The following is a 71,746-nucleotide window of genomic DNA, read 5'->3' as shown; positions in this document are numbered from 1 at the left end:
ATTTTTCTTTCAGTATTAACAAATAGAAGGGAACTTTCTCAGCAGGCAGTTCATAAACTCTTTACATAGAGACACTAAGCCTGATCTTATCATGCAGTCATGCAGTATTCTCCTTTTTCTTATTGCCCAATCCATCATGGAGACTAACTGTAACTGGCTACAAAGTAAGATACCCAGTAATTGATTTCTTCTGTACCTGCAGGAGTCACTGGTGATAGTGGACAAAAACTGGGGATGACATTTTGTGTCTTGGCCCTGTCCAAAGAAAAGGAAATATATTTTTAAAAACTCTATAAACATTACATAATACTTAGCACATGTAAAGGGAATCAATAGTCTCTAGAAGTTATTCTACTTCTGTATTTTTCATATGTATTAATCCCTTTGTGATCAGTTTAAGGCTGGTGATGAACATAAGGGAGAAAGAAAACAGCCAGCTATTCTTAGAAATATAAAGTTCCCAAACTAAAACAATATGAGTATACCAACCAGGGAAAATAATCAAAGTCAGTGGATGTTTTTGTTGTACAAAATAGAATAGCAGGATGACTAATGGGCTTCCCTGGTGGTTTAGATGGTAAAGAATCCGCCTGCAGTGTGGGAGAACCTAGGTTCAATCCTGTGGTTGGGAGATCCCCTGGAGGAGGGCAAGGCAACTCACTCCAGTATTCTTGCCTAGAGAATCCCATGACAGAAGAGCCTGGCAGGCTATAGTCCATGGGTTGCAAAGAGTCAGACACGACTGAGCTACTAAACACAGCACTCCCAAATGAGAGGGAAAATGTCAGGTTGCATAGCAGATGCCCGCAAATTCACATCTAAAATACATGTACAAACCCAACTTCCAATGGAAGAAAAAGAAAGTTGGAAAACAGGGATTGAAAATGGTGGTGTTTGATTGCAAGCCATCATTTTTAGAGGAAACGCAAGCTTGTGATTAAGAGCCTGGACTCTCATTATGCTTCTTCATCCTTACCCCTCAATTTTCCCATCTTTCAAAAGGGACGGTAAGAATAGTACCTACCTCCTGAAATTGTTTACAGGAGTTAGCATATGTCTTGCCCTTTGGACAGCATCAGAAGCATAGTAAGTGTCATTATAGTGTAAGCTCATGGAGAAATACTCTAAGAATGGAAGATACTTGTGTGTTTGAGAACAGCAAGAGACTATGTGAGCTTAACCAGTGAATAAAGGGGAGAGTGACAGCCAAGGTCAAAGAGACAACAAGACCTTATAGGTCATTTACTAATTGGGAATAAAGATCATTAAATGAATCACGCTGAGTGCTGAGCTTGAGAGAGGACTACAGAAGAGGTTGAAGGTCAGGTTAGGGAGATCTGATGGGATGCTACAGCTATGGAAGGCAAGAGCTTATGGGTTTCTCTTAGGATAGTAGCAGAGTGGGTGATATATTGGGAAAGTAGAGACTATAGGACTGGGCGATGGTTTGAATATGGGGTATGAGATGAAGAGCCCAGAAATAAAGGATGAAATTGCCATCAATGGGACAGAGAAGACTGTGGGGGAAAGGGGAGTTGGAAGAACAAAGGTTCAGTTTGGATTATGATAAATTTGAGATATCTATTAGACCTCCAAGGGGACTAATATAAATACACTAATATAAATACTATTCCAGGTGAACAGCATGCTGTCTGGTTAATTAATTCTCACATTCTTCTAACATTATGCAATCACATGTGGTCACTGCATTATATAAAAGTCAGGTCCTTTGATGCGTATCGTCGTAGGGTAGCATGAATGCCACTGTGGAAAGACCCTAGCCTTTGGGGACAAGGCATTTTGAATCTGGTTTCTGACTCTTCTCGGCCCGCTCTCTTAGGCCTACCCGATTAAATTCAGTGCATCTAAACTGCTTCTTCCAAGTATGGATACTAATTTTCTTTCAGCCTTTCTTACAGCCTTGTTGTAATTTCCAAACACAGATAATGTATGCAAAGTGCTTACTCATGATAGACGGATAGGGAAATAATTGCTTATACTTTCTTCAAAATAGATACCAGATCTGTCTTCTTTCTAGTCCACTCTGTCTTATGAACAACCACAGTACTCGTAAAGAATAGGAGGGGTAAACTGACAACCACTTTCATAAGAAACCCTGGAATTAAAGTTCTTGAAACCAGGTTGTTTGAGAGAGGTAGACCACAAATATTGATACATAATTTGGGGAATCGACCTACCTATTGGGTTTCCCAAGTGGCGCTACTGGTAAAGAACCCACCTGCCAATGCAGGAGACATAAGAGATGATGCAGGTTTGATCCCTGGGTTGGGAAGATCCCCTGAAGGAGAGCATGGCAATCTACTCCAGTATTCTTGCCTGGAGAAAACATGTGGACAGAGAAGCTGGTGGGCTATAGTCCACAGAGTCCCAGAGAGACCCACCTGTAGCACAGAGTCTTAATATTCAAGCTTTGTGAAAGAGGTGGGGTTTACATAACAATATCTAAACTACAGTCCTAGAGCAACTTTAAATGAATTCCCAATAACAGTATCTAGGCAGATGTTATTTGAAGCAGTTTGTGTTTGGTTTTCTCAACAATTCTCTCTATAATTCAATGGAAGTGGATTTGCAGATTCTTTCATCAGGAGATAGAAAGCTTTGTCTCTGAAATGCAAACGAAGATTTGGACAGGTTCTCTCAGACCCAATGCCTTTCGACTTTTCCCACCTTGCTTCCCCTCCCACTTGGACAAATACTCGGAGAAAGGGCTGTGAACTGTGTCCTTGGATGGGTGTAGAGACACAGCGCAAGCAATCTTTTTTTTATTTACCAGAAAGCTGGGAGCCACTAGGTCCTTGGCCTGCTCCGTGGACCTGCCTCTCTCGATTAGGTCAGAAGCAGAGCATGGTGATGAGGAAATTACCTTCAGCTTGACCTTAGAGTCCCTGCTGGCGTCAAACTAGCTCTTTTGTACGACCTTTTCTGTTGACATTTCTGACTGTACCTTTTGCAAACTGAAAAATAACTGCAGGTCCAAGAAGAAGGAAGAGTAGGGGAAAGAAACTGGCCAATGTGAGTCCCATGATGTGGAAAGTACTTTGTAAACTAAAGATCTGCAGAGATGCTGGTTATTTCTTGAGGCTAAATGTGTAATCATCACCCCTCTATAATTATTTAACAATGACTGGAGGAGAGAAGTCTGCTCTTAACCTTCTTAACTTCTGCAAACTTGTTTGCAGGGGCTTTTTTAGCAATGTTGTCTATGTGGACTGTAATCGAATACACTCAGTTCACCCACAGATATAAATCCTCGTGAAGAAAAAGGACAACTTCTTTTAGACTTACAAAGAACTTGTAAGCTTTAAATACATGGTATGTGCTTTGAAGGACTATCGGTTGAAATCAAATCTTTAATTGACCAGCAAGACAAATAACAGATTAAAATAAACTAACAGTATAATCAGTAATAATAGTATTACTTCTTTAGAGCTAAGCACTGGGCTAAGTGATTTACACACCATCTTATTTAAAGCCTCAGGTAAGTCCATAAAGTAGAAACAATCATCCCCATGATATAGATGAGAAAATGGGAGGCTTAGGGAATTAAGCAAACTCCCAAGGTCAAACAGTTCATAAGTAACAGAAGTGGGATTAAGATAATTGATCAAAACCCCAAAGGCTTTTATATTCCTATAATTTCATCCCATCCTTTATATACCTAGGAATTGCATGTATCTGCAAATATGCCTATAAATGCAAAATGTAACTGATTTAGCAGAAATTTTCTAAACAAAATGTTAACATTTCTCTATAAATTAGTGACTGTATGTGTCTCTATTTTCCACTGTTTCTACTTCTATTATTTCTCTGCATATATTATACTTTTCTTTTTAAAACTGTGAAAGACACCTCTGTTTTGTGATTGTGTGTCTGAGCTGTGGGTAATCTATAGATTTCTTTTCTTCTCCTTTAGTGTCCTCTTATTTTACATTATCTACTTAATTCTTTCCCATTTTTCCCTTCTCTTTCTTACCTGACTGATCTCTTTTTTTATGGCCGTAATATGAAACTTAAGTATATTCTTACCTATTGTGTTCATTTAAAGGGAGTTCTTGCTTTCTGTTCTTTGTTATAAATGGTTTATAATGACACAAAATTGACTTTAGACTTTGTGGTTTTGCCAGCCTCAGCTTTCTTTGATCATATTGTTATTTGCATCAGTTAAGTGTCTTCCTTTTGACTGTAAAGTCTTTGCTGGAAGAAAAGGGGCCTTCCTATCTTTGAATGTCCTACAAGGCCTAACAGAGAGCTTCTAATAAGTGTATAACAAAACGAAATATTTAGAAAGCTCAAAATCCTGTGCCTGCCAGTGTATTCACAGCAACTGACAGGCAGGAAGAGATGTGGCTAAGAATTACAGACCATCTTCCTTTTACTTGAAAGAAAATGAAATTGCTCATTGATGTCTGACTCTTTGGGACCCCATGGACTGTGGCCTCCCAGGATCCTCTGTCCCTGGGGTTTCCAGGTAAGAATATTGAGTGGGTTGCCATTTCCTTATCCAGGAGATCTTCCTCCCAGGGATTGAACCCGGGTGTCTCCCACATTGTAGGCAGACGCTTTATCCTCTGAGCTACCAGGTAAGTCTCCTTATTCTTGAGGTGGTCTCCAATCTTGGTGGCTAATTGAGGGCAGGCCCCGTTGTGTACAGGTTGGGATGGGGGACATCAAGCTGAAACCAGTTTTACCTCAACAAGTTGGGATCCAGGAGCGATTCCAACCTATCCTTCAGTAAGGGGTTAGGGAAGCTGGGTGAAGGCGCCAATCGATTCTGCAGTCTCGGCTCTATCCTCTCCCACTCCGGTAGTAGGGGTCCGGAGTGCAGCTGGCCAACCGAAAAGTGTGAGGCAACCCGTCACCGTGCTCGGGCCGCGCGGACCCTGGAGCAACTCCACCCGCAACGCCCCACCACCGACGCCTCCCACCCCCCACCATCCCAGGTTCCCTTTGCAGGTAGGCCCCTGCGTCCCAGGCTGCCGCTCCAGCCCCCCTGGGCAGAGGTTTCTCCAAACTCTGTCCCTTCCCGGGGGCTCCCTCCCAGGTTCTTTCCCCCACCTCCCCATTTTAACTCCTCTGGGGGTACCCTAGTCCTCGGTGACGCCCTTCCGCCAGGTCGCGTGATCTTCGTAGCCCACCTTTCTCTCCCTTCCCACCACTGAGCTGAGTTTTCATCTGTGAAGTAGGGGACAGTAATTCCTACCGCATTTACCCAGAACGTGACAAAGTGACCAGGAAAGAGGAGAGTCCATTATAACATGTATTACTAGATCAGCATTTTTGTCTTTGTACTCTCACTGCCCTCGCGATCGATCGTGGAGGGGAGGCCCGCATCCCTGGCAGTCAGGAAACTCCAAGGCGAGGAGCCCCTGCCCCGCCCCGCCCTCGGACTGGTGGCTACACCCCTGCGGACCTGCCCCTCCAGTGCTGGCTGAGCTCAGCGCAAGCCCAGCAGCCTCCCTTAGACTCAGGGTGCCTGGCGACATGGCCGGCGGCCACCGCCTCCTGCTGGAGAACGCGCGGCAAGTGGTGCTGGTGTGCGCCCGCGGCGAGCGCTTCCTAACCCGGGACGCGCTGCGCAGCCTGGAGGTGCTGGAGGGGCGCCAGCCTGGTGGTGGGCACGTAAGTGGCCGCGCCGTCTGGGCTGCGGGCGCCGCGGGTCGCTTGCTGAGGGGGACTAGTCAGCCAAGTACTCGTTCTGTAACTTGTGCGCTGTGGAGGAAAAGGCGGGTAACAGCTTTTCCTGCACCCAGGGAGATGGTTGCACGCCTCCTTTTCAGGCGCCTATTGCTAACGTGTTTGGCTGCTTCGGGTTGTCATTTCACTTGGAAAAGAAAAGCACTCTCAAGCTGCACAACCCACTGAGCGCATCAGGATTGCGCCTCTGCTGAATAAAATATGATTGCAGCAATCAGAAGGGGTAGGGGTTCTCTCCAATGCTTCCTGAAGTGTGGACAGGAGCCACCTGCCTCAGAGGCCTGAGTTTGTTTTTTTTTTTTTTAAGACAGATTTCTGATCCCTCCCATCCCCCTTATCTCAGATCTACCCCCCCACCAAGTTTTATTGAGATATAATAGCATACAGCACTGTGTAGATTTAAGGTGAACAGGCATAATGAATTGACTGACATACATCGTGAAATGATTACCAGTAAGTATAGTGAGCATCCATCCTTTCATACAAAGTCAAAGAAATAGAAAAAAAATTTTTTTCTTTGTGACCAGACTTCTTAGGACTTACTCTCTTAACAACTTAATGTATAACATGTAGCAGTGTTCATTATATTTATCGTGGCTGTGCATTAGATCCCTAGTACTTATGTATCTTATAACTGGAAGTTTGTACATTTTGATTACTTTCATCCAGTCCCTGCCACCCACTCCGTACCTATCCTCAGGTCTTTTGAATCAAGATCTCTATGGGTGGAGTTCTGAGATCTGAATTTTTACAAAGCGTATCTCCCACCTGCTTCTGCTGTACCCCAAAACTTGAAACCCACAGAAGCCCTTTATGTGGTGATAGTTTGGGGGTGAATATTAAAATTCAGCCACCAGAAACAGGACATTTTTCAGTTATTTTCATTTAACCTTCTGAGAGTAAAAGAACAGCCGAAGCTTGGGAAGCAGACTTGGAGTGGGCCTAGGGGTAGGATTCCCATCTGAATCGAAGAACCGGTGACACTGAAATTACACAAGTTTCCTCCCTTATTGAGGCTGCTTAGGGTTGTGTAAGAGCCCAGTTTTTAGGGACTCTCTGGTGTGTTTAATTAACAAAGGAATAAAAATATTCCCAGTGTTATGGTCAAAAATTTTGTTAAAATCAGTTAATAAGAATTGCATGGATGTAGGTAACCTAGGGTCAGTTTGATAGCCATACTCCATGGAGTTCTCAAGATCTAGACCCCTACCTTCTTGCTCAGCTGAGCACCCCAGTCTTCCTCACACTCACTCCATCATCCAAGATGGTTGTGCCTTCTCTCATTATGGTGTCTACATGCCAGCGGGTAGGGAAGTAGGAAGAGAAGAGAATCCTATTGGCTAGAACTTAGTCACATGGCCTCACCCTGCTGATGGGAGACTTAGAAATGAAGTCTTTATTCTGGATGGTCAAGATTTCAGCTAAAATTTAGGAATCTAGCACTGTGGAAAAGGAAACATTGATCTTGGGGGAACAACTAGCAATCTCTGCTACACATGGACTTTTTGCCTTGGTGTGTCTGGAGTCAGTTTCCAAAGACAAAAAGCTCAAGAAGGAAATACAGTAAATATTGATTGACTGAAAGTAACTTCATTATACTTACTGGTAATCATTTCATAGTTTAAATCATTGGTCAAATTTTTCACAATACTTCTTCCAAATTTTGTGATAATTTCTTGATTTTTCTTCAGAGATGGTTTCATAAAAGCCATCGGTCCTGCTGATGCCTATCCAAAAACAGTTTTCAGAAGAAACATTTGAAGAAAGAATTGACTGTTCTGGGAAATGCATCTTGCCAGGTATTAACCCCTTTTGCAATAAAGGCCTGAAAAGCAGTTTTAATAAAGAGGAATAGTAGTACCTTGTTTTAAAATAAGGTCTCACATATATGAAAATATATATCTGCCATTTATTGAATTTCTACTAGTAAATGTCTAGCTGCTTTACCGACACATTTTCTTGTTGAATGACACTGAACTGCCTTTGTAAGTATCATTGTCTACACATCATAGATTAGAACACTGATATTTACATGTGAAATATCTTACCCAAGATCTCTAAACAGGTAAAGGACCAACTGGAATCAAACTCATTCAATCCACTTCTTTCCACTCCCCATGCAGAAAAGAAACCAGCTGTGGTTGGGTTGGATTCAAAAACTGTCAAAGAACTTTATTAATCCATTGCATAGGGGAGGCAAATAGGGAAGCTGCTCTCTCTAATTCTAGAATAGACTCTAAATTTGTATAGAGTATGAAACAAAGGACCATCTCCAGGCAGAAGAAACATAAGCCAAAGATCCCTAGAGATTTCACCAAAGTTCATTTTTATCTTAGTGATTGACAACAGAATCAGTTTATTAGCCACCATATCCTAAATTATCCATGTTTATGGCTTCCCTGGTGGCTCAGATGATAAAGAATCTGCCTCCAATGCAGGAAACCCGAGTTGGATCCCTGGGTTGGGAAGATCCCCTGGAAAAGGAAATGGCAACCCACTCCAGGATTCTTGCCTGGAAAATCCCATGGACAGATGAGGCCTGGTGGGCTAACAGTGCATGGGGTCACAAAGAGTCAGACACGACTGAGCACTAACACTTCACTCCATCATGGCTTTTATGTAATCATCTGAAACAAAGTTCAGCACAAATTTTGAGTTTTGTGCAGACATTGAGGCTAGGGTTATACCTTAAAAATGTGTAGTCTGTATAGTCTGACAGAACTTCTACTATCTGGCTCTTGGGGGTCAGGAGAGAAACTCAGGTGAAATCTCAGGAGAAAGAACAGAATGTGGTAGAGAAAGCAATCCAAATAGGGACTTTTGGTTTTTACTCTAATCAAAGCCACTAATGATTCATTTATCCATAAGGAACTTAAATGCTCTGGAAAAGACATAGTTTTACCAAATTGTACCTGCATAAACAAAAGTTCCAAGTGGTTGCTTTATAGTTTCTCTTTAATTAAAACACATTTCTTTCTTGAAGAAAGATTCATCTTTTTGATTTCATATTTTGCCTTCTCAAAGTGGAGGGTAGGGATTGTATTATTCTTTTTCACACCTAGATTATTCTTTGGTGATTAAAGTCCTTGGTTTTGCTCAACTAGTAGGTTTGACATTCTGTTCTAAAAGCTTGTTTGGAGAGCATGGATTATTGGGCAAAAGGGAGCTGTGTTTTCATCATGTTGAGTCAGTCTTCCATTAGAGCCTTCTAGACCACCATGGAGAGTCTTCTTGGAACCACACAGACCACATTCTTCCTCCTTCACCCTCCAAGGATGGCTATCACCTTCATGCTTTCCCAAGAACATGTTAGAGTCTGCCTACTGTCCAAGTGCTTTTGATTTCATAACTTTAAACATGATGTGATTTGTTGATTACAGGTTTGGTGGATGCACACACACATCCAGTATGGGCTGGCGAAAGAGTTCACGAAGTTTGCAATGAAGGTAACTGTAGTAAACAATGGCAAATCAAAATAAGCACAAATATATACAAAACTTTTTCTAGAGTTTGTAGGCTGTTAGACTTTACAACAAATGTCTATGTGTCTATTTAATGGATTTTTTTTTTTTACTAGCTTCGACTATGGAGATAAGTTACTACAAAGTTAACTAATTTATGACTTGGTGCCAAATCTTTATGTTGTGCACGAGGGCTATCAATAGTTTGAAGTATAATAGTTTTCAAGATATTTTAGCTGCCAAGTGCTCCTTTTAAAATAGAGCTTTACCTGGGTTTGCTCACTAATTTCCCCTTTTTCCCCATTCCATTCCTGGTAGCCTTGAAGGGACTCCAGGAAGCAGTTTGAAAATCGCCACTATTGGGGTCAAAGTTGGAAAAATGTATTATTAATCACAAAATAAGCTTTATATTGTTCCTACAGAAAAATTAGACATTAAGAAACATAAATTATAGTCCTTTTAATAAGTCATTAATTAGGCCACAGTTAACCCTCATATCCCTGGTTTGAGCCATTTTCACACTTTTTATTTGCTTGTTTTTAGTAGACTTTTTTAGAGCGGTTTTAGGTTCACAGCACAATTATATTAAAGGTTCTGAGATTTCCCATATGCCACTGGCCCCCAACTTCTGTCCAAAGCACAGCCTTTCCGTTTCAACATCCCTGACCAGAGATGTACATTTGTCAGCATGGATGAACCTACACTGGCACATTATTATCACCAGAGTCCGTAGTTCTTGGTTACTGTTGACTTCTTGCTGTTGTGCATTCTCTGGGTTTGAGGAAATGTCTACTGACATGCATCCAGTATTGTAATATCATACAGGGTAATCTTACTGCCTGCCCGAAATCCTCTGTGTTATGCCTATTCTCTCCTAAAAACTGGCAACTGCAGATCTTTTTACTGTTGCCATAGTTTTGCTTTTTCCAGAATGTCATTATGGTTGGAATCCTACAGTATGTAGCCTTTTCAGATTGAGTTTCCTTCATATTTTTTCTTCACACTGTTTTTTAAAAACTGTACATCCTAACAGCCAAATTGCATGATTCAGAAAAAAAATTTTTTATTCAAGTATTGTCTACCTTTCTCAACAATCTAGAGCTGTTTTTTTAAGACTTTATTAAACCACGAATTTCAGAGCCAAAAATTTAGAGGTTTGCAGTCCAATTCTCTAATTATCTGATACAGAAAGGGCGAACCCACCAGGGTATTTGTGAACATGAAATCCTTGAAGATAAATTTATTATAAAACCATTGAATTTTCCTTAAAAGCTCTAGTTTGCAATAACTTGAATGTGACAGAATTAAGAACAAAGGAAAGGATGTAGCAAAGGGAGCCCCCCAGGATAGCACATTTTGTCTGCACCACCCTCCTTGCAGCTCCGAATAACAGGAGCTCAGCAGGATCTCAGGAAAGAGCCTTTTTATTTTCTTGAGTGACAGAGATCAAGGCCTGAAACTCTAGGTGGCCCAATACTGAGGGGTGGGAGATGCTCTGGGCCCTCTTGGTGGAGACTCAGGTAACGACAGTGGGATCCCCTGATCGCCTAAGCTTCACTTTCTCATAGGTGCTGAGCAGTAGACTGAGATTGGCTGGTATGCACTGGCGACTAACTGGATTGTTGAAATACTTTTGTACCTGTTGGTAAACTGTCACTAACCTAAGACCCCAGGTCCCTACCACGTCTCCCATCTCTGCTACCTGGTCCCTTCCTGGCACACCTCTGACCCCCACAACTCCCTCACCACCCTGGCAGAGTAGGGACTTCTAGAATTGTTGTGTCCCAGCATCCTTTCTGATTGGCTATGGTGCCTATGCCATATCAGTTGTCAATCATGTTGAATATCATCCCTGACATAGGTTCTGCAGACCTGCCTGCAGCCTCCCTTTATTTTCCAGACCTAAGGGTGAGCTGTGTGTTCAGTTGGCAGAGCCACATACATGGACATTCATCAGGCTGGAGGAGGGATCAACTTCACAGTGGAGCGCACCCGCCAGGCCCTCTGAGGGAGGAGCTGTATAGCTCCTTCCAGCAGCGGCTTGGGTGCATGATGCGGGCGGGGACCACGCTGTGGAGTGCAAGAGTGGATACGGCCTCAATCTGGAGACGGAGCTCAAGATGCTGCGGGTGATTGAGCGCGGCCCGGCAGGAGTTGGACATCGGCATCTCGGCCACCTACTGCGGAGCCCACTCCGTGCCAAAGTAACCTCAACAGAAGGGACTGGAGTTTAATTCGGGCAGTTGAAAACCAGAAGGGGTCATGTGGGGAAGTCTAAGTGGGGGCTGTGCTCTCCAGGGGGTGAAGGTGCACCAGCAGTTAAGCTCTTGCCGAGAGAACCAGTAGAGCCTTTGAAAGGTGTTCTGATTTTAAGTCAGTCATCTCACACACATGGTTTTAGGAAGGTGGTCTCCATCAGACCCACCCATTTGCAAGTCTCCTTCATGGTGGAGGAATAAAAACAGACGTTCACAACTTTTTTTTTTTTTTTTTTTGGTGAACAAAAAGAAATTGCCCTGATAGGTCCTTTAAAATGACAGATACTCATTTAATTAGTTTCCCATGACAGTGATCACAAAGGCACCTTAGAGATTAACACCCTGTAGAGGTATCTGATGTCAAGATAACTCATGCTGTGTTTTTTGTTGTTGTTGTTCATCTGTTTGCTTGTTTAGCAGCAAGCATTTTTGTTTTATTGTTGTAAATTGGTTTTTCAGCTTTTCTCTTATCTAAAAAGTTTTCTCCCGGTGTGGGATTTGCCATAGAGAATTCTCTCCCTTCTGTTCCTGCATCTTGTCTGTCCTGGAATTACTACTTCAGAAGGGCCACGAGTTCCAGAACCAAAAGATCCAAAAGAAATCCAGGACTGCAGAATTCACAGGGCGTTGCCTGTGAAGTTTTAAGTTGTGGTTCAGTTTAGTTCAGTTGCTCAGTCGTGTCAACTCTTTGCAACCCCGATGAACTGCAGCACTGCCAGGCCTCCCTGTCCAATCACCACTCCCAGAGTTCACTCAAACTCAAGTCTGAGTCAGTGATTGCCATCCAGCATCTCATCCTCTGTCGTCCCCTTCTCCTCCTGCCCCCAATCCCTCCCAGCATCAGAGTCTTTTCCAATGAGTCAACTCTTGGCGTGAGGTAACTTAGATAATAAATGCCTCAGGCTTACCAAAATGGTTTAATTATTTAAATAGCCCATTTAATTAAATAATATTCAAAATTAATAATTAAATCATTTCAGGTTTAATTAAATTTTTACACTATTTAGTTTTGTGAACTTTGAAAAATAGAAATTTTAATGTTAATATTTGTTTACCATCCTCAATCAGAGGAACCAAAAAAATTAACGTTGAAAATTATTGTGAAAAATTTACAAAATGAATTAAGTAGAAAGAAACATAAATATTGAATATTTACAATGATGTTTTTGTATGTATTACCATTTATACTTCTGAAATTATTAAGACTTGAAACTGCACTAAGACTTCTGGGATATCCTGTCTATGATAGTCTGTTTTTTGTTATTTTTTTCAATTGAAAGACAATGTGACATGGTAGAAAAGTCTCAGACTTTGGAGAGACCTCAGACCTGGGTTTGAATCAAGCTTAGCTCTGTCCAACTGGTTGATTTTAAGTTTTTGATCATTAATTTTTTCTGAACATGAATTGTTCATTTGTAAATCAGCAAAAATAACACCTTTCCTATATGGTTGTCTGAAAAATAGAAACAACATATATAAGTACCTGTCTCCTCATAGTCCACATCTGGTCTACCCACCCAGGCAGTTTTTGCTGAGTGAGAGTTTTCTGTGTGCCAAATACAAGGCTGATGTTTTACAGAAAAATTCTCCATCTGCCACTGAGCCTGTGAGGTCTCCTCTTCATCCCCAAAGATAAAGGCCCAGAGGATACCACATGACGTCTGCATCGTGTGTCCAAAGTTATACAGCCAGCAAAGTGGTGGATCTCTGGGCTGTCTGACTCCAAAAGCCCAGCCCATTCTCAGATATAACTACCCAGGAATTTTAGAATTTCAAGGTCTCCTTCTTCCCCTATGTCTGATGAGACAGAACTCCTTAGGCAGATGCCTCTAGAAACTGTGGAGGAAGAAAAAGTCAGGATGATAGCTGGACCCAGGTAAGGGGCCCACAGTTGGGTGTCAGGGAAGCATCCAGGATGTCCTCTAAGTGTCCTTGACAAGAAGATTCAGGTTTTCAGCCAGGTGGCCTTGCTGACTTCCCCAAAGGCAACCCCAGTATGCCAGAATGGGTGAGCCATCTGTCTCGCTGCCTCTACGGCCAGTGTATACAGAAGTCTTGTCAATACTCTGTTAGGCAGGTTTGTCCCAATTGTTAAAGTCCTGAGTTATAGCTTGATTCTTTCTTTACCTTTTTGAGGCTCAGGGTCACATATCTATAGTTTCTCAGGTCTCCAAGTACCAAAGACTCCTTTCTCCAATAATTTTTTTTTTTTTTAACTTGCCTTTGGTGATCTCCTTTTCTTCTCTCAGAGGAAAAACTGCTTCTGAGGCTGCTGATGACATCATCAAAAACCACCTCCCAAGGCTGAAGGAACTTGGCAGAAATGGGGGAAATACACGTTGACAATATAGATGTGTTCTGTGAAAAGGGTGTCTTTGATCTTGATTCCACCAGAAGAATTCTTCAAAGTGGGGAAAGATATAGGGTTACAGATTAACTTCCATGGGGATGAACTCCACCCCATGAAGGCTGCTGAGGTATGGCTGTTCTTTTGCTCTTCTTTTGTCAGCACTCGTGCTATGGAAAATTCAGTGAGTTTGTTCAAAGGAAGGAATGACCTTCTGAAAAGATAGAGAATGGAGAAATTTGTTAGAAATATGTGCAGGTTGGTCTGGTTGAGCTTTGAAATCCTTTTTTGCTGATCATTTACTTTTATTATTTCCTCCTGGTGATACTAGTAGGAAAAAAAATACCTTTGTGATCTCATTTACTAAATTCACAACCTGTTTTGATTGTCACTCGAAGTCACCCTAGCACAGTCTCTTAATTTCACATGAAGAGTTTTTTCTGTGGCAGCATTCAGACGAATTTTAGTGGAGCATGCCTTAATAGTGACAGGATGATTTTCAAATTGTTAAGTCTTTCCCAGATTCATTTATTCATACATGGAAGAGATTCAAAATCCCCTCCAGGTTTCATCTGAGTGACCACCTCTCTGGGATCCTTCCCAAACCTCTCCAAGAGTGGGTTATAGCCTCTCCCTGTCCTTGTTCACTGTTTAAAATCTCCTCTGTGATCCCTACTGGACATGAATCACATTGAGGACCACACCCATGTCTTCTTGTGTGTGTGTGTCTGTGTGTGTGCACACGCTTAGTTGCTCAGTCATGTCCAACCTTACCCAGCCTTATTTCCTGGAGGTTAACACAGTGCCTAGAGTGCAAATGGTCTTTAGAAAGTAAATATTTGTTAAATGAATGAGAACTGGGTGGTCAACAAGACACTTTGGGCTGTAGAGAGTGACTGTGAATTAAATGTGAATTAAATCAATAGAAGTTGATAATTCCCTGGATGAGCAAATCAAGTTTGGAAAAGTTGAGGAAGATGCTAAGATCAAAAGGGAACCTGCCTTGGGGAGCATCATCTGCGCTGTCCACAAGCCCCCAGAGCCCCGATCCCAGAGCTCGTCTACCTGAGCCAGATGCTGGTGGGGGGCTCTTCTTCCCTGCCCTGGTGTGGGCATCACAGCCTCCCTGGCTCACAGTGGAATGCCAGCAGCTATCAGTCTTCTTTCCTTGGGATGCTCATCATGTCACCTTTCAGCCTGGGGCACTTCGCACGTGCGCACATGTGTCAAATTTGTCAAGTTGAGAAATAATCTACTTTAATACATTCTTATCTGAGCATTATCTCTTCTTGAGAAATAATCCACTTTAATACATTCTTATCTGAGCATTTACCTCTTCTTAGTTGTCTTCTAACAACCTAGCATAAACTTTTCATCTGGAGGAAAACCAAGTTCAAGAAGATAATCTAGGGACTTCCCTGGTGGTCCAGTGGTTAAGTCTCTACGTGTCCACTCCAGGGGCCCAAGTTAGGCCCAGGAAATTAAGACCCTAAAGCTGTGAAGTGTGGCCAAAAAAAAAGAAGATATTTTCAATTACACAAATGATTCCACACTCCTAAAGTCTGTTTTTCTCACCTGATCTGTTTTCTCTGAGTGCAATGGCATTCCAGGTACCTTTCTTGTATTTTTATGATATTTAACAATCAGATTTTACTACCAGAATTAGTCATGTTTTATTCTGATTCATAAGATTCGTAAAATTTTTAACAAAGGTTTGAAGATCTTGGTAAGCATTTGTGTGTAAGAATAGTTTTTGAAGTAGCATGCTAGCTAAATTTTCAAATGAATGTCCACCATAACCCTTTACCCACTTGGAGGCTTGTGCTTACAAGAGGTAGTTGACAATAATAGAGTATTATTTATTTTTGTAGGAAAAACTGTATACAGGCATTTTATTGATTTGTTGTTGCTATGCGTGAAACCTCTCTTTCTCTGTCCATTCTGCTTAGCTTGGGGTGGGACTGGGAGCCCAGGGCCATCAGTCACTTGGAAGAAGTGAGTGATGAAGGCATCGCTGCCATGGCGTCAGGCCAGGTGCTCTGCTGTTCTCCTGCCCACCACGGGCCTACATGCTGAGGTGAGGTTGTTTTCCACCTCCACGCAGGAGCTAGCTGCAAGTACAAGCTGTAAAGGCACAGACTCCAGATGCCCAAATATTACTTCATCACCCTTACAGATCCCCTTTAAAATGCAGATCAGGAAATACTTAGCTCATGGAAGATGCCAACTGTATGGTGTGATGTATGTTGTGATGTTCGTTAATGAATGACCCCAAGGAAGGAGCTTAGACCCAAATTTATTTGAGTAATGGGATTCTGGGGAGGCATTGGAGCTTTATTTTACTTCTTCCTCATTTCTGGAATTTTCCAATTAAAAAATAATATACATTACTTTTATAATTAAGAAAAGAGGCTTTATACTTTAAAAAACACACATAAGATGGTAGGAATATGTCTGAATCCGAATGAGTTGCTTTCCAAGATGATTCAAGTAAGGGACCATTATCCTCATAATTCCTACAAGTAAGAGGAAAAAAGGAGATGTGATGTCTAAATTATATTTTGTGGGCATCTCCCTGGGATTTAGCCATATGCCTTCCGTGGATTGAATCTTTTTCTAGTGGTAAGCAGGGACTATTCTTCGTTGCAGTGCACAGGGCTCTCGTTGCAGTGAGAGGCCCCTTGTTGCAGAGCACAGGCTCTAGGTGCATGGGCTTTAGTATTTGGAGCACATGGGCTCAGTAATTGTGGCTTGTGGGCTCTAGACACGGGCTCAGAAGTTGTGACGCACAGGCTTAGTTGCCCCACAGCATGTGAAATCGTGCCAGACAGGGCTTGGACTGGTGTCCCCTGCATTGGGCAGGTTAGGCTCCCATCCACTGAGCCACCAGGAAGAGTCCTTCATTCATCCTTTTAAAACATCCAGTTACCCTGCAAAAAACAAAGTTCAGTTCACACTGGACTCTTCTCTTTTGCAATAGTTATTACTGAATAAATCTCTCCTCACCATATTAACTAGTGTCCAGCTTTGGTTATCTTTGACATAACTTTTGAGCCATGTCCTAAAGACTAAATTGTATTTGGTCAAGGAGATCAGGGGAAAATACCCAGTCCAGGAATAAGCACAAACACTGTACATCTTAGATATTGGACCTTCAGATGAATTTTAAAAAACATAATATAATTTTTTGGAATTCCCAAATATAAACAACAAGGTTTAAATAATGCTTTTAAAGTTAACTTTCATTTTGCAATTTTAAAATTCATATCTCTCCCTCTCCTTTTTGGAAGGTGGGGGTCTCAAACATTTTTGTAGGTTCTTTAAAATTCATCTGAAGGTCCAATAATCTAAGATGTACAGTGTTTGTGCTTATTCCTGGACTGGGTATTTCCCTGATCTCCTTGACCAAATACAATTTAGTCTTTAGGACATGGCTCAAAAGTTATGTCAAAGATAAACAAAGCTGGACACTAGTTAATATGGTGAGGAGAGATTTAATTCAGTAATAACTATTGCAAAAGAGAAGAGTCCAGTGTGAACTGAACTTTGTTTTTTGCAGGGTAACTGGATGTTTTAAAAGGATGAATGAAGGACTTCTCTGGTGGCTCAGTGGATGGGAGCCTACCTGCCAATGCAGGGGACACCAGTCCAAGCCCTGGTCTGGCACGATTTCACATGCTGTGGGGCAACTAAGCCTGTGCGTCACAACTTCTGAGCCCGTGTCTAGAGCCCTCAAGCCACAATTACTGAGCCCATGTGCTCCAAATACTAAAGCCCATGCACCTAGAGCCTGTGCTCTGCAACAAGGGGCCTCTCACTGCAACGAGAGGCCTGTGCACTGCAACGAAGAATAGTCCCTGCTTACCACTAGAAAAAGATTCAATCCACGGAAGGCATATGGCTAAATCCCTGGGGAGATGCCACAAAATATAATTAGACATCACATCTCCTTTTTCCTCTTACTTGTAGGAATTATGAGGATAATGGTCCTTACTTGAATCATCTTGGAAAGCAACTCATTCGGATTCAGAATATTCCTACCATCTTATGTGTGTTTTTTAAAGTATAAAGCCTCTTTTCTAATTATAAAAGTAATGTATATTGATTTTTTAATTGGAAAATTCCAGAAATGAGGAAGAAAGTAAAATAAAGCTCCATGCTCCCCAGTAATCCCATTACTCAAATGAAATTTGGGTCTAAGCTCCTTCCTTGGGGTCATTCATTACGAACATCACATCATACATCACACCATACAGTTGGCATCTTCCATGAGCTAAGTTTTCCTGATCTGCATTTTAAAGGGGATCTGTAAGGGTGATGAAGTAATATTTGGGCATCTGGGAAGTCTGTGCCTTTACAGCTTGTACTTGCAGCTAGCTCCTGCGTGGAGGTGGAAAACAACCTCACCTCAGCATGTAGGCCGTGGTGGGCAGGAGAACAGCAGAGCACCTGGCTGACGCCATGGCAGCGATGCCTTCATCACTCACTTCTTCCAAGTGACTGATGGCCTGGGCTCCCAGTTCCACCCCAAGCTAAGCAGAATGGACAGAGAAAGAGAGGTTTCACGCATAGCAACAACAAATCAATAAAATGCCTGTATACAGTTTTTCCTACAAAAATAAATAATACTCTATTATTGTCAACTACCTCTTGTAAGCACAAGCCTCCAAGTGGGTAAAGGGTTTATGGTGGACATTCATTTGAAAATTTAGCTAGCATGCTACTTCAAAAACTATTCTTACACACAAATGCTTACCAAGATCTTCAAACATTTGTTAAAAATTTTACGAATCTTATGAATCAGAATAAAACATTGACTAATTCTGGTAGTAAAATCTGATTGTTAAATATCATAAAAATACAAGAAAGGTACCTGGAATGCCATTGCACTCAGAGAAAACAGATCAGGTGAGAAAACAGACTTTAGGAGTGTGGAATCATTTGTGTAATTTGAAAATATCTTCTTTTTTTTGGCCACACTTCACAGCTTTAGGGGTCTTAATTCCTGGGCCTAACTTGGGCCCCTGGGAGTGGACACGTAGAGACTTAACCACTGGACCACCAGGGAAGTCCCTAGATTATCTTCTTGAACTTGGTTTTCCTCCAGATGAAAAGTTTATGCTAGGTTGTTAGAAGACAACTAAGAAGAGGTAATGCTCAGATAAGAATGTATTAAAGTGGATTATTTCTCAAGAAGAGATAATGCTCAGATAAGAATGTATTAAAGTAGATTATTTCTCAACTTGACAAATTTTGACACATGTGCGCACGTGCGAAGTGCCCCAGGCTGAAAGGTGACATGATGAGCATCCCAAGGAAAGAAGACTGATAGCTGCTGGCATTCCACTGTGAGCCAGGGAGGCTGTGATGCCCACACCAGGGCAGGGAAGAAGAGCCCCCCACCAGCATCTGGCTCAGGTAGACGAGCTCTGGGATCGGGGCTCTGGGGGCTTGTGGACAGCGCAGATGATGCTCCCCAAGGCAGGTTCCCTTTTGATCTTAGCATCTTCCTCAACTTTTCCAAACTTGATTTGCTCATCCAGGGAATTATCAACTTCTATTGATTTAATTCACATTTAATTCACAGTCACTCTCTACAGCCCAAAGTGTCTTGTTGACCACCCAGTTCTCATTCATTTAACAAATATTTACTTTCTAAAGACCATTTGCACTCTAGGCACTGTGTTAACCTCCAGGAAATAAGGCTGGGTAAGGTTGGACATGACTGAGCAACTAAGCGTGTGCACACACACAGACACACACACACAAGAAGACATGGGTGTGGTCCTCAATGTGTTCATGTCCAGTAGGGATCACAGAGGAGATTTTAAACAGTGGAACAAGGACAGGGAGAGGCTATAACCCACTCTTGGAGAGGTTTGGGAAGGATCCCAGAGAGGTGGTCACTCAGATGAAACCTGGAGGGGATTTTGAATCTCTTCCATGTATGAATAAATGAATCTGGGAAAGACTTAACAATTTGAAAATCATCCTGTCACTATTAAGGCATGCTCCACTAAAATTCGTCTGAATGCTGCCACAGAAAAACTCTTCATGTGAAATTAAGAGACTGTGCTAGGGTGACTTCGAGTGACAATCAAAACAGGTTGTGAATTTAGTAAATGAGATCACAAAGGTATTTTTTTTCCTACTAGTATCACCAGGAGGAAATAATAAAAGTAAATGATCAGCAAAAAAGGATTTCAAAGCTCAACCAGACCAACCTGCACATATTTCTAACAAATTTCTCCATTCTCTATCTTTTCAGAAGGTCATTCCTTCCTTTGAACAAACTCACTGAATTTTCCATAGCACGAGTGCTGACAAAAGAAGAGCAAAAGAACAGCCATACCTCAGCAGCCTTCATGGGGTGGAGTTCATCCCCATGGAAGTTAATCTGTAACCCTATATCTTTCCCACTTTGAAGAATTCTTCTGGTGGAATCAAGATCAAAGACACCCTTTTCACAGAACACATCTATATTGTCAACGTGTATTTCCCCATTTCTGCCAAGTTCCTTCAGCCTTGGGAGGTGGTTTTTGATGATGTCATCAGCAGCCTCAGAAGCAGTTTTTCCTCTGAGAGAAGAAAAGGAGATCACCAAAGGCAAGTTAAAAAAAAAAAAAAATTATTGGAGAAAGGAGTCTTTGGTACTTGGAGAACCTGAGAAACTATAGATATGTGACCCTGAGCCTCAAAAAGGTAAAGAAAGAATCAAAGCTATAACTCAGGACTCTTAACAATTGGGACAAACCTGCCTAACAGAGGTATTGACAAGACTTCTGTATACACTGGCCGTAGAGGCAGCGAGACAGATGGCTCACCCATTCTGGCATACTGGGGTTGCCTTTGGGGAAGTCAGCAAGGCCACCTGGCTGAAAACCTGAATCTTCTTGTCAAGGACACTTAGAGGACATCCTGGATGCTTCCCTGACACCCAACTGTGGGCCCCTTACCTGGGTCCAGCTATCATCCTGACTTTTTCTTCCTCCACAGTTTCTAGAGGCATCTGCCTAAGGAGTTCTGTCTCATCAGACATAGGGGAAGAAGGAGACCTTGAAATTCTAAAATTCCTGGGTAGTTATATCTGAGAATGGGCTGGGCTTTTGGAGTCAGACAGCCCCAGAGATCCACCACTTTGCTGGCTGTATAACTTTGGACACACGATGCAGACGTCATGTGGTATCCTCTGGGCCTTTATCTTTGGGGATGAAGAGGAGACCTCACAGGCTCAGTGGCAGATGGAGAATTTTTCTGTAAAACATCAGCCTTGTATTTGGCACACAGAAAACTCTCACTCAGCAAAAACTGCCTGGGTGGGTAGACAGATGTGGACTATGAGGAGACAGGTACTTATATATGTTGTTTCTATTTTTCAGACAACCATATAGGAAAGGTGTTATTTTGCTGATTTACAAATGAACAATTCATGTTCAGAAAAATTAATGATCAAAACTTAAAATCAACCAGTTGGACAGAGCTAAGCTTGATTCAAACCCAGGTCTGAGGTCTCTCCAAAGTCTGAGACTTTTCTACCATGTCACATTGTCTTTTCAATTGAAAAAAATAACAAAAAACAGACTATCATAGACAGGATATCCCAGAAGTCTTAGTGCAGTTTCAAGTCTTAATAATTTCAGAAGTATAAATGGTAAATACATACAAAAAACATCATTGTAAATATTCAATATTTATGTTTCTTTCTACTTAATTCATTTTGTAAATTTTTCACAATAATTTTCAACGTTAATTTTTTTGGTTCCTCTGATTGAGGATGGTAAACAAATATTAACATTAAAATTTCTATTTTTCAAAGTTCACAAAACTAAATAAGTGTAAAAAATTTAATTAAACCTGAAATGATTTAATTATTAATTTTGAATATTATTTAATTAAATGGGCTATTTAAATAATTAAACCATTTTGGTAAGCCTGAGGCATTTATTATCTAAGTTACCTCACGCCAAGAGTTGACTCATTGGAAAAGACTCTGATGCTGGGAGGGATTGGGGGCAGGAGGAGAAGGGGACGACAGAGGATGAGATGGCTGGATGGCAATCACTGACTCAGACTTGAGTTTGAGTGAACTCTGGGAGTTGGTGATGGACAGGGAGGCCTGGCATGCTGCAGTTCATGGGGTTGCAAAGAGTTGGACACGACTGAGCAACTGAACTAAACTGAACCACAACTTAAAACTTCACAGGCAACGCCCTGTGAATTCTGCAGTCCTGGATTTCTTTTGGATCTTTTGGTTCTGGAACTGTGGGCCTTCTGAAGTAGTAATTCCAGGACAGACAAGATGCAGGAACAGAAGGGGAGAGAATTCTCTATGGCAAATCCCACACGGGAGAAACTTTTTAGATAAAGAGAAAAGCTGAAAAACACATTTACAACAATAAAACAAAAATGCTTGCTGCTAAACAAGCAAACAGATGAACAACAACAACAAAAAACCCAGCATGAGTTATCTTGACATCAGATACCTCTACAGGGTGTTAATCTCTAAGGTGCCTTTGTGATCACTGTCATGGGAAACTACTTAAATGAGTATCTGTCATTTTAAAGGACCTATCAGGGCAATTTCTTTTTGTTCACCAAAAAAAAAAAAAAAAAAAGTTGTGAACGTCTGTTTTTCCTTCACCATGAAGAGACTTGCAAATGGGTGGGTCTGATGGAGACCACCTTCCTAAAACCATGTGTGTGAGATGACTGACCTTTAAAATCAGAACACCTTTCCAAAGGCTCTACTGGTTCCTCTGCAAGAGCTTAACTGCTGGTGCACCTTCACCCCCTGGAGAGCACAGCCCCCACTTAGACATCCCCACATGACCCCTTCTGGTTTTCAACTGCCCGAATTAAACTCCAGTCCCTTCTGTTGAGGTTACTTTGGCACGGAGTGGGCTCCGCAGTAGGTGGCCGAGATGCCGATGTCCAACTCCTGCCGGGCGCGCTCAATCACCCGCAGCATCTTGAGCTCCGTCTCCAGATTGAGGCCGTATCCACTCTTGCACTCCACCAGCGTGGTCCCCGCCCGCATCATGCACCCAAGCCGCTGCTGGAAGGAGCTATACAGCTCCTCCTCAGAGGCCTGGCGGGTGCGCTCCACTGTGAAGTTGATCCCTCCTCCAGCCTGATGAATGTCCATGTATGTGGCTCCTGCCAACTGAACACACAGGCTCACCCTTAGGTCTGGAAAATAAAGGGAGGCTGCAGGCAGGTCTGCAGAACCTATGTCCAGGGATGATATTCAACATGATTGACAACTGATATGGCATAGGCACCATAGCCAATCAGAAAGGATGCTGGGACACACAATTCTAGAAGTCCCTACTCTGCCAGGGTGGTGAGGAGTTGTGGGGGTCAGAGGTGTGCCAGGAAGGGACCAGGGTAGCAGAGATGGGAGACGTGGTAGGGACCTGGGGTCTTAGGGTAGTGACAGTTTACCAACAGGTACAAAAGTATTTCAACAATCCAGTTAGTCCCAGTGCATACCAGCCAATCTCAGTCTACTGCTCAGCACCTATGAGAAAGTGAAGCTTAGGCGATCAGGGGATCCCACTGTCGTTACCTGAGTCTCCACCAAGAGGCCCAGAGCATTCCCACCCCTCAGTATTGGGCCACCTAGAGTTTCAGGCCTGATCTCTGTCACTCAAGAAAATAAAAAGGCTCTTTCTGAGATCCTGCTGAGCTCCTGTTATTCGGAGCTGCAAGGAGGGTGGTGCAGACAAAATGTGCTATCCTGGGGGGCTCCCTTTGCTACATCCTTTCCTTTGTTCTTAATTCTGTCACATTCAAGTTATTGCAAACTAGAGCTTTTAAGGAAAATTCAATGGTTTTATAATAAATTATCTTCAAGGATTTCATGTTCACAAAAACCTGGTGGGTTCGGCCCTTTCTGTATCAGATAATTAGAGAATTGGACTGCAAACCTCTAAATTTTTGGCTCTGAAATTCAGTGGTTTAATAAAGTCTTAAAAAACAGCTCTAGATTGTTGAGAAAGGTAGACAATACTTGAATAAAAAATTTTTTTTTCTGAAATCATGCAATTTGGCTGTTAGGATGTACAGTTTTTTAAAAAACAGTGTGAAGAAAAAATATGAAGGAAACTCAATCTGAAAAGGCTACATACTGTAGGATTCCAACCATATGACATTCTGGAAAAAGCAAAACTATGGCAACAGTAAAAAGATCTGCAGTTGCCAGTTTTTAGGAGAGAATAGGCATAGCACAGAGGATTTCGGGCGGGCAGTAAGATTACCCTGTATGATATTACAATACTGGATGCATGTCAGTAGACATTTCCTCAAACCCAGAGAATGCACAACAGCAAGAGTCAACAGTAACAAGAACTACGGACTCTGGGTGATAATAATGTGCCAGTGTAGGTTCATCCATGCTGACAAATGTACATCTCTGGTCAGGGATGTTGAAACGGAAAAGGCTGTGCTTTGGACAGAAGTTGGGGGCCAGTGGCATATGGGAAATCTCAGAACCTTTAATATAATTGTGCTGTGAACCTAAAACCGCTCTAAAAAAGTCTACTAAAAACAAGCAAATAAAAAGTGTGAAAATGGCTCAAACCAGGGATATGAGGGTTAACTGTGGCTAATTAATGACTTATTAAAAGGACTATAATTTATGTTTCTTAATGTCTAATTTTTCTGTAGGAACAATATAAAGCTTATTTTGTGATTAATAATACATTTTTCCAACTTTGACCCCAATTAGTGGCGATTTTCAAACTGCTTCCTGGAGTCCCTTCAAAGGCTACCAGGGAATGGAATGGGGGAAAAAGGGGGAAATTAGTGAGCAAACCAGGTAAAGCTCTATTTTAAAAGGAGCACTTGGCAGCTAAAATATCTTGAAAACTATTATACTTCAAACTATTGATAGCCCTGTGCACAACATAAAGATTTGGCACCAAGTCATAAATTAGTTAACTTTGTAGTAACTTATCTCCATAGTCGAAGCTAGTAAAAAAAAAAAAAATCCATTAAATAGACACATAGACATTTGTTGTAAAGTCTAACAGCCTACAAACTCTAGAAAAAGTTTTGTATATATTTGTGCTTTATTTTGATTTGCCATTGTTTACTACAGTTACCTTCATTGCAAACTCGTGAACTCTTTCGCCAGCCCATACTGGATGTGTGTGTGCATCCACCAAACCTGTAATCAACAAATCACATCATGTTTAAAGTTATGAAATCAAAAGCACTTGGACAGTAGGCAGACTCTAACATGGTTCTTGGGAAAGCATGATGGTGATAGCCATCTTGGAGGGTGAAGGAGGAAGAATGTGTCTGTGTGGTTCCAAGAAGACTCTCCATGGTTGGTCTAGAAGGCTCTAATGGAATACTGACTCAACATGATGAAAACACAGCTCCTTTTGCCCAATAAATCCATGCTCTCCAAACAAGCTTTTAGAACAGAATGTCAAACCTACTAGTTGAGCAAAACCAAGGACTTTATCACCAAAGAATAATCTAGGTGTGAAAAAGAATAATACAATCCCTACCCTCCACTTTGAGAAGGCAAAATATGAAATCATAAAGATGAATCTTTCTTCAAGAAAGAAATGTGTTTTAATTAAAGAGAAACTATAAAGCAACCACTTGGAACTTTTGTTTATGCAGGTACAATTTGGTAAACTATGTCTTTCCAGAGCATTTAAGTTCCTTATGGATTAAATGATTCATTAGTGGCTTTGATTAGAGTAAAACCAAAAATCCCTATTTGGATTGCTTTCTCTACCACATTCTGTTCTTTCTCCTGAGATTTCACCCTGAGTTTCTCTCCTGACCCCCAAGAGCCAGATAGTAGAAGTTCTGTCAGATATACAGACTACACATTTTTAAGGTATAAACCCTAGCCTCAATGTCTGCACAAAACTCAAAATTTGTGCGAACTTTGTTTCAGATGATTACATAAAAGCCATGATAGAGTGAAGTGTTAGTGCTCAGTCATGTCTGACTCTTTGTGACCCCATGCACTGTAGCCCACCAGGCTCCTCTGTCCATGGGATTTTCCAGGCAAGAATCCTGGAGTGGGTTGCCATTTCCTTTTCCAGGGGATCTTCCCAACCCAGGGATCCAACTCGGGTTTCCTGCATTGGAGGCAGATTCTTTATCATCTGAGCCACCAGGGAAGCCATAAAACATGGATAATTTAGGACATGGTGGCTAATAAACTGATTCTGTTGTCAATCACTAAAGATAAAAATGAACTTTGGTGAAATCTCTAGGGATCTTTGGCTTATGTTTCTTCTGCCTGGAGATGGGTCCTTTGTTTCATACTCTATACAAATTTAGAGTCTATTCTAGAATTAGAGAGAGCAGCTTCCCTATTTGCCTCCCCTATGCAATGGATTAATAAAGTTCTTTGGACAGTTTTTGAATCCAAACCCAACACAGCTGGTTTCTTTTCAGCAGGGGAGTGGAAAGAAGTGGATTGAATGAGTTTGATTCCAGTTGGTCCTTTACCTGTTTAGAGATCTTGGGTAAGATATTTCACATGTAAATATCAGTGTTCTAATCTATGATGTGTAGACAATGATACTTACAAGGCAGTTCAGTGTCATTCAACAAGAAAATGTGTCTGTAAAGCAGCTAGACATTTACTAGTAGAAATTCAATAAATGGCAGATATTATATTTTCATATATTGTGAGACCTTATTTAAAACAAGGTACTACTATTCCTCTTTATTAAAACTGCTTTCAGGCCTTTATTGCAAAAGGGGTTAATACCTGGCAAGATGCATTTCCCAGAACAGTCAATTCTTTCTTCAAATGTTTCTTCTGAAAACTGTTTTTGGATAGCATCAGCAGGACCGATGGCTTTTATGAAACCATCTCTGAAGAAAAATCAAGAAATTATCACAAAATTTGGAAGAAGTATTGTGAAAAATTTGACCAATGATTTAAACTATGAAATGATTACCAGTAAGTATAATGAAGTTACTTTCAGTCAATCAATATTTACTGTATTTCCTTCTTGAGCTTTTGTCTTTGGAAACTGACTCCAGACACACCAAGGCAAAAAGTCATGTGTAGCAGAGATTGCTAGTTGTTCCCCAAGATCAATGTTTCCTTTTCCCACAGTGCTAGATTCCTAAATTTTAGCTGAAATCTTGACCATCCAGAATAAAGACTTCATTTCTAAGTCTCCCATCAGCCAGGTGAGGCCATGTGACTAAGTTCTAGCCAATAGGATTCTCTTCTCTTCCTACTTCCTACCCGCTGGAATGTAGACACCATAATGAGAGAAGGCACAACCATCTTGGATGATGGAGTGAGTGTGAGGAAGACTGGGGTGCTCAGCTGAGCAAGAAGGTAGGGGTCTAGATCCTTGGAACTCCATGGAGTATGGCTATCAACTGACCCTAGGTTCCTACATCCATGCAATTCTTATTAACTGATTTTAACAAATTTTTGACCATAACACTGGGAATATTTTTATTCCTTTGTTAATTAAACACACAGAGAGTCCCTAAAAACTGGGCTCTTACACAACCCTAAGCAGCCTCAGATAAGGGATGAAACTTGTGTAATTTCAGTGTCACCGGTTCTTCGATTCAGATGGGAATCCAACCCCTAGGCCCACTCCAAGTCTGCCTTCCAAGCTTCGGCTGTTCTTTTACTCTCAGAAGGTTAAATGAAAATAACTGAAAAATGTCCTGTTTCTGGTGGCTGAATTTTAATATCACCCCAAACTATCACCACATAAAGGGCTTCTGTGGGTTTCAAGTTTTGGGGGTACAGCAGAAGCAGGTGGGAGATACGCTTTGTAAAAATTCAGATCTCAGAACTCCACCCATAGAGATCTTGATTCAAAAGACCTGAGGATAGGTACGGAGTGGGTGGCAGGGACTGGATGAAAGTAATCAAAATGTACAAACTTCCAGTTATAAGATACATAAGTACTAGGGATCTAATGCACAGCACGATAAATATAATGAACACTGCTACATGTTATACATTAAAGTTGTTAAGAGAGTAAGTCCTAAGAGTCCTGGTCACAAAGAAAAAAATTTTTTTTCTATTTCTTTGACTTTGTATGAAAGGATGGATGCTCACTATACTTACTGGTAATCATTTCACGATGTATGTCAGTCAATTCATTATGCTGTTCACCTTAAATCTACACAGTGCTGTATGCCTATTATATCTCAATAAAACTTGGTGGGGGGGTAGATCTGAGGATAAGGGGGTGGGGAGGGATCAGAAATCTGTCTTAAAAAAAAAAAACAAACTCAGGCCATCTGAGGCAGGTGGCTCCTGTCCACACTTCAGGAAGCATTGGAGAGAACCCCTACCCCTTCTGATTGCTGCAATCATATTTTATCAGCAGAGGCGCAATCCTGATGCGGCTCAGTGGGTTGTGCAGCTTGAGAGTGCTTTTCTTTTCCAAGTGAATGACAACCCGAAGCAGCCAAACACGTTAGCAATAGGCGCCTGAAAAGGAGGCGTGCAACCATCTCCCTGGGTGCAGGAAAGCTGTTACCGCCTTTTCCTCCACAGCGCACAAGTTACAGAACGAGTACTTGGCTGACTAGTCCCCCTCAGCAAGCGACCCGCGGCGCCCGCAGCCCAGACGGCGCGGCCACTTACGTGCCCACCACCAGGCTGGCGCCCTCCAGCACCTCCAGGCTGCGCAGCGCGTCCCGGGTTAGGAAGCGCTCGCCGCGGGCGCACACCAGCACCACTTGCCGCGCGTTCTCCAGCAGGAGGCGGTGGCCGCCGGCCATGTCGCCAGGCACCCTGAGTCTAAGGGAGGCTGCTGGGCTTGCGCTGAGCTCAGCCAGCACTGGAGGGGGCAGGTCCGCAGGGGTGTAGCCACCAGTCCCGAGGGCGGGGCGGGGCAGGGGCTCCTCGCCTTGGAGTTTCCTGACTGCCAGGGATGCGGGCCTCCCCTCCACGATCGATCGCGAGGGCAGTGAGAGTACAAAGACAAAAATGCTGATTAGTAATACATGTTATAATGGACTCTCCTCTTTCCTGGTCACTTTGTCACGTTCTGGGTAAATGCGGTAGGAATTACTGTCCCTACTTCACAGATGAGAAAACTGCAGCTCAGTGGTGGGAAGGGAGAGAAAGGTGGGCTACGAAGATCACGCGACCTGGCGGAAGGGCGTCACCGAGGACTAGGGTACCCCCAGAGGAGTTAAAATGGGGAGGTGGGGGAAAGAACCTGGGAGGGAGCCCCGGGAAGGGACAGAGTTTGGAGAAACCTCTGCCCAGGGGGGCTGGAGCGGCAGCCTGGGACGCAGGGGCCACCTGCAAAGGGAACCTGGGGATGGGTGGGGGTGGGAGGCGTCGGTGGTGGGGCGTTGCGGGTGGAGTTGCTCCAGGGTCCGCGCGGCCGAGCACGGTGACGGGTGCCTCACACTTTTCGGTTGGCCAGCTGCACTCCCGGACCCCTACTACCGGAGTGGGAGAGGATAGAGCCGAGACTGCAGAATCGATTGGCGCCTTCACCCAGCTTCCCCTAACCCCTTACTGAAGGATAGGTTGGAAACGCTCCTGGATCCCAACTTGTTGAGGTAAAACTGGTTTCAGCTTGATGTCCCCCATCCCAACTGTACACAACGGGGCCTGCCCTCAATTAGCCACCAAGATTGGAGACCACCTCAAGAATAAGGAGACTTACCTGGTAGCTCAGAGGATAAAGCGTCTGCCTACAATGTGGGAGACCCGGGTTCAATCCCTGGGAGGAAGATCTCCTGGATAAGGAAATGGCAACCCACTCCAATATTCTTACCTGGAAAACCCCATGGACAGAGGATCCTGGGAGGCCACAGTCCATGGGGTCCCAAAGAGTCAGACATCAATGAGCAATTTCATTTTCTTTCAAGTAAAAGGAAGATGGTCTGTAATTCTTAGCCACATCTCTTCCTGCCTGTCAGTTGCTGTGAATACACTGGCAGGCACAGGATTTTGAGCTTTCTAAATATTTCGTTTTGTTTATACACTTATTAGAAGCTCTCTGTTAGGCCTTGTAGGACATTCAAAGATAGGAAGGCCCCTTTTCTTCCCAGCAAAGACTTTACAGTCAAAAGGAAGACACTTAATGGATGCAAATAACATATGATCAAAGAAAGCTGAGGCTGGCAAAACCACAAAGTCTAAAAGTCAATTTTGTGTCATTATAAACCATTTATAACAAAGAACAGAAAGCAAGAACTCCTTTAAATGAACACAATAGGTAAGAATATACTTAAGTTTCATATTACGGCCATAAAAAAGAGATCAGTCAGGTAAGAAAGAGAAGGGAAAAATGGGAAAGAATTAAGTAGATAATGTAAATAAGAGACACTAAAGGAGAAGAAAAGAAATCTATAGATTACCCACAGCTCAGACACACAATCACAAACAGAGGTGTCTTTCACAGTTTTAAAAAGAAAAGTATAATATATGCAGAGAAATAATAGAAGTAGAAACAGTGGAAAATAGAGACACATAAAGTCACTAATTTATAGAGAAATGTTAACATTTTGTTTAGAAAATTTCTGCTAAATCAGTTACATTTTGCATTTATAGGCATATTTGCAGATACATGCAATTCTAGGTATAAAGGATGGGATGAAATTATAGGAATATAAAAGCCTTTGGGGTTTGATCAACTTATCTTAATCCCACTTCTGTTACTTATGAACTGTTTGACCTTGGGAGTTTGCTTAATTTCCCTAAGCCTCCCATTTTCTCATCTATATCATGGGGATGATTGTTTCTACTTTATGGACTTACCTGAGCTTTAAATAAGATGGTGTGTAAATCACTTAGCCCAGTGCTTAGCTCTAAAGAAGTAATACTATTATTACTGATTATTACTGTTAGTTTATTTTAATCCTGTTATTTGTCTTGCTGGTCAATTAAAGATTTGATTTCAACCGATAGTCCTTCAAAGCACATACCATGTATTTAAAGCTTACAAGTTCTTTGTAAGTCTAAAAGAAGTTGTCCTTTTTCTTCACGAGGATTTATATCTGTGGGTGAACTGAGTGTATTCGATTACAGTCCACATAGACAACATTGCTAAAAAAGCCCCTGCAAACAAGTTTGCAGAAGTTAAGAAGGTTAAGAGCAGACTTCTCTCCTCCAGTCATTGTTAAATAATTATAGAGGGGTGATGATTACACATTTAGCCTCAAGAAATAACCAGCATCTCTGCAGATCTTTAGTTTACAAAGTACTTTCCACATCATGGGACTCACATTGGCCAGTTTCTTTCCCCTACTCTTCCTTCTTCTGGACCTGCAGTTATTTTTCAGTTTGCAAAAGGTACAGTCAGAAATGTCAACAGAAAAGTCCGTACAAAAGAGCTAGTTTGACGCCAGCAGGGACTCTAAGGTCAAGCTGAAGGTAATTTCCTCATCACCATGCTCTGCTTCTGACCTAATCGAGAGAGGCAGGTCACGGAGCAGGCCAAGGACCTAGTGGCTCCCAGCTTTCTGGTAAATAAAAAAAAGATTGCTTGCGCTGGTGTCTCTACACCATCCAAGGACACAGTTCACAGCCCTTTCTCCGAGTATTTGTCCAAGTGGGAGGGAAGAAGGTGGGAAAAAGTCGAAAGGCATTGGGTCTGAGAGAACCTGTCCAAATCTTCGTTTGCATTTCAGAGACAAAGCTTTCTATCTCCTGATGAAAGAATCTGCAAATCCACTTCCATTGAATTATAGAGAGAATTGTTGAGAAAACCAAACACAAACTGCTTCAAATAACATCTGCTAGATACTGTTATTGGGAATTCATTTAAAGTTGCTCTAGGACTGTAGGTTTAGATATTGTTATGTAAAACCCCACCTCTTTCACAAAGCTTGGAATATTAAGACTCTGTGCTAAGGTGGGTCTCTCTGGGACTCTGTGGACTATAGCCCACCAGGCTTCTCTGTCCACATGTTTCTCCAGGCAAGAATACTGGAGTAGATTGCCATGCTCTCCTTCAGGGGATCTTCCCAACCCAGGGATCAAACCTGCATCATCTCTTATGTCTCCTGCATTGGCAGGTGGGTTCTTTACCAGTAGCGCCACTTGGGAAACCCAATAAGGTAGGTCAGATTCCCCAAATTTGTATCAATATTTGTGGTCTACTCCTCTCAAACAACCTGGTTTCAAGAACTTTAATTCAGGGTTTCTTATGAAAGTGGTTGTCAGTTACCCCTCCTATTCTTTACGAGTACTGTGGTTGTTCATAAGACAGAGTGGACTAGAAAGAAGACAGATCTGGGTATCTATTTTGAAGAAAGTATAAGCAATTATTTCCCTATCCGTCTATCATGAGTAAGCACTTTGCATACATTATCTGTGTTTGGAAATTACAACAAGGCTGTAAGAAAGGCTGAAAGAAAATTAGTATCCATACTTGGAAGAAGCAGTTTAGATGCACTGAATTTAATCGGGTAGGCCTAAGAGAGCGGGCCGAGAAGAGTCAGAAACCAGATTCAAACATGCCTGTCCCCAAAGGCTAGGGTCTTTCCACAGTGGCATTCATGCTACCCTACGACGATACGCATCAAAGGACCTGACTTTTATATAATGCAGTGACCACATGTGATTGCATAATGTTAGAAGAATGTGAGAATTAATTAAACCAGACAGCATGCTGTTCACCTGGAATAGTATTTATATTAGTGTATTTATATTAGTCCCCTTGGAGGTCTAATAGATATCTCAAATTTATCATATTCCAAACTGAACCTTTGTTCTTCCCAACCTCCCCTTTCCCCACAGTCTTCTCTGTCCCCATTGATGGCAATTTCATCCTTTATTTCCTGGGCTCTTCATCTCATACCCCATATTCAAACCATCGCCCAGTCCTATAGTCTCTACTTTCCAAATATATCACCACTTCTGCTACTATCCTAAGAGAACCCATAAGCTCTTGCCTCTCCATAGCTGTAGCATCCCATCAGATCTCCCTACCTGACCTTCAACCTCTTCTGTAGTCTCTTCTCAGCTCAGCACTCAGAGTGATTCATTTAATGATCTTTATTCCAATTAGTAAATGACCTATAAGGTCTTGTTGTCTCTTTGACCTTGGCTGTCACTCTCCCCTTTATTCACTGGTTAAGCTCCACTAGTCTCTTGCTGTTCTCAAACACACCAAGTATCTTCCATTCTTAGAGTATTTTCTCCATGAGCTTACACTTATATGACACTTACTATGCTTCTGATGCTGTCCAAAGGGCAAGACATATGCTAACTCCTGTAACAATTTCAGGAGGTAGGTACTATTCTTACCGTCCCTTTTGAAAGATGGGAAAATTGAGGGGTAAGGATGAAGAAGCATAATGAGAGTCCAGGCTCTTAATCACAAGCTTGCGTTTCCTCTAAAAATGATGGCTTGCAATCAAACACCACCATTTTCAATCCCTGGTTTTCCAACTTTCTTTTTCTTCCATTGGAAGTTGGGTTTGTACATGTATTTTAGATGTGAATTTGCGGGCATCTGCTATGCAACCTGACATTTTCCCTCTCATTTGGGAGTGCTGTGTTTAGTTGCTCAGTCGTGTCTGACTCTTTGCAACCCCATGGACTATAGCCTGCCAGGCTCTTCTGTCCATGGAATTCTCTAGGCAAGAATACTGGAGTGAGTTGCCATGTCCTCCTCCAGGGGATCTTCCCAACCCAGGGATTGAACCTAGGTCTCCCACACTGCAGGCGGATTCTTTACCATCTAAACCACCAGGGAAGCCCATTAGTCATCCTGCTATTTCTATTTTGTACAACAAAAACATCCACTGACTTTGACTTATTTTCCCTGGTTGGTATATCATATTGGTTTAGTTTGGGAACTTTATAATTTCTAAGAATAGCTGGCTGTTTTCTTCTCCCTTATGTTCATCACCAGCCCTTAACTGATCAACAAAGGGATTAATACATATGAAAATACAGATGTAGAATAACTTCTAGAGACTATTGATTCCCTTTACATGTGCTATGTATTATGTAATGTTTATAGAGTTTTTAAAATATATTTCCTTTTCTTTGGACAGGGCCAAGACACAAAATGTCATCCCAGTTTTTGTCACTATCACCAGTGACTCCTGCAGGTAAAGAAGAAATCAATTACTGGGTTCTTACTTTGTAGCCAGTTACAGTTAGTCTCCATGATGGATTGGGCAATAAGAAAAGGAGAATACTGCATGACTGCATGATAAGATCAGGCTTAGTGTCTCTATGTAAAGAGTTTATGAACTGCCTGCTGAGAAAGTTCCCTTCTATTTGTTAATACTGAAAAGAAAAATCTTCAAATCAGAGGGGCATTAAATGATCACAGTTAGCTACATTCTTAGAGTCCTTCATGATATAAAATAATTAGCTCAATTATTCATCATAATAAAGGACATAAAAACTACCCTTTAACAAAATCTGTCTTCTTTCTTTTATCATCCTTTATCTCATTTTTCCGCTTTACAAATGGACAAGGAATTTGTATTGGTCTACATACAAAAATAACTTTTTATCACTTATAAATTTGACAAAGATTTAAAAATTGGACAACACCAAGAATGTGCTGTGGATAACAGGTGCTCCAGAGGCATTCTCTTTGAAAAAAAAAACAAAAACATAGTCCTATCTGTGTTTAGAATTAAAAGGTTTAGCTGCACTTGACAGAAAATATAAAACAACAGTGACTTAAACATGACACGTTTATTTCTCTCTTAAGTAACAAACTCCGGATAGAAGCTTTCCACGGCTCCTATGAGAACTCACATCAGGGGCCCAGGCTTCTTTTAGTTTATTGCTGGTCTGTACTCTATCCAAGATGGCTACTTCCACACCAGCGATAACACCTATATTCCTCCCAGCAAGGGGGAGAAGAAGGAAGGGAGGTGCACACTCCTTCTTTTTAGGACACTTCCTAGAAGCTGCACTCACCACTTCTCCTGACATCCCCTTGGCCAGAACTTACTTACATGGCTATGTCTAGCTCCATGGGAGGTTGAGACACGTAGTCTTAACTCTGGGTGCCCGTGTGCCAAGTTAGAGTTGAAGGCTCTCTTTCTTAGAATAATGGAGAATGGGTATCGGAGAACCATTAGTAGCCTCTGCTCCACTATTAAACTTTAAAAAGCATTTAAATAGGACCATATTGGAAATTTCTTCTACAGATACATTTGAACAAGTGATTAAAGATATGCGTATAAGAATATTCAGTGCAGCATTATTTATAATAGCAAAAGACGGGGATCAACCATCATGTCCATTGATATGGGATTTGTTGTATTAAGTATAATACATCCAAAGAATTGGCTACTAGATAGCTTTTTTTAAAAATGAGCTAAATATATATGTGCTGATATAGAAAGAACTCTAAGTATATTGCCAACTGATAAAAACCAAGATGCAGAATAATAGAATAGTATGTATTAGATGATCCCTCCTTTCCTAAAAGTTTTGTATTACTTTGTCAAGAACTATGAGGTATCTAGGATGTTCCTCTATTTACAAACTAATAAGTTTGCTTGCCACAGTTGCTTGGATACAAAACTCCTGGGTCATAGTGAAAGCATTTTATCACTCACAGAGCAATGAACAACATTTTTGGGACCAGTTTCCTGAGCCCATGACCTTCTTATAAATTAATAAAACTACATATTAATAACATTATATGACCCTCTGAACCCACAAAAGTTAGGATCTTGACAATACTTTGCACCCCATACCTTACCTTCCCTTACCTGGGGCAGCCATCAAGCCTGTTGCCTACTCTCATCCACACTCCCATCTCCAAGCCCAGCTGCCTGGACCCACTCTCAACTGTCTCTGCTAATTTATTACAAGACCTAAAATTTCATGTTCTGCTTTGACATCTTTGAGCCTCAGAGAGCTCTAAAGGCTTAACTGTAAGTCCTCCTGTTCTTGGCAGATATGACATCCACCAAGTGGGAAATGTTCCCCATGAAGCTAATTCCTCTATCAGCAGGACCAGCTACGCTCCATTGCTCTTCAACATAATGGGTTTTATTTTCCTGCCAGCCTGTGAAACTATTCAAACAAGTCAGTCACATCCTCCTGTAGAAGCCAGAGGTCATTCAACCCTCTTGTTATGACAAAGCTTGCCTCCTGCAGCTCCTGGTTCACTCTGCTCCTTAGTGCACATGTGATGTGGTATGGCCCTGCATGGCCCATGGCATCCTCCTACACTGGGGCCTATGTGACTAATTAAATTGCTGCCAGTCTCATCAGTCCAGTGTTGTGTGTTCAGCTACCTTGTACTGCTTAGGGCAGTGGCTCCTTCCTTTTCCCCTGGGAAACAGAGGAACTGTGGCTCCTGCCCCTATGATCCAGGCCCTACATCCCCGCCTTGTTGGGGGCAAGGCTGCATGGATCCTCCTCCTCAGAGATGCAGGTGCCCTCACTTACTCTCTCCTGTATGGTGGGAGCCTTGCTGTTCTGGTCAACAGGAGGATTGACAGAAGTTTTTTGTTTCCTTTTTTTTTTTTAACAGAGAAAGAAAAAGATGAGACAATCAAAAAGGACAGGCCATATAAGATCTTTTTTAAAGATCTCTTTCTTTACAAAGAAAATGAAATGGCAGCAAAGAAAAGGGTAAGATAAATAAACCACAACTGCAATTAATGTTAGAATCATACTCTCTTAGCCATCACTTTTATGAACTTTGCTGGGTTGAGACATAGAGTCAGATGTCAGATTGCGTGTCTCCCACTATGCCAGGAGCTGGTGTAATCGCTGTTTTAGGACAGCGTCCAGCCGTGGTAGGGAGCTAGCGATCACTGCCTACTGGAGAATACAGGCACAGCACTACAATCTGGTATGACAGGTACAGTATACCCTATCTGTCGATTCTGATGCCCACGTTTTCTCGCATTTTCACATTTCTGAAATTGGGGCTCAGCTACATAGATGGGATGCTATACAGCACTGGCACCGCATAAAATGATAGTGCATCTTACAGATGGCATCTTAGAGTTGAAATACAGTAACAGAAGCATGCAGAGAGAAAGGGACACTTGTATTTGTCAGTGAAAAAAGGGAAGAGAGGGTGGTGGGAGCCATGATGGGGTATGTGTGCAGAGACTACTGAGGAGATAATAAGAACTGAATCATTAAAAACAAGTCAGAATTTGCTAGGCAGATGCAAATAAGAGAATGCATATGTATGTACTGGGGAGGAAGACGGAATAAAAGTGGAGGAAGAGGTGTCATTTTAGAATGAGCTGGTATGAAACTATGGCCAACTTCCTAACTATGCCTTGCAGTTAATTTTCCTGCTTGTATGATGAGACCCCACATCACTGTGTGATTTTTTTTTTTTTTGAATGTCTACTTGGGAGGTCTATTTGTTCTAAGTTTTCAATTCGACAGAACCAATCCTTTTCAATCAGTGGAATCTCCAAGTGACCTGCATTCTGAGCTGGATGAAACTGTGAAATTAAAACCAGATCACTTTCTAATCTTCTGTTTGTGAAGTTCATGTTTAATCAAGTTTGAATGTTCTTTCTTTGTGCTCAGCTTCCTACGAGAAGGGATTGAAAACCAAGCAAAACCTTTCAGACATGAGAACTTGAAGTTGCTTGTTTAACGAATTAGTACTGAGAAAAGGACTTGTTGCAAATGATATTTATATATGATCACTATTTTAAGACAACATTATTTTGGTACATTAGAAATTCTGTTAAACTTTTTCACTTGGGCAGGAAAAGTTTCTGAACCGTAATATGAAAGTCTACCAAAAGTCTACTTTTTCATCACGAATGAAGAATCGTTCACACCTGGGCCAAATAGCAATCTTTGCCGACGCAGGTGGTGCCTCAGTTGAACGACTGGGGCTAGATCCCACTCTTATTCTCAGATTAACAGAAGGTAAGTCTAAATTACTGTTTGTTTAAGAATATCATTTTGAATATTTACTATTAATGTCAGGTAACTGTATGAAAAAGAGGCAAATGCTGGTAATATAGTGATATACCAGTGATTATACCTTCTGCCACTTGTGAGCTGTGTGATCTTGGACAAGCTTTGTGACATCTCTGAGCTTCAGGATCTCACACACAGGATGGGGATAGTAACAAGAACCTTATTGGAGGTATTAATGGAATTAAGTTAAATTATGGATGTAAAGAATCTAGTGAAGTTCCTGGAATATGGACATAAAATAAATGACAGTTATAATATTGTTAAAGTCACTTTTCAGTGGCTAGGAAAAAAGTTTTTCTAAAAGTATAGTATTTTTAAAACTCAGATATTGTATGCAATAATTTAATTACATAGCTTTTATTTTATATAACATCTCTGAGGGATAATGAACCAAACTTAAGTCTATTTCAATTTTCTTTAAAGGTGCAGACACAAAAAGGACCATCCATGAATTTATTAGTGACCAGAGAGACAGGTTTATGCTCGAGGTAGTTAAAATAATTTCTTTCTCCTGTTAGCTGAATTGAAGACTTCCTGAATGGCACTGCCACATTTTCACCTGGATGTTTTCCTTTCCCATGACAGGCCCCAGCTCCATTGCCCCTCCTACCCTAAAGACCCAGCCTCTTCCAGACCCACTTCAATCAGGCTTTTGTTCTCATCATTCCACCAACACCACTTCCATTGCCCAATTCAGTCATTTCAATCTTCCTTCTCCTTACTTCTAGCATCTGTTGGCCCAGGTGATCATCCTTACCTGAAACACTTCTTCAGCTAGTTTCCAGGACCCTCTATGTCCTGGTTCTTCCACAGCACTGACAGCTCCCTCCCTCATAGTTTTCTTGTTCCTCTGTGCCCTGATCTTAGAATGCTAGAATACCCCAGGGCTCACACTTCACCCTACACTCTATCCACTCTCCTCCAGGCTGGAGGCTTTAAATCCTACCATCCTATTAAGAGCTTCCAAATTTACTTCTGATTTTCCTTCCTGAACTCTAGACTCACCAGTACAACTCAGACCCAACAACTATACCCGTAGTTCTCAACATCTCTACTTAAGATGCTCCACAGGGATGTCAGACTTCACATTTCCAAAACTTGCCTTGTTATCCTTTCCCCTGTGTCTGCAAATCTGAATCTCAGGCAGTGTTTCCTATCTCTGTCAACAGCAATTCCATTTTTCCAGTTACTTTGACCCAAAATATTGGGGTTATCCTCAACTCCTTTACAACCCACATCCAAATACCCTTTGGGATATATTTTTTCCCAAATATATCTGTAATCACCCTACTTTTCATGACCTCCTCTGCTGCCACTGTAGTTCATGTCACCAGTAGGTCTTGCATGATTATTATTATAACTTCTGAGCACTAGTTTCCTGCTTCCACTTTTGCTCCCTGTAGTCAGTCTGTCCCCTGCCCCTGCTCTGCTGAAGAGCTGACTTTTCTGGTCCCCAGCTCTGCTCACTCTCTGACCTCCTTCCTTCCACCCTGTGCGTTGCGCACTCTGCTTCAGCCACGCTGGCCTCCTTGCTGTTCCCAGGACACACCAGTCATACTCTCTCTCCCTCAGGACCTTTGCACAGGAGGCTTTTCCTTCTGGGAAGAAGATTCCTCTTTGAGATAGCTACATGATTTGCTCCCTACTTCCTTTCAGTCTCTGTTAAGTTTTCACTGTATCAGGGAGTCTTTCCTGGGCTAAACATGGTGTTAATCTCCTGCCCTTGCCCACTGGACCACTTATTCCCCTTTAATCGACATCTCCCTCTGCTAGAATTAACATCTCACAAAAGCAATCCATTTTATTCTGTTCACTGCTCCAAAAGAATGATTAAAACAGAACTGGTGCACAGTAAGCACACAGTAACTGCTTGGCAAATGAAGTAATAAATATTTGGGGGTTATACACGTGGAGTATCTAACTTTTGGTTTTTTTCTTTTCCTTTAATCTTTTATTTTACATCCATTCATATTTAGAAATACTGTATTTAAAAAAAAATTAATTCATTGATTACTTATTTTTGGCTGCCCTGGGTCATTGTTGTAGTGCCCGGGCTTCTCACCATGGTGGCTTATCTTGTTGTGGAGCACAGGCTTTGTTGTCTGAGGCATGTGGGATCTTCCCGGACCCAGGAGCTAACCTGTGTCTCCTGCACTGGCAGGTGGATTTTTATCCACTGCACCACCAGTGAAGTCCTGGCTGTTGTTTATTTAAAGTTATCTCATTTCCACATTTGAATCCATTCATATTATAATGTTTGTGGCTTTGTTTATACTTTATTGTTCATGCATGGCATTAAAAATACAAGTAGATTCTTCCATTATGTAGTTAAAAACAAAACAAAACAAAACAGAATCTAGCTATCAAAGTTGCGTTGGAGGATCTAAACAGGGTGCTTTGAGGCTGGTTAAACACTCCCCCACCCCGCACTCCCCCTGACCCTGGGGCTGGCTTGGAGGAACTGTTGGACCCTGACTCTCCCATGGTACTTCCTATAGGAGAGCCTTTGTGATTGCAGACAATCCAATTTCCCAAGGCCCAGAAAGTACCAGAGTGTGGGTAACACTAAGTGGACCTGCTTTTTGGAGAAATATGGAACATGCCCCTCCCCCCCTTTTTAGGATACAGCCTGAGGAGACACATAGCTATTTTTATTTGTGGGGCTATTCTGGAGCAATATCAAGCCTCTTCATAAAAGTCAAAGAGAGGCATTAGTCTCCCTTCTACCTATCCTGAAAATAGAATTCCTTCATGAAATGAAGGCCACAGCCCCAAGGTTCACACGCTATTATTTCTAATACAAATGATCACAGATATACAAAAATAACCAGGCAGGTTATTTTCCCCCTTTGTTATGAAACCTTTGAAATGTGCTAGAAATGTGGAGTCATGTTCTTGATGCACTTGTGTTTTCAACATTCTCAGTATACTCTGTCAACCAAAAGAAACACCATTCAAAGGTTTGAAAAACACACAGCAATGAAGGAAAGGCAACTCATGAAAGCAGAAAAAAAGCTTGAAGACGACGCAATAGCCTTTGAGGAGTTCCTCCGAGAAAATGACCAGAGATCTGTAGATGCTCTCAAAATGTTCGTTTCCCTCTACTGCCCACCGCCCCCCCGCTTTGGCCAAATCGCTTTTTACCCTCTTCTTTCTTCTTTTTAGTTTTTCAGAACACAGCCCAATACAAAACAGACTAACAAATCTGTTCCTTTTCAGTGCAGCTCAGGAAACTATAAACAAACTGCAAATGACGGCGGAACTCAAGAAGGCGAGTTTGGAGATCCAGTCTGTGAAAAGGTAAGGCTGGGCCTGTCTTCTACCCATCATTTGTCCCTGCCCCCACTGAAACCTACTGGTGCCTGGCAAGACCTCAGGGGGACTAATCCTGATCAGTTGGTGATTTCATAAGTATGAACACATTTTAAAAATAAGTAATTTGTTGATCAACGATTGTGTCTACCTGGAGACCAGGAGACAGTGACCTCTGGCTGAAAAGTTTCTCTAACTTGTCATTACAAGATATTAGTTGAAAAGAAGGAAACCAATGTTAGAGGTAAGCAAATTATTTCCTAAATGTTCTTTTTTCTTCATTCTAAGGCACTGTTCTTCCCGTCCCCCATTTTAACATCTCTGAATTTAGGATGCTTTTAATATTTTTACAATTATCTTACAATTATAATTGGCAGTATTTTTTATATTTGTACTTACACTTGGTTGAAATTAACATTGATATTAAAACAAGGATTTTATGTACCAATATTTTCTTAGGTCAGTTTCCCAAGGCAATAGAACTAAAAGCAAAAATAAACAAATGGAACCAAATGATGCAATCAACAAGGGCCTAATTTCTAAAATATACAAATAGCTCATACAACTCAATAACAAAAAACAATCCAGTCAAACATGGGCAGAAGACCTAAATAGACATTTAGAAGAAGACATGCAGAATGGCCAACAGGCACATGAAAAGATGGCCAACATCATTAATTATTAGAGAAATGCAAATCAAAAGTACGAAGTATTACCTCACACTGGTCAGAATGGCTGTCATTAAAAAGTCTACAAATAATATATGCTGGAAAGGGTGTGGAGTCTGCACAGTTAGTGGGAATGTAAATTGGTGCAGCCATTGTAGGAAACAGTATGGAGTTTCCTCATAAAACTAAAACAGAACTGCCCAGTGATCCTGAAATCCTACTCCTGGGCATAAATCTAGAGAAAACTGCCATTTGAAGAGACAAATGCACCCCAGTGTTCACTGCAGCACTATTTACAGTAGCCAAGACATGGGAACAACCTCAGTGTCCATTGACAGATGAATGGACAAAGAAGATGTGGTATATATACACAATGGAATACTACTCAGCCATAAAAATGCATGAAATAATGCCATTTACAGCAACATGGATGGCCCTAGAGATTATCAAGTCGGTCAGAATAAGACAAATATCATATATCACCTATATGTGGAATCTAAAACATGACACAAATGACCTTATCTCTGAAATAGAAATAGACTCATAGAGAACAAAGTAGTGATTGCCAAGGGGCAGGGTATGGGAGAAGGATTGGAGTTTGGAATTAGCAGATACAAACTCATATACAGAATGAATAATTTCCTACTATACAGCACAGGGAACTATATTCAATGTCCTGTGATAATGAAAATGAATATGAAAAAGAATGTATATATAACTGAATCACTTTGCTGTACAGTAGCAATTAACAACATGTAAATCAATTATACTTCAATAAATTTTTTTTTTTAAGAGGAAAACACTGGGTACCCAAGGAGGAGCCAAATGTAGTAAGTCAAGATCATCATTAGGCTCTGACTTCAGGCAAGACAGGCTTCTTCTGAATCTTACCTTGAACTGTAATTTTACATCTGTTCTAAAAATTCTTATTCTGACATAAAGACCCAATATGGTTTTGCTGCTGAAAAAAATGCAAAGTAAGTTAGAAAAGCCAGTCAAATGTCTTCTACCTGCTTTCTCTTGATCTGAGGAAAGTTGATATTCACAGTGCGAGGCAGAGCTGATGGTGGGACAGCCAGGACTACTCCATGTGGGAGCCTGTTCTCTGGGGGAAAACAAGCCCCCAGTGAAGTTGGAGCTCTGCCGCTGGCTGACTGCGTTGTCTCCCATCATTGTGCTCGAAGCACTTTGCTTCTTGGCCAGAAAAAACATGGAAGAGCCTGGAACAGCTGCTGTGAGCAAATGCCTGCTGCCTTTTCCTGGCCTCCATGGATTGGCCCAGATGTCAGTCTTACAAGAGGCTCGGGGTCCATGGGATGCTGCAATGCTGGCTGCACCTGGAAAACCCTCGCGTTCATGGGAGATGATGGAAAGCACCAGGGTTTGCCAATCTGGGGCCCAGAGCACATGCTGCTCCTTTATAGGGAACACCTGGGCACACTCGACCCTGGCCCCCTCAATGTACTTTCTGCCTCAGTGCTGGTTCTGAGGGTCAGCTGCCTAGCCTTGGGCATTTTGGTTCAAATAACATTCCTACAGGTTTCTTGCCTCTTGTGTCATATCTTATTGAAGTCCTTATTTTTATGGCCATATTTACAATATTTGTTAAGCAAATTATTATTCAAATACATGATCAAGAGAATGACTTTTTTAAAACCTATTTAAAAAATGAACATGCTTTCACACGGGTATATCTAACCATATCTATTTTTCTTTTGAGCAGTGAAATAGCAAAAACAGAATTCCTCCTTAGAGAGTACGTGAAATATGGGTTTTTTCTGCTGAAACTGTCTCCAAAACAATGGCAGATCCAGCAAGCAATGAAAAGGGTGTCAAGGAGTAAAGAAAATGTGAATGTCATGCTTCCAAGTATAATAACAAGTATGTCCCATATTCAATTAAGTACATATCCTAATTCTAAAATATTCTGCTTCAGTGTTTTTATTAGCTAGAATTTTTATTGTAGGCAGACCCTGAACAATCCCACTAACTCTGATATTATAAATTATTAATTTGGAAATTCAGGTTAATTTCAAATATGAAGCAATAAAAATATATACATGGAAAAATAGAAAATATTTTATTTGTAGATAGTGAGAATAGCATAGCTACAAACCTCTCCCCAATAAAAACCCTGAAATACAATTTGACTTGTTAAAACATTCTGTAGAGTAATTGGACACAAAGTCAATTATACTTTATTAACCTACTTCTGCTGCTGCTGCTAAGTCGTTTCAGTCGTGTCCGACTCTGTGTGACCCCATAGATGGCAGCCTACCAGGCTCCTCTGCCCCTGGGATTTTCCAGGCAAGAGTACTGGAGTGGGTTGCCAGTGCCTTCTCCTTATTAACCTATTATATTAAGCTAAATAGGTTAACTTTATTAATTAGAAAATATACAAGGAAGTTAAATTCAAGAAAGCAATAATAACCTTCAATGTGTGACCAGGAGATTTGACAAATGAGAAATATGTTATCAGACAGGAAGATTGATTTTGTAAAGTTGCCAATTTTTCTGAAATTCATGTATAAGCTTTATGGAAGTATAATAATAATGTTACCAAAAATTCCTCAGAGAGTTGGGTTAGGTAGATCTTTGCACGATGATTCTGAGGTTCATCTAGAAAGATACACAAATACTTCCGAACTAAGAAGGTGAGGGTGGGTGTGTTACTTATCCTTTAAGATGTTATATTATCACAGTCTCAAAAATGAAAACTGTATGGTACTGGCATTAAGAAGCTCAGTGGAACAGAATTTCATATGTAAGTGATGAATGTAGGGTCACAAATCAAAGATGAAGACAGACTTCCAGCAACATTGGGGTAACAAGAACCAGACACATCCTCCTGCCTGAAAAACATAGGAAACAACAGTTTTAAGACATCAGACATCAAGAAGCAAAACAAAGTAATCCCCGAGAGAAGGGAAACACATGAGTTGAGCCCTGTGCTGGCCTCAGGGTGCTGCCTGGAGAACACTTCCAGGACTCAGTGAGGCAGAGGGAGGCCTCAGCAGGCTCTGTGGATGGAGAAGACAGAGCTGGGGGTAGGGAGGCCATGGTGGCTGGAGTCCCCGGAGCAGAGTACTGGAGGGGAGAAAGCCACACAGAAAGAGGGTTCTCGACTCGTCAGCTGAGAGCTCATCCTGAGCCTTAGGGGTGAGAGCACTTATACCACTGAAATCAGCACATTACAAATCAGGGAGAATCTTTCCCCTGAGAGCTGGTTATTAAGCCTTAATTAGCACACCAGGGGTGACTCCCCTGCTTAGCTCCCTTGTGTCTTTCATGGTTGCTGCGTGTGCTTAGATGAGATCATGTGTATAAAGTGTCAAGCACAGTAATGACATTGGGTTAAACTCATTATGTGATGTTTGACAAGAGAGAAAACACATGGGAAGGAAAACTGAGAAGTATTTACATTTAACAGCTTAGGATTCAGTGCTCCTAGACTTGTCCTGTAACTCAAGGATGCTTAGAAAGCGCTGAGTCTCAGTCCAGAGGGTTGAATGGTTAACACCAGGATTTTAGAAGTTCTGATAGACTGACATGGGTAAGAGACTTCTTCAGGCCCTCTAGGTTAGTTCTCATCCATCCTGCCTTCTCCAGAGACCAGCCCTGGCCATCTGCATAATACATATGCTGGTTACCATGTCCCCATCTTACATTTCTGTCCCTGGAAATTTTCACAATAACTTGGCCTTCACCCTGAAACAAAGCTCTCATTCTCAAAAGTTTCCCCACCCCAACTTGTTTATTTTCCATTCTAGAATTAAGTGCAAGGAGAAGAGAGACCACTGACGAGTCCAGAAGGACATCATTTTCGGAAGATTCTTCTCTGGGAAGAAGTAGCCAAGGTAACACTGGATCTTTGGCACTTCACCCACAAAAGTAAAGTCAGAGAAGGTGCCCATCTCAAAGTGGAGATGCAGGACCTATAAACTGAAAAACAGAGCCTAGTGTCCACATCACCCTTAATCCTGGGGAGCTAGGTGTTCTGTTTCTGTCTCTCCAGACATTATTACGAAACTCAGAGAGGTGGGGGAATGAATAGAACCGGCAGAGAAGTCAGGGGCAGAGGATCTTGTACAAGTTGTCCCTGGCTGACTAGCACATCCTCTGAGGTCCTTCTCAGCTGGGCCTCCTCATTCCTCTGGTTCAAGCCTGCCCTCTGGTGTTGGTGGACCAATTCCCAGGGCCCAACAATCCAGGCCAACAGCAACCAGGTGACTGTCATTGGCAGGTGACTCAGGGAAGTAACTGGGAAGACTGAGGAAGCTCTACCATGCTCATAATCAACTCTAAGGATACCTTCAGCCTCAACCCCTGCCCAACCCCTGCCCTGTAGTCATTCAACACACACAGGCAAGCTGACTTCCAGGGACTCTCTTTCTCCTTTATCCTGCTGCCAACCATCAGAGGTATTTAGTGGTAGGGGTAAAGCTCAACCATACAATTCGCCTGCCCAGAAACAACCCTGGCATAAGTGCACTTGGCCAGCTGATTGAAAAGGTGGATTCTTTCAGAGTGTGAGGCCAATTTGGAGCCAAATTATTTAAGACATACTACTTTGTCTGTTAGAGGATCTGGAGTAGGGTGCAGGGGAAGGGGGTGTAGAGGAAGTAGGTGGTGGGGTCCATATTTTCTTCTCTTTAAAATCTTGAATATAGGAGTCACTCAGTTTGAATAGCATCCCTTCCCAAGACATTTTTAGTAATATGTGTTCCAGTATCAGCTTAAAAATTTAAGATGCTCATTTACGGTGGTGCTACAATCCACTGGTTCTTTGTCCATTTTCTTTCCTTCCCCCACTCACCTTGGATATACTGGAGGAATACTATGTATCAGCAACTTTTCGAGACTCCAAGTACACAAAGATGAGTAAGATATAGTTCTGCATACTGCACTATACAAATACAATGTAATGGGACAAATGATACAGCAGTGATGGTGAGGGGTCTGGGGGCAAAAACCAAAAATGTGATCTCTCCCTAAGGCATTCAGAAAAGTCTTTAAGAGGAGGTGACATCTGAGCTGGATTTTGAAGAATAAGTGGGACTTTCCAGGTAGAGGGATCGGGGAGTGAGACCTGCTGTAGTTTCAAGACGGAATAGCAGGAAGGGTGGTTGGAAGCCACAAAAGCTCGGGCATGAGGAAGCATGACCTGGGGGCCAGTGGATGCAGAGATCCAAGACCAGTTGCCCACTTCTGAGTTTCAGACCATGGTCAGACCCAGACATTGGTAATAAATAAAGTCCACCATTTTTATATCCTTGATCTTTTAAAATCTGTGATTAAAAATGTATATGATTAGGTAACAAGAGAACTGTGATTTATATTCACCATTTATGTCCCTGATTTGTGCCATGTTTTAGACAATAAAAACACCACCCCAAACAGCGATTTCTGATTTTATGCTTGGAACCAAAAGTCAGTAGAATAAAACAGCACCATTTTCTATATGACTGTTTCTAATAATTTTTTTTTAAGTAATGGGCATATCAGTACAGAAAAATGAATCCCGCTCACCAAATAGCAAGCACTCATTCCTAATTACATGTTCTTTTTACCTCCACCATCACCAATGATGTGGACTTCACCTGGACATTCTGAATAGCAAGATCACGCAGGAGGACCACTCCCAACCTAGAGGATAAGAAATCATCCTTATCAAAGTACAGTACATATTGATTACCTCTCTTGGAAATGGTGTATTTTTTTATAAGCAAATATCTCTTTTAGCCTTTCTTCAACATATGTGCCACGTATCCATACCCACCATAGGAGATGCTGGAGGTAGCGGTTGCCATTTCTATGTGCTCGGCAGGTGACCAAGTTCTCACAGGTCTTCCTGTATCCTTTGATGAGGGCCTACATCTGCTATTTGCAGAAACCACCCACACCCTGCCTCTTGGCTCTTTGCCTCTCAGAATCCACTGCCCAGTTGTTTTTGATCTACTCTGCTGACTCATGTGTTTACAAATTTACCATGGCATTCAAAATTGCTGCTATAGGACTGCTGCTGCTGCTAAGCAGCTTCAGTCGTGTCCGACTCTGTGCGACCCCATAGACAGCAGCCCACCAGGCTACCACGTCCCTGGGATTCTCCAGGCAAAAATACTGGAGTGGGTTGCCATTTCCTTCTCCAGTGCATGAAAGTGAAAAGTGAAAGTGAAGTCGCTCAATTGTGTCTGACTCTTAGCGACCCCATGGACTTCAGCCTACCAGGCTCCTCCATCCATGGTGTTTTCCAGGCAAGAGTACTGGAGTGGGGTGCCATTGCCTTCTCCACTATAGGACTAGAAAGCACTTTTTGTTTGTTTCTTCCCTTACTTGATTATTGATTCATTTATATTCATTATTTCAGAAAGTGGTAGTTCTCCACCCTGGCTACCCTGAAGTGAAGTGAAAGTTGCTCAGTCGTGTCTGACTCTTTGCGACTCCATGGACTGTATAGTCCATGGAATTCTCCAGGCCAAAGTAATGGAGTGGGTAACCTTTCCCTTCTCCAGGGGATCTTCCCAACCCAGGGATCAAACCCAGGTCTCCCACATTGCGGGAAGATTCTCTACCAGTTGAGCCACAAGGGAAGCCCAACCATACTGGAGTGGGTAGCCTATCCCTTTTCCAGTGGATCTTCCCGACCCAGGAGTTAAACTGGGGTCTCCTGCATTGCAGGCAGATTCTTTACCAAATGAGCTATCAGGGAAGCCCCCAGCTACCCTAGAGGAGCTGTAAGAAAATATATTGATGTCCAGGATGGATACTTTGACCCCAAAGGAAGTATCTGGGCCAGCAGTGTATTATCCATGATAAAAGTCAACACTGTGCTCTGAATTTCAGGGGCCTCATGGTCATTCTACTTCTGTGGCATTTTAGAGTCACTGTTTTGTTGTGTTTTAATTACATTTTCACTTGGAGAGAATTATAGATTCACATGCGGTTACAAGAAAAAATACAGAGAAGTCTCACTATACTTTACCCAGTTTCCCCCAATAGTAACAACTATTGCAAAATTGTAGTATAATAGCATGAACAGGATATTGACATCAGTACAGTCAAGATACAATCAAAAACAGAACATCATAAGGATTTTCCATGTTGAAGCACAAAGTAATTCGCAGACGTCACATTCACTTTCTCAGAAAGTTCACTGCTTCTTAGTTTCTTTCATTTACTCAGCACGTATTTACTGAGTGCCCTATAGGGCCAGAATGAAAAAAAGGCAGTCTTTGCTCTCAACAAGCCTACTGTCTAGTGAGGAAGACAGACAAGGAGTTCGTCAGTTACATTATACCATGATGAGGCCATTGGAAGGACAATCAGGGTGCCTCAGGCCTGCAAAGGAAGGACTCTCAGCCCAGAGGAGAGGTGAGGGACTGGAGAAGCAAGGGCGGGATCAGTGGACACCCTCCAGATCAGATGGCATCTAAGCTGTGTCTGGTGAGAGGACGAGGGGTCAGTGAAGAGGGAGGGGCCTGCTGGCACAAGGGTGGCAGTGTTTGGGTCTGTTCAGAATGGCTGGGCTGCAGGGTGTAAATGGACAAGACTGGAGGGGTAACTAGGTATTGTCTCATGAGTAAGGAGGCAGTGGGGTCATCCCAAAGGTGTCTGTGTTTTGTTCCAAGTGCCCTGGGAGTCACTGAAGGTTTTAGCAAGAATGTGACAGAGGCTCAAATCAGATTTACATTTTAGAAAATTGGAGATGGTAGTATTTTAGAGAACAGAACGGACAGGGAAAAAACTGGACGTAGAGGAGCCAGTTAGGAACCTGTGGTCACAATTCATTAGATGAGAGATAATGAACTCCCCCAGCCAGACAGTGGCAGCTGGAACAAGGAGAGGCTGTGGGACACATCAGGGAAATGCTACCTAGGGAATTCCCCCAATAAAAAGAGTGGCCACAGATAACTCCCAAATTTCTCATGTGGCAACTAGATGTGTGGTGTTGTCATTCAAAGGTATTAGGAACACAGCAAGGGGAGCAGGCCTGAGAGGAAAATAAGGAGTGTGATTTTGGATGCATTCATCTGAGCTCTCTATGGGACACCCAAGTGGACACTGATGTTCAGCTGGAAGCTGGACACTGAAGTCCAGAGCTCAAGACAGACAGAGATGTGGGAGTCGGTATGTTAGTAGTGGTTGAATCTATAAGAGAGGATCAGCCCCAGAGGATGGGTAGAAAGAGAGGGAAGAAGGCTGAGGAAACAGACTCAAAGAAAAGGAACCAAAAAGTAACATAGTATCACAGAGGTGGGAGAAGACTGATTTGAAAATGATATTACTGAATCCACTAAGAGTGGACTGAACTGTGGATGTTTCCCAAGTATCCCTTGACTTCTATGGCCCTCTCAATTTCCCTACAACATATTTCCCATTGCTAAAGGGCAGCTCCAAGCAGGTTATTTTGTCCTTTCAAACTCAGCATGAACAAAGCAAATGTTAATCTTGTCCTTGTGCTATGCTTAGTCGTTCAGTCGTGTCAGACTCTTTGTGATCCAAGGACTGTTAGCCTACCAGGTTCCTCTGTCCATGGGGATTCTCCAGGCAAGAATACTGGAGTGGGTTGCCATGCCCTTCTCCAGGGGAACTTTCTGACTCAGGAATAGAACCTGGGTCTCCTGCATCGTGGGGGTGGGGGGGTGGGGGGGTGGGATTCTTTACTAGCTGAGCTACCAGGGAAGCCCAATCTTGTCCTTATCCTATCCTTAAAGCTGTTCTCCTTCCTGTTAGCATGACCTCCACTACTCCAGGCTTACTGACTACAAATGCTGAAGTCATCTGGTCTCTTCTCTTTGTGCCCCAGGAGCTCTTTCTATTCTTGGTTCCCATGAATTCTTTCTTTCCTGTGTCTCTAGATTCTCCTCCCAACCCCCCAACCACTGACTTGTTTTCCACCATCACTACAAACATTACTTACCTAGGTCACACCAACAGCTGCTTTACTCCTTCCTTAGCCCCTGCCCTTTTAACATTCCAATCATTTTCAATTTATCGTTCTTAAAGGATTCTTTCAGAGCCACCTTGCAAGCCACATAACTATTCTTTAAGTATGTATCTCATCACCCACCCCACTCCCCAACCAACATTTCCCCAGCCTGATCAGAAGATATTTTACAGATGCACCTCAAATAATTGGTACCACATGGTACAACTCTTCCTTATGGTCTCTTTGTTTGCATATGTCACCCTTGTCTGGGAATGAATGATTTTCTTTTGCATACTTGTGGAATCCATGGATTCCTGCAATTCCCTAAAAGGCTAAACAGGCTATTGAAAAGAACTAGCACTACATTTAGGTTCCAAAAATAACTTAGTCATGAAAGCAAATCTGTTGATAGAAAATGGCTCAGAAATCAGGCATTTTCTTTTCCTTTTACAGCCAAACTGAGAGTATCAGTTCAGAAGACAGTTTGGAATTCTTTGTAGATGATGATATGGACTACGATCTGGTAACCGGACTATTTGTCTTGACTTAAATATTGTTTGATGAAAAGTATAGATGCTCGTTTCTTCTTCTGAAATTAAAATGTCCTGTTCCAAATATTCCACAACCTTTCAGAAGAAAATATGATTTTTTAAAATTTGTTTGCACCAGGTCTTAGTTGCAGCATGCGGGATCTTTAGTTGTGGCATGTGGGATCTAGTTCCCTGATCAGGGAACGAACCTGGGCCCTCTGCACTGGCAGCATGGAGCCTTAGCCACTGGACCACCAGGGAAATCCCCCCAAATATGATTTTGCTACTGTTCTCTAGTTATATATATAGTTCATGTTTGTCATCAGACATTTAATGAAAAATAAATGTCAAGACTTCCCTGGCGGTTTAGTGGTTAAGACTCTACACTTCCACTGCAAGGGACATGGGCTCCATCCTGGTTGGGGGAACTAAGATCGTGGATGCTGTGAGGCACAGCCAAAAGATTTTTTAAAAATTATAAGTAAATAAATGTGTCCTTTAGAAGGTAACAATTTAGGAGATATATATTATCTACAATCTTCCTGTGAACATAACCACCTTCTGATTATTTATCATTTTATTGGGGCTTGAGATATATTGGGTAGCTGGACTGTGAGATAAATTGAGCTTCAACAAAACAGTTCTTTGTGGCTACAGGTCTGATTGTGAACTAATCTCACCCTAAATACAACCACAGAAACTCACAGAAAAGGAACAAAACACTTAAAAGCATTAACTGTATACTACATATAACATACCTTAGCCAAATCATCTTTTTGTGTGTGTGTGTGTGTGTGGAAAAAGCACAACTTATCATCTTAACTAGTAAGTGTATGATCCTGCAGCGTTAACTATTAACATGCTGATGTAACAGACCATTGGAACTTTTTCATCTTGCACAACGGAAACTATACATCAACTGAACAACTCCCCTATGCCTACTCCCTCTAGCCCCTAGCAACCACATTCTACTTTATATTTCTAAGAGTTAGATTACTTTACATACCTCGTAAAAGTGGAAGCAGTATGTCTTTTCATGAGTGGCTTATTTCATTTAGTCTCATGTCCTTATGTTCTTCGGGTTCATTCATATTGTAGCAAATGACAGGGTTTCCTTATTTTTTAAGGGTGGATAGACCACATTTTCTTTATCCATCCATTAGTCCATTGATGAACATTTAGGTTGCTTCCACTTCTTGCTACAGTAAATTTGATGAACGTGGGGATGCAAATATCCAAGTCATCTCGCTATAAATTAATTCAAAGTGATATAAACTTATACTTAAAATTTTAGAAAATAGAAAATTATTAAAATGTAGGGAGAAAATGACCTTCACTCAGTCCTCTGTCTTTTCTCATTCTACTTCTTCTCTTGTCTTTCCCTAGAAACTTGCCTTTCCTTTTTTCCTGCTTTTGCCTCCTCCTCTGCCCCATCCCTCTCCTTTTTCTTTTCCTCACTCTCTTCTTCCTTTTCACCTTCTCTAATAAACTTCATCTCCCCCCCAACACCAAAAGTGTTCTCTTCCCTAAGGCCAGCTCTCACATGGAAATAGGCTGTCGTCACTCTTTGCCCATTATCTCCCTTATAATCGGAACAGGATTCCTTTACCCCACTGTTTTTTCCTAGATAAGTCACATATGCACAGGTAGCATGTTAAGTGAATTAATTATATTCTTCATTATTGATTAGGAGCCTGAACTTTATTTCAAAGAACCTGAAGAGTTACTTCAAGTCCTCACAGAGCTGGAAGAGCAGAATCTTACTTTGGTACAATATTCCCAAGATGTAGATGAAAATCTTGAAGATGTAAATAAAAGAGAAAAAGTTATACAGGATAAAATGTAAGTCATAAAAAACAAGCAGACATTCTATTAACCAGTTTCTAATCAGAGACGAAGTCCACCTTCATTTATGTGTGGCCCTTCCTTGTGGTTTCCCTGGATTTAGGGAAGAATTTTTATTAATAATAGTTTACACTGCAGAATGGAAAAAGTAGGAATTATATTTATACAGAATAGACTGGTTTTAGTTTTAGTCCTTAATTCCTTTCACTTGTCAAAATATTTTCCTAGCTAGCAAGAATAAAAGACAATATAGAAGATTATAAAGAATCAAAATGTCACCTACTGCCTTACTCTTTGTTCAATGCAGTTTTACGCTGTCATCTGGCTGACCAAATCATGCTTTGGATGATGATGCTAATAAACTCATTTTCCTTGGCTGTGACTCTCAGCAAAACTTTTTTCATGACTTAAATATTGTATCATTTTATAATGTACATTATCAATATCAGGGCTATTATAAAAGGGACTTCTGTTGGGAAGGGGGCTGGATTTGATGACTCAAAAAATTCCTCTCTACTCTAATACTTGTTGTAAAAATGTGCAGAACCTTTTTTGGAAGACTCATTTGCACCAGAAGATGTCAATCTTTTTAAATAGTTGTCAAACTGCATTGAACTTTGGGACATATTAGAAGAACTTAAAACCATAATCTTATAGCCACCCAGTAAACTACTGTCGCCTTTTAATCCTTGTCTCCTCACTTCTAGTCCTCAGTATATGGTGCTCCCACCATGACACTATGATATGAGGGGATGGGGTGTGTATGGTTGGGCAGGAAAAGGGTATTTACATCTGAAGCTCTAAGTAAGGAGTCAGGAGTCTCTACTTTTCCCAGTGGCTCCCCAGGTATTCTGATTATCAGTCAGGTTTGAGAACAGTGACATCCTAGGTCACCAGCTTGGGTTTCCAATACCTCAATTCTACTGCTTTTTCTATTTGGGGGACTCAGGGGAGCCACAGAAGTAGAGGGGTGAGAAAATACTTCCCGATAGACGTTGAAAAGCATCTGTGCATTTATTTTTCTTATTTTAACCTGAAAAGTTGCAGGTATTTTGTCAATATCTTAAAATATAAACTTCTATTTGGCTTACTAGACATAGGATGTTGACACATGATCTAGAGAGTGTTGAAGCTCCTGACTGATGGTTTATTTCACTGAATCATAAATTACAGATAAGGGTCTCTTTCTTCTTTGCAATAGAAATACCAACATAGAGTTTCTTTTGGAACACAAGGCATTGCTCAAGGCCAACTGTGTAAGAGAAGAAGAAAAAGCAGCAGAGTTGGAATTAAGGTCCAGGCTATTTAGTTTTGGACAATATAACTCAGATGCTCAGGTAATCATTCTTTGCCTGCAGTAATTTTATTTTGGCTCGTGGTAATAAGAATCTGCATTCCCTGTGTCTTAAGCATTGGAATAAGAGGATTAAAGCAAACCACAAGTCCCAGGTTGATGACAGAGGCTGAAAACCTGCTTGGAAATTACCTTGTCAATATGTATAGCCAACTTACACAGTGGATAGAAAACATTCAGTTATCATTGGTACTCTCTTAAAAGGTTACCAAGTATGATGCTGAGATTTCCCCACCTATAAATACATTTGTTTTAGTCAGTATACACATGACTATACATATGAAGTAGTTCATTGCTGTGATCATTTTGGTATTAATTTCAAGGGCAAATAATGAAGACAGGAAGCACTGAATCAGCACTGAATGGAGTATCTTCCCAACACTGAGATTGTAATAGGTTGTGGCCCCTTTGGGGTCTGCAGAGTTCTATCACCAGAGCACCTGTGACATAGACTAGTGTGCTTATCTCTTTGCATGCAGGTCTCTCCCAGCTGGATGCAAACCCTAGGGCAAGGCTTGTCTTACCCTTCTATTCAGCTCAGTTTAGCAACCTCATAAAGCAGGTGCTCCATAAATGTTTGTTGAATGAATGATCAGGCTAGTTTTAAGATCCACAATAAACTCCAGCTAGCATTGGTTTCTTTGTAAAATCTTGAATGAAATAAAAATTCCAAACTCGTATGTGAAACTAATATCACAATTATAGTTATGAACTTGACTTTCAAACAGTAGATTTAAAGGGACTCTTATCAGAAGATCACTGTGCTCCCTTACCCATATAAGCAGGCAGGGTTACAAAAACAAACCTGTTTATGGCTCCAGTCACAATCCACATTTCTTATGTGGTGTAACACCAAGGAAGGGAGGGATGGGGTTGTGCACTGCTAGAGCTGAAAGCTACCTTTCAGCTCTTCAATGCTGTCTTTTTTACACCTTAAAAAAAAATTGTGGTAAAAATATACATATCATAAAATTGACCATTTAACCATTTCAAATGTACAATTCAGTGGCATTAATTATATTTGCAATGCTGCATAATCATCACCACTATTTATAGGACTTTTCCATCATCCCAAACAGAAACTCTGTACCCATTAAACAATAATTCCCTATTCTCGGACCAGCGTCTGTCTTGTTTAGTCACTACTCTTTTTGCGATCCCATGGACTGTAGCCTGCCAGGATCCTTTCTTTGTCCATACTTTCTTTCCCATGTAAGAATACTGGAGTGGGTTGCCATTTCCTTCTCCAGGAGATCTTCCTGACCCAGGGGTAGCAAAAAGGAGCTTTACGTCAAACAGGACTCTTTTTTTTTTTCTTTTTTCCTTTTATTTTATAGGTATTTCTCCAAACTTCCTAAAATCATTTTAAATATAAATAGGTACTACAGTAAGTGTTACTGTAGGAGGAAAGAGAGGGGGCTTTATAGTAAATAGGACCATCAGAAAGCTTGTTAAACTAGGTGGGAGAGACAAGCTGTTTGAAGTAAGCTACTGGTAACAGATCTTGATTTGTAATTAAGTGTTGGTAGCTCTGTAATGAGTCTGTGGTTTCAGGAGGGGTTTCCCATGGCTCCTGGAGCCACATCTATCTTGAGTATTATTTGTCCGTGGCTTTATGGTGATTCTCATCTTCTTGAGCAGAAGCAGGAATGGGGGCAGGATTCTACCAGGAGAACGATTTACTTTGCCCAGAAGTTTATTGAGATCCTTTTATCTGCGAATGCCGGGTATACAGTGGAAACACAGAAACAGAGCTTTCTTACAGTCTCGAAAAATGTTACCTACAAGTTCGAACATCTCTACCAACAGTTAAAATGGCACAGTGGCCAGGTACAGGGATCAGGAAGGTGTGGCCTAAGCCTCCGCTTAGAGTAGAATACTGGAATGACTTCCAGATGGAGAGAATGAAAACTCAAAATGTTTTGTAGGCCAGCCTGGGAAGCTGTTTGCTTGTAACTTTTTTTTCCCTCTGAAAGAATGCATTCATTTATTCAGCAAACATTTATTAAGTGCATAGTTACATGCAAGGGGCTACTTTAGATATAAGTATAAACATAAGAAATAGCTCCTGCCTTCCAGGTGCTTACAGTCTATAAGGGACAATAAGACATGTATGCAAATAACTGTCAGACAGGATTATAGTGTTAGTAGTTACTTTTTGCGACCCCTTGGACTGTAGCCCACCAGGCTCCTCTGTCCATGGGATTCTCCAGGCAAGAATATTGGAGTGGGTTGCCATTTCCTTCTCCAGGGGATCTTCCCAACCCAGGGATTGAACCCACATCTCCCACATGGCAGGCAGACGCTTTAACCTCTGAGCCACCAGGGAAGCCAGTAATTAGAGTAGCAAGCACAAAAAAAGGGAGTTCACATACTGCTGCTAGGAAATGCACTGGAGTGGGGAGAAAAAAGGATTTAAATGTTTATGTAGTGTCTACTTGAATGGGAATGATACACAAAAACATTCAAGCGTCCTCCTAAATTATTTTATACCTAGACTGAAATATTTTTAAAGAAATAATCCAGGATGTTATTATAGTAATGCTCTATGTGCTGTGCTTAGTCGGTCAGTTGTGACTGACTCTTTGCGACCCCATGGATTGCAGCCCACCAGGCTCCTCTGTTCACTGGGATTCTCCATGCAAGAATACTAGAGAGGGCTGCCACGCCCTCCTCCAGGGGATCTTCCAGACCCAGGGATTGAACCCAGGTCTCCCACACTGTGGCGAGTTCTTTCCCTGAACCACCATGGAAGCCTGCTCTGACTATAAATTAAGACATAAATTGACTGCTGCATTTTTTTTCACTGTTCTAATGTTGTATTAAAGTTTTCCTTTTAAAAAAGTATTTAGTAGAACATATTAATAAAAGCCTACTACAATATAGTAAAAGGGAATTTTACATTTATTGAATGAACAAGCAAACAGTAATGAGATGTTTTCTGCTCTCCTTTTCTTTTTAATCTCAGGAAAAACTGATAGACTCTCTTAGTAAAAAAATTAACCAAGTATACAAAGTCTGCATTGGAGATGCTGAGGTTGGAAGCCTCAACCCAGTTCAAAAGCTGGTAAAAGTAGAGTCTCGGCTGGTAGAATTGAGTGATCTCATTGACTCCATTCCTAAAGAAAATGTGGAGGCAATTGAGAGGATGAAACAGAAAGAACGACGGCAAAGGTACAGTCACTGTCTTATGATATACATATAATAAAACACTTAAACATTAGGCAAGTCTGTTATATGGCAAGTCTCATTATATGCCATATTGACACTAGAATCAAACTCAGATCTGCTGTCCTCATAGAGCTATTATTTAGTATGGAGATATATTCATCAATATTCTTAGGAAATAAATGTCATTACCAAGGATAAAATGAGCACTGTGAAGCAAAGAGTTCACCAGGGACAAATGACATAGTTTCAGATGGGCAAGGGGTCCCTCCAGTCTGAAAAAAAGTGAATTTTCAGAGTGAATATTCCCTACTTATAATATTCAAAGGATTATCATGTGGAAGGAGAATACTTGTGGTGAAAGGGTTTAAGACTAGAATTGCCTTAATTGGAAAACTACAGGGAGATTTAATCTGTGAAGGAACTGTTTGAAAGAGCTCGATAATGAGGGTTTTTCCTTGGTTCCTAACTGCCAACAGCTAAGTTTCCTTACCTGTAAAATGGCAATAATGACACTTATCTCATATGGTTGTTGTGAGGACTGAATTAAATAATCTATGTAGTAAAATATCATGTATGAAACGAGATGCCAGTCCAGGTTCGATGCACGATACTGGATGCTTGGGGCTGGTGCACTGGGACAACCCAGAGGGATGGTATGGGGAGGGAGGAGGGAGGAGGGTTCAGGGTGGGGAGCACATGTATACCTGTGGCGGATTCATTTTGATATTTGGCAAAACTAATACAATTATGTAAAGTTTAAAAATAAAATAAAATTAAAAAGAAAAATCTATGTAAAAGCACTAAAGCATGCTTGGCGTACAGTAAGTACTCTAATAGCAGACGTTCATATTAGATACTTTGTTATTGCTTACCACTTTACTGGGGTGTTGGGGATATTGTTCCACCCATATAAAAACAAAGACTAGAATATACTAAGGTGATCCTGATGGGATTTTGTTGAATATGAAGCACATTTTAAAGAAATTGTGAGAAATCACTCCTTCCACAAGATGACCTTTCACTTACACTAAGAACATCTGCATTTTTTACAGTAGAAAATATATTCTGACTAAAGTGTAATTACTATTTCTAACTATTTCTAACAGTGAGATTAATATATGAATCTAATCCCAATTATCATTTTGATCAAAAAAATTTTAGTGGATGTTTTCCCATGGTTCGGAGGCACCTAACATAATACCTAATTTTGCATAAAAAATGTTCAGTGAATGTTACATTGATAATTATATACATCCATAAAATAGTCACTTGGCAAGTGGTTATTCTGCAATAGGCAGTGGACTAGACAGTGTGCATATCTCATTTAATTTTATCCTCACAACAACTCTAAAGAGAACAAAGACAAATAGTATTTCTTGGCCTTAATTTGAGGATAACATTCAAAGAGATTTATTGGAAAATATATTTTTGTGGTTATCAATTGAACTATACACTTGTGACTTGTGTAGTTTTCTGCATGTTGTACTTCAATAAAAAGGTTTAAAAAGAGGGGAAAATAACTGGAAACTATCAATAATTCAAGTGGCCATCATATAGACTAATATAAAGTACTGAACTGTAAATGAAACGACGAGAGGGCTCTGTTGAGGTGCTTGTTTTGGACCGAGATCTGGGTAGATTTTGCTTCTTCCACAACAGTGACATGCACTTTCTTCCCATTTCAACATAAACAGGGTTTGTTGTTGAAATTTCACCTGAATATTCAAAACCCACAATTATGGGGGAAGATGAAGTATTATTTTCATTTAGCCTTAAAGGAGACTTAACAATATTTAGGTAATTCTTTATCAAATAGTATTGATGTAGATCTTTTTGACTGGGATTTATAGCTAGAACAATGTCTTCCTCTTTTGACAGGTTGCGTGAAGAGAAAATGAGAGACAAACAGAAACACCAGGAGGAAAGGCTAAAAGCTGCCCTGGAAAGAGCAGTAGCACAACCAAAGAAAAAGAAGGTCTGTGTTTTATTGTTAATATTAATAGGTCCAGCTACATCAATGTGTGAGGGCTTCTGTAATGTAAAAACAAAATACCTAACTCGTCTCATTTATTCAGGTTAAACTTCAGTAAGTCCGCTGACAGTTCAACTGATCTCTCTGGTTCCTTGTTATTTTTAGAATAATTTAAACTATTGGGTCTACAGTTTTCCATTAAACTCACTTTTTAGTAAAAGAAACTTCTCCCTTGCCTCTTTAGCTCTGGGTACATGAAACTACAGAAATACAAAAATAATAGTGTATTATATATAATTGGAAGGGTCTTTTAATCCTCACATTGTGAAAATAATGAGATTTACAGCTGAAGTTAAAATAATTTACCCAAAGTCACTTCAGATTTAGCAGCAGAATCTAAGCAGAAGCCAAGGTTCTTCATATTTCAAGATCACCTGTTCAATAAGAAGTTCAGGATGGGGCAGTCTCCAAGTACATGTGGTCTATTACTCCCCCTGGGTATGAAGGGCCTTTTGTTTCTATATGCCTCTCTTCCTGCTCTGAGTTTGAGTGTGAAATCATATTGCAGGGAGGCAATTTCATAGTTATCTGCAGAATTAATGTGGACACTGATTCTAACCATAGTCATAGCTAACGCATATTATGCACCTCACAACCAGCCACTGAAGTACTTAAAAGTTGTGAAGTATGGTAACTGGTAACTGTTAATATGTACTATGTTAAAAAAGTAATGATTTTTATATAAATTAGTGTTTATTTTTTAAAAGGATCTGTACTTACCTAGTTCAACTCTGCCTATGAAGATCTGACTTGTCCTCTTCTTCCAAGAGATAATTAGCCAGTTAACACCCTGCTACATGTATAAATTATTATTTACTCAGCCCACCAAGTGACCGATAATGAGTTTTATGACCTTTGTATCCCCAATGCCTGGCACACAATGGACAGTCAATAAATGCTTACTGAGTTAACAGACTAAAAATGAGAATGCAAACTGAATCTGGAAGAAAACTGAAAAAAAAAAAAAAAAAAAAAATGCTCCTAAGTCAACAATATATGAAGACCTCTGAAAGAGGTTTTTACTCAGAACACTTCATTGCTGGCAATTTTCTCAGGCAGAAATTAATAACAAAGGTTATCAAAGGAGATTGGTGCAGGGTGGGGAGGTGGGGGAAATCTGACGTTAGAAAAGGAATTCAAGGATTCTGGTCCTCTAAGGACATTTTTGTTGTTATAATGAAGGGGAGGACTGCCAGTGCTATTTAGTTCCCTGGAGCCAGGAACGTCTAATATACTGAAATGCAGGGATGGTCACACACAGGGTTGCTGCCTCTTTTGAGACACAATGGAGATGTCCCATCAAATTTCATGTCCAACAAAATAGTTTTTTATCCTTTTAATTTACACACATTCAGATATAAAGGCAAAACAAAAATAAACAAAAGGGAGAGAAAAGATTCAAAGAGAAAAATTAGTATGACATAAGTTGAGTGTATGTCCCAGAGAGAATAAACAGGTATGATTCAGGGTGTCCCTAAGCCTCTCCTGGTTGGAATACCTCCAAAAGCCAACAGGATTGTGAGTGCTCAAGAAGATAATAGGTGGTTTTCTCAAGTTATTGTTTAACAGGATTTTAAATGCTAGTAACTGTTGCTCAGCAGAGCAAAGTATCACTTCTAACCAGAGAAACTAGCTACTCCTCCTACTGGTGGTTACTGAGAAATGAAGTGTTGGCCTCAAACATGGCTTACCATATCTGAAACACATGACTTTATCTATACCCTCCCATTTCCCCATAACACCTAACTGCTCTGTCTTCTGCATACCATGGTACTCCATTTGCTACTTAACTCTGCCTGCGTTTGGACATCCATTAGTCATCAATCTCTTTGTAACTGGATTATTTTAAACTATATTATTCTTTGGGAAAATCAAGTTAATAATTAGTATTCTGGGTTATACTTCAATAGATAATGGTTATGAAAAATATTATTTTTCTCTTTTGTTTCAGCAGGGAAGACAACTTATCTACCGTTCAAAACCTCCATCTGGTAACAAACATGAACTACTTTTAGTCAAGGATACAAGAACGAAATCCCTGGAGGAAGAGTATTTTTTCACTTGAACAGGAGCAGTAAGACATTTATTACCAGAATGCCTTAGGCATATTCTGTAGATTTTGCTTTTCAGTCATGGCAATATTCTGCCACACATACAGGCCTAACCAATTTCAGAAGACAGGCCCTTATTCTAAAAGACTCTTATGATTGGAAATGAGAGTTACATTATTTTGTTGAAGACTTTTATTATCCATATCCTAACCATTACTGTATACAGCTAAACATTTATTCCTTCTGTTGTCCCAGTTGGGGATACACATCCACAGCTACTTTGTTAGTGTAACTTTATGGCGAATGACCTTTTAAGAGCAATAATGGCATTCTGACAACCTGAGACTTTAAATAATTTTTTTCAACTGATCCACAGGAAAGTTCATAATATACGTTTTATCACCATGAGGTATACATTTTAACAATGTACAGCTCTAAAACACTGATTTTGAGGAATTTAAAACTTAAAACCACTAGATTATGTGGTCTGAACATAACCAACCTTGAGACTGATTTCTAATTCACGTTAAGGTGTTCTGTTCAGAAAATTTAATTCTCTTAAGTGAACAAACCATATGCCTTTAGCCTACATTTGATTTCACAATTTCTGTTGTGTTCTATACTCAAAACTATTTTAATTTTCAGGTGGTGTTTCAATTTTAGCTGTAATGTATGTATCATTTAGCGTACGCTGATATAGTGTTAACATGTAATTTATTGACTACTGAGTAAAATAACACAATCTATATGAATTCTAAGAAAATATTTAACTTTATATATGTCAAAAGTGGCTCAAAAATAACTTTAAAAGGTCTCGGTTAATATACAATTTCAAGGGCTGAAATTCACTTTCACAAACATTTATAAAGCATATAAATACATTTCTCTCATAGGAAAAAAAAATACAGCACTGGGTTTACATGAAAACAAACTTGAATAAAGTTGGGTGGCTTTTAAAGTATTAGTTCTGTGAATAATCTTTGAACTGTTTCATCTGAATATGCAAGTAAGTATCTGAATATGAATAGCCGCTCACAAACTGAAAACCAAACAGATTTTTATTGTATACAAATATATATAAAAAATTCCCCCCCAAAGATGCTATTCTCTCATTTCCCCATCTTCTTCTTCTTCTTCAACACCCCTGATATAAAGGACATTATTACACCTGTAAACAGAAAGACACCATTTTGTTGTTTCAACAAGAACCCATGTAAGATCTGAATTATTACTATTACTAGATTTTTTTCATTACAAAAATATTAATGCTAAAGTTACAACACATCATTTCTCTTTTAAAAAAATTTACCTTTGGTTGTTATAGAGCACACGGTATTACTTTTATACAATGTGGTTGTAAAAATGACTAGAATTTAGAGGTGTGAAGCTAGTTCTAGAAAGTAAGTATAATACAAATACCTAACAGCAGACAGACCCACCCAAAAATCAAGTTCTTGCAACTAAAACCACTGAAAAAGGCACAGTTAAGAGCTACAAAGTTTAATAGCCACACTAGGAAAACCTTAAGAATGAACAGCTCCGAAGTATTTAAATCTGCTTTGACAAGTTTAACAATTTCAAGACTCTCGAAGTCTAGCTGTAGCATATTATTCTAAATTAATAGTAGTTAGAAAAAAACATAAGTCTGAGATTGAGGCACCAATAGTTCATTTAAACATGTATTTCTAATGCTCATCACCAACTCCTTATATATACTACTGACATTGTTACCTTATTAAAACTTCACCCAGATGTCCAGACAATGCTCCATCTATGTATTCTTCTGTGTTTGCAAGCTTTAAATAAGAAGAAAATGTATTATCATACCAGAGGAAAACAGTATTATATACCTAATACTGGTGAGAGAACTTATTAACCGAGACCTTTCTGTACCAATGATGTACATTTATCTACAATAATTAGATTAGCTTTCCAATACTACTGTAGTCCTTTTTGGTTTCATGTAAAACATTAAGTAAAGTTAACATTGATGGATGTGGAACTAATATATAATAAAGCTTGTTTCAACACAATTTTTAAAATCTCTCAGTAATGTATATTTCTTTCTATTAAACATTAACATGTTAGGAAGTCTCCAATTTATGAATAAGCTTGAATAATTCTGAAGAACTAGACAGTAACTTTTCTTGGACTAACAACATTGTATCAATCATACTGAGGATCCCAATGGGTATAAAAGCTATGATTAAAATGCCAAATACTCTTATATTATTCAACAACCAAACTAAAGAAATGAATAAGGATTTTTAAAAAATAATGTGCTAACAAACAGGAAAAAAAAAGTTCTTAAGAGGTTAAGTAATTAAGAGTGACCCTTATGGTTACTTTAGAGAACTCTATTATTTCTAACTTTACATCAAAATGTTTAGCTTTCCTTCTACATATAGTTAATAAACTTTACTTGTGAATTAAAATCACAATCAGTGCTACTGGGACTCAGAAAAGAAATGAACAGGAAAGGAAACAGGCAAATTTCCATCACTAACTAGGTAAGTGGGCAAAGGGAAAGAAAAACAGGGCTTAGAACGGATGTTAGATAAAGTAATTAAAACATGTTAATGAATTAATAATGCTACTGGATACTATTCCTTCTCCTAGACAACAAAAATAATCTCGTAGAGGATATGGTTTTGCCTGAAATTACTGCCGACAATTAGTTTTGTATGCAAAAGATCAACCAGCTTTTTTTTTTTGAAGTGATTATTTGCAGCAGTTGTTCACCAACATTTAACTGGTTTCTAAATTATACAATGATGCTTCAAAGGCCTTCTACGACATTTTTTTTTTTAGTTGAATTACAGCTGATTTACATTACTGGGCTAGTTTTGAGTGTACAGCAAGATGATTCAGTTACGTTTTTCAGATTCTTTTCCGTTATAGGTTACAAGATACAGGGTAGTTTTAGTTCCCTGTGCTATACATGAAATCCTTGTTTATCTATTTTACATATAGTAGTGTGTATCTGTTAATCCCAAATTCCCAATTTATCCCTCTCCATCCTTCCCTTTAGTAACCAAAGATGTTTTCCATGTCTCTGAGTCTGTTATGTAAACATGTTCATTTGTATCATTTTTTTAGATTCTACATTTTCCTCTTTAAGACTTAACCCTGGGGTGCATGTATTTTTTTGAATTAGTTTTCTCTGGATATATGCCCAGGAGTGGGAATACTGGATCATATGTTAACTCTGTATTTTAGCTTTTTAAGGACCCTCCATACTATTCTCTATAGAAGATGTACCAATTTACATACTGACCAACAGTGTAGGAAGCTTCCCTTTTCTCTACATCCTCTCCAGCACTTATCATTTGTAGACTTTTAAATGAGGGCCTTTCTGACCGGTGTGAGGTGATACCTCATTGTAGTTCTGATTTGCATTTCTCTAATAATTAGTGATGCTGAGTATCTTTTCATGTGCCTGTTAGCCATCTGTATGTTTTCTCTGGAGAAATGTCTAGGTCTTCTGCCCATTTTTTTTTTTTTTTTATATTGAGCTGTATGAGCTGTTTGTATATTATCATATTTTAATTAAATCCAAAAGTCTTACTATCACTTAAAAGGCGTTCCATGACTACCACTCCAACTTCTCTATCATACTTCCCTTATTAACTCTGCCCTGGCCTTCTTGCCAAGCCTTGAACAGAAAAAGCATGTTTCTGTTACATAGCCTTTGCAATTTGCTGTTCCCTCAAATTGGGATGCTCTTTCCCAAGAAAGGGCTTCCCTGACAGCTCAGTTGGGAAAGAATCCACCTGCAATGTAGGAGATCTCAGTTCGATTCTTGGATCGGGAAGATCTGCTGGAAAAAGAATAGGCTACCCACTACAGTATCTTGAGCTTCCCTTGTGGCTCAGCTGGTAAAGAATCCATCTGCAATGTGGGTAAACCTGGGTTCGATCCCTGGGTTGGGAAGATCCCTTGGAGAAGGGAAAGGCCACCCATTCCAGTATCTTGGCTAAGAGAATTCCATGGCCTATAGTCCATGGGGTCACAAAGAGTTGGACACGACCGAGTGATTTTCACTTTCACCAGATATTCTTCACTCACTCAGTCAATTCTGGTCTCTGCTTAAATTTACTTTCTCAGAGAGGCTTTCCCTGGCTATCCCTTCTAATACTGTACACTCTTTCACTCCATTCCATTTCTGCTTTCCTTTTCTTCAAAGCATCTACCATTACCTGATATCACACTATAAAACCATCTTCCATCACTAAAGCATAAACTTCTTGAGCACAGCAACTTTTGTTCACCGGTATATTCTGTGCCAGTGAACAAACTCAAAAAAGCATCACCAATGTGGTTAGTTACTCAGAGATACTAACTCTTGCTGGCTCATTAGAAAGCTACATTACTTCTAAAACCAAATATTTGGTGGGTTATTTTTTTTATTCCCTTCTTTTAATGAGATATCATTCTTATACCATAAAATTCGCTTCAAGTGTACAAGTTGGTGATGTTTAGTATATTCACAAACTTGTGTAATTAATCACCACTATGTCTAGAACATTTTTAGCACAATGGGTATAGTCTTCAAATTTTTCTATAGCCCTGGCAAACGATTACTGCTTAGATAATTTTCCAGGAACCCTGGGCACCTGAGCATGGTCTGTTCAGGTGGTAAACTCTAAAGTAAGGAAAATCTCAGCTTTGAGCCTATAAGTGCACCTATTAGTATTCACCTAAAAACATAACCAGTATAGAATACACGGAGTCATGATTGACCACCTATCTAGGTTCCCTTTAAAATTCATTCATCAGTCATTAATCAGTCACATAAATACCTGTGCTTCAGGAAAATATAACCTCAAATATTTTCTTCAAAAAAGTGGCTGAAAACTACTAGAATTAAGCAACAAAAATTTAAAAATGGCCAAAGGACATGAATAGGCATTTTCCGCAAGATATGTAAATAACCAGTAAGCACATAAATAGGTCTCAACATCACTAATCATTAAGGAGATGCAAATCAAAACAATGAGATACTACTTCACATTATTAGATGACTATTATTATAAAAACAGAAAACAAGTGTTGGTGATATTAAGAAATTGGATCCCTCATACATTGCTGGTGGAATGTAAAATGGTGCAGCTGCTATGGAAAACAGTCTGGCAGTTCCTCAAAAAATTAAAGAATCACTGTACCATCCAGCAATTCCACTTCTGGATATAAGACACAAAAAGACTGAAAGTAGAGACCCTTAACTGATTCATGTGCACCTATGTTCACTGCATTATTCACAAATAGTCAAAAGGTGGAAACAATTCAAATATTCAACAACAGAAGAATGAGTAAAATGAGGTATATACAGTCAACCCTTGAACAATACAGGTTTGAACTGCATGGACAAGTTGATGCAGAACCACGATATGGAGAACCAACTATGGACTCCAAGCATCTGTGGAGTTCAGCACAGCAGGCAGGTCCTGGAACCAACACCCCAAGGATACTAAGGGACTGCTACAAACAACGGAACATTACTTCAACCATAAAAAGGGCTGAAATTCTGATACATGCTACAACATGGATGGACCCTGGAAACACCATGCTGAATGAAATAAGCCCGAGACGAAAGGACAAATATTTTAAGATTCCACTCATATGAGGTACCTCGAATAAAGACAAAAAGAATAGTGTTTACCAGGAGGCAGAGGGAATGGCGAGTTCTTGTTTGATGGGCATAGAGTTTCACTTTGGGATGATGAAAAAGCGCTTGAAATGGATAATGGTGATGGATGCACAAAAGTGTGAATGTAGTTAATGCCACTGAGTTGCACACTTCAAAATGATTAAAATGGTAAATTTTACATTATACATTTTAAAATCACAATTAAACACAAAGTATAAAGCCTGGCCGAAACATTTACAGTAGCCAATTTAACAGACACATAGTCAGTTCATCACGGTCTGTTTTCTCCCTCAAGAATTCCTTTTATCAAATTACTTTGATGTTATACATTTAGCATTTATCAAAAGACTTCACTTGAAAAGTTTCTCTCAGAGCTAAGTGCTGCAAAAATTTGTGCTTTTTCTGTACACTCTAGTGTATCTGTCTTATGGCACTGTGAACCAAATGTCTGAGCTCTTCTTATTTGTAAACACTAGGAGTGAAATCTGTGCCCAATCTCACATGTAGTGATCACAGTTACAGCATCCTTCCTGGCCTTGACTTTATTCCTGAATTTTATGTTTGTCAGTTATACAAATTATATCTTTGTAAGTCACACTAAACCTCTGAGGAGTCAGGGGAAGAAAAATAAATACAACTTAATGATCTTTATAACTCTTCAGCTCACCTGCATGTTCATATAGCCATCTACAGACACCAGGTAGCCCTTGTACTCCATTCCCCATTTAAGCTTCACCATTACTGGCTTTCCTGTTAATCCGTTGAGGAAAGGTTTGGGGTTGAGGGGCAAACTCTGCATAAAGAACAACAAAAAAAAGAACCCAATTTGATTAATTCTCTTCTTTATTAAACCATCAATACTATATGGTGTCCAAATGAAGCAAACTCTTGATTTCCTTTCATTTTATTACATAATTTTCACTTCTGTTGAAGAGCTTCAGAGAAATTAAAATACCTAGTCAGCCAATTTCATCTTCAACCCATTAAAACTTACAGAAGTATTCACTGTCGACTTAAGAAACACTGAATACCTAATATACATCACTCACTGTCCCAAGGCCACAAAAAAACAAAGGTAAAGGCAAAAAAGGAAAAGGAAAAAGAGCAGCTGATAGTCCCTCTTCTCATGAAGCCCACAGTGGGAGGGTCAAAACATACAAACAGACAATTATTTTGCAATGTAGTAAGAGGATATATGCTGCGTACAAGGATACCAAACAATCTCAGGTTAAAAGCAAAGGGAGGATTGCCTGAAATAAGTAGTGCCTTTGTTTTAAAGGATGAGAGGTATTTCCAGAGGGAAAAGGGCAGATCTAGGCAGGCTGGGCTACCTATGTAAAAGGAGGGAATAGTGAATCAATAAGGTGATCTCTGGGACATAGGAGTTAGTTGTGTGTGAGGCCACAGGAGGAGGCAGGGGGCAGACCATGCTCCACAGCTTTTCACTTAGAATTCCAGGAGATAGGATTGGCTCTTCTTTGACTTGCAGGGTCTCCTACCTATAGGCAATCCCTAAACTTGTTTATTCAGCAAACCAATAGTATTCCCAGTCAATTCAGACTTTATTTCCTTTCCTCATCTGCTCACTCATCAGCTCAAAGAAGGAAAAGAACCAAGAAACCTGGCTACTGAACTCCTCTAGAATAAACATATCCGGAGTGATCTCAGGTGGGTCTCCAATTTTCACTCTTGTCTTTCTCCAACTTACCAGCCACAAGGCAAGTATTACTTTTATCTTATCTCTGCTTCAAATGCTTCAATGGCTTCCCAATGCACTTGGGAGTTGAATCCAGAATCCCTCATAAGGCCTAAGAAGTCTTGCCCGACCCTATTATCTCAGAACCTCTATCCTTGCAAGCGGCTGCAGTCTGCTCTCAATTCTTTCAACTGGTCAGGTTTTCCTCTCGGCCTTAGGGCCTGTGCTCCTGATCCCTGAGCTGGGCCTTCATACACTTCTTCCTGCTCTTTAAGGAGCTGTATTCTCATAACGCTTAGGTTTCAGGTTAAATCCCTCCTCCAAGAGATGCACACCGTAACCACTCTTCTAACGTACCATGGCAGGCCTTCACAGCACCCTGTTTGCGCCCTTCTCAGCACTTAACATTACTTGAAAGTACACATTTATCGTTATTTGATTAATGTCTTTCTCCCATACCGACTGAGTTAACCTAGAGCATGGTCCGCATCAATACTTTCCACCCTATATTCCAAGCACCTAGAACTTTACCTGGCCCAGGCCCTGGCAGGTAGCAGGCGCTCAGTAAACATTTGCTAAATGAACACATTTACTTGAGAATACTCAAAGGCTGGGCTCAGTATTCCAAAGGGCTGTCGGGCCTCTCAACATCACTAGACGAAACAGGATTTTGGAGTGTGTAAAGTGGAACGTGAAAAGTCGCTTTATCTTTACCCCAACCCCGGGCCCCAGGCAGCAAGAACACCTCAGGCTCGGATTCAAACGAAGAGGAAGGAGGCAGGAGCACTCCTAGGGAGGGAAAGACAGGGCTTCGGAAGGAGGGCGCGCCTCAGACAACCAGGGCGGGGAGAAAGGGGCCGGCCACCGGGCCCGCGGCGCCTCACGCGGATGAATGGGAAACGCGCGAAACCACCACCAGGCCCGGCAAGTCTCCCTCTCTCTCACGCGCAACTCTGGTCGTTCTCTTTCTCCTTACCATCGCGACTGCTGCTGCGGTAGTGGGGAAATGCTGCAGGATACTCGCCGCCGACGCAACTCTCGTGCGACCCTCGGGACTGAAGTAACCACACAGGCCTTTAAGAGAAATGGCCGCCAAATAGCAGCATGACCTTTCACCTCAGACTGCCGCTCTTCTGGCTTCTGTGATTGGGCTCAAAGAGATGCATGCTGATTGGAGGAAGTGGGTGGCCTGTCTCCGGGCAACCACAGGAGCCAACGGGTGCGTACCTTCCTGGTAGCGCGCGGCCATTGGAAAACGAGCTACTTCGCTCTGCCGGAAGAATGAGTACCTGCGACGCAGCATAGGCAGTGAGATGCTCGTCTTCCTCAAGGGTTTGTTGCGTACCCTGTAGAGGGATCGTGATTTCTCGCCAGCTTGGCTAGTGGGGGTTTCCTTAGTGGCTCAGACGGTAAAGAGCCTGCCTGCAGTGCGGGAGATCCTGGTTCCATCCCCGGTTTGGGAAGATCCTCTGCAGAAGGAAATGGCAACCCACTCCAGTATTCTTGCCTGGAAAATCCCATGGACGGAGCAGCCTGGCGGGCTACAGTCCATGGGGTCGCAAAGAGTCTGACACGACTGAGGGACTAAACGTTCTACTTTCTACTTCTAGCTATTGGGGGTTTCCTTAGTCCTTGTACACTTGGGAGAACGAGTTTGGGTCTCTGGAGTTAGAAGCAAGACTGGATAGACTTAAGGGAGCTGAAACTCACAGAAGATCAAGTACAGGATATATTTCAGATGAAGTCTAGAATATGGCGTGGTGGTCTTCCTGCCCATCTCTTTCTTCTGCCTTGTGGACAGAGGTCCGCAACGGTCTTGATACTGCATTTATATTTGAGGTGGAGGATATTCATGCTATCGCGGATTAATCCTTTTAATGTACAATGGAATTGTTGTGTCATATGGTAATTCTGTACTTGAATTTTTGTACCGGACTGCTTTCCACAATGCCTGCACCATTTTATGTTCCCACTAGCAATGTATGAGATTTCTAACTTCTCCACTATCTCACCAACACTTACCGTTAAAAAAAAAAAAATCATAGTTATCCCATGTGCTAAGTCACTTCAGTTGTGTCCAACTCTTGCGACCCCAAGGACAGTAGCCCTAGATTCTTTTGTACATGGGATTTTCCAGGCAAGAATACTGGAGTGGGTTGCTGTTTTCCTTCTCCAATAGTTATCATAGTAATCCTAATCCTAATAAACCATCTCCTTGTGGCTTTGATTTGCATTTCCCTAAAACAGTGGAAACAGTGTCAGACTTTATCTTTTTGGGCTCCAAAATCACTGCAGATGGTGACTGCAGCCATGAAATTAAAAGACACTTACTCCTTGGAAGAAAAGTTATGACCAACCTAGATAGCACATTGAAAAGCAGATACATTACTTTGCCAACAAAGGTCCGTTTAGTCAAGGCTGTGGTTTTTCCAGTGGTCATATATGGATGTGAGAGTTGGACTGTGAAGAAAGCTGAGCGCTGAATAATTGATGCTTTTGAACTGTGGTGTTGGAGAAGACTCTTGACTTGCAGGCCCTTGGACTGCAAGGAGATCCAACCAGTCCATTCTGAAGGAGATCAGCCCTGGTTGTTCCTTGGAAGGAATGATGCTAAAGCTGAAACTCCAGTACTTTGGCTGCCTCATGCGAAGAGTTGACTCATTGGAAAAGACTCTGATGCTGGGAGGTATTGGGGGCAGGAGGAAAAGGGGATGACAGAGGATAAGATGGCTGGATGGCATCACCGACTCGATGGACGTGAGTTTGAGTGAACTCCGGGAGTTGGTGATGGACAGGGAGGCCTGGCATGCTGTGACTCATGGGGTTGCAAAGAGTCGGACACG

The 71,746-nt window shown here is 40.9% G+C and overlaps 3 protein-coding genes across 4 annotated transcripts; 1 reads left to right on the top strand and 2 right to left on the bottom strand.

Moving 5' to 3' along the window:
• Positions 1 to 17,019: 17,019 nt before the first annotated feature.
• AMDHD1 (amidohydrolase domain containing 1) lies at positions 17,020 to 28,586 on the bottom strand. The gene is made up of 6 exons (XM_070789561.1): positions 28,393 to 28,586; positions 26,530 to 26,636; positions 24,887 to 24,951; positions 22,667 to 22,944; positions 20,134 to 20,359; positions 17,020 to 18,313 (listed from the first exon to the last, which is right to left on the bottom strand). The coding sequence occupies exons 1-6, from the start codon at positions 28,527 to 28,529 to the stop codon at positions 18,185 to 18,187; spliced, it is 942 nt and encodes a 313-aa protein (XP_070645662.1). The 5' UTR covers positions 28,530 to 28,586; the 3' UTR covers positions 17,020 to 18,184.
• A 515-nt stretch (positions 28,587 to 29,101) lies between these two features.
• CCDC38 (coiled-coil domain containing 38) lies at positions 29,102 to 63,590 on the top strand. 2 transcript variants are annotated; one of them, XM_070789559.1, is made up of 16 exons: positions 29,103 to 29,324; positions 33,777 to 33,833; positions 36,236 to 36,336; positions 37,446 to 37,611; positions 38,089 to 38,153; positions 40,591 to 40,754; positions 40,885 to 40,965; positions 43,369 to 43,526; positions 45,416 to 45,502; positions 47,263 to 47,320; positions 51,028 to 51,097; positions 52,795 to 52,946; positions 54,151 to 54,286; positions 57,272 to 57,477; positions 59,353 to 59,449; positions 61,461 to 63,590. In XM_070789559.1, exons 2-16 carry the CDS (start codon positions 33,791 to 33,793, stop codon positions 61,569 to 61,571), a joined length of 1,695 nt encoding a protein of 564 aa, XP_070645660.1. In that variant the 5' UTR covers positions 29,103 to 29,324; positions 33,777 to 33,790; the 3' UTR covers positions 61,572 to 63,590. The 2 variants fall into 2 exon arrangements, with proteins under 2 accessions (XP_070645661.1, XP_070645660.1); XM_070789560.1 differs by having other exon boundaries at positions 29,102 to 33,833.
• Positions 62,598 to 70,038, bottom strand: SNRPF (small nuclear ribonucleoprotein polypeptide F). Its single transcript, XM_019961112.2, has 4 exons — positions 69,880 to 70,038; positions 67,875 to 68,000; positions 63,289 to 63,353; positions 62,598 to 62,725 (listed from the first exon to the last, which is right to left on the bottom strand). Exons 1-4 carry the CDS (start codon positions 69,880 to 69,882, stop codon positions 62,659 to 62,661), a joined length of 261 nt encoding a protein of 86 aa, XP_019816671.1. The 5' UTR covers positions 69,883 to 70,038; the 3' UTR covers positions 62,598 to 62,658.
• Positions 70,039 to 71,746: the final 1,708 nt, after the last annotated feature.

This window comes from Bos indicus, chromosome 5 (genome assembly GCF_029378745.1).
Source record: "Bos indicus isolate NIAB-ARS_2022 breed Sahiwal x Tharparkar chromosome 5, NIAB-ARS_B.indTharparkar_mat_pri_1.0, whole genome shotgun sequence".
NCBI lineage: Eukaryota > Metazoa > Chordata > Mammalia > Artiodactyla > Bovidae > Bos > Bos indicus.
Note: the sequence above shows the minus strand (reverse complement) of the source record. Positions and strands in the feature narration are given on the sequence as shown.

Bases quoted from the DNA above. Each gene is read 5' to 3' on its own strand.
- AMDHD1 (XM_070789561.1), bottom strand. From the start codon at position 28,529: ATGGCCGGCGGCCACCGCCTCCTGCTGGAGAACGCGCGGCAAGTGGTG. The intron at 26,637-28,392 runs GTAAGTGGCCGC...ATTTTTCTTCAG, and splicing joins GCCAGCCTGGTGGTGGGCAC to AGATGGTTTCATAAAAGCCA. The intron at 24,952-26,529 runs GTATTAACCCCT...TGTTGATTACAG, and splicing joins TGGGAAATGCATCTTGCCAG to GTTTGGTGGATGCACACACA.
- CCDC38 (XM_070789560.1), top strand. From the start codon at position 33,791: ATGTCATCCCAGTTTTTGTCACTATCACCAGTGACTCCTGCAG. The intron at 40,966-43,368 runs GTAAGGCTGGGC...TCTTTTGAGCAG, and splicing joins GAGATCCAGTCTGTGAAAAG to TGAAATAGCAAAAACAGAAT. The intron at 43,527-45,415 runs GTATGTCCCATA...TTTCCATTCTAG, and splicing joins GCTTCCAAGTATAATAACAA to AATTAAGTGCAAGGAGAAGA.
- SNRPF (XM_019961112.2), bottom strand. The intron at 63,354-67,874 runs GTGAGCTGAAGA...TCTTATTTAAAG, and splicing joins ATGGCTATATGAACATGCAG to CTTGCAAACACAGAAGAATA. The intron at 62,726-63,288 runs GTAACAATGTCA...TTCTGTTTACAG, and splicing joins CTGGGTGAAGTTTTAATAAG to GTGTAATAATGTCCTTTATA.